The sequence below is a fragment of the Humulus lupulus genome, chromosome 3, assembly GCF_963169125.1.
Source record: "Humulus lupulus chromosome 3, drHumLupu1.1, whole genome shotgun sequence".
In the NCBI taxonomy this organism is placed as follows: domain Eukaryota; kingdom Viridiplantae; phylum Streptophyta; class Magnoliopsida; order Rosales; family Cannabaceae; genus Humulus; species Humulus lupulus.
The window spans coordinates 16,092,094-16,164,182 of record NC_084795.1 but is presented as its reverse complement, the minus strand read 5'-3'; the positions used below and the strand labels follow the sequence as shown (position 1 = coordinate 16,164,182).

Here is a 72,089-nt window from a genome sequence, read left to right as displayed (position 1 = left end):
CACAGTGCGTGAGTTTGTTTAGTCAGAGAGCCTCTCGGATTAGCAATGGCTGCGAACGATCCCAATATACCCGAGGAGGAAATTCCTTGTGAGAAAGATTACCCACGGTGTCCTGGGAAGAAACTTATGGCAGATCCCAATCACAAAGAAATGAGTGATTCATCCAATTCACGAGGACTGCCTACCCCTAGACCCGACGAGGACATGTATTATAATCCTGAGATATATGTTCCAATTGTGGAACTTGAGAATCGCCAACTGCGCAAACAGTTGGCAGATGCTACCAAACGCAATGAAGAGCTAGCCAGAATGGCTGCAGAGGCACAGGCGCCTTGACGAGACACTCAGGCCCCACCTCGTAGGCCTAGGGGACGACCTCATAAGAGTGTGGCTGCCCAAAGAGTGGAACAAGCACTTGCACCAACATCTCATCCTGTTCAGCCAAGACCCCGGAGGGGGAATCAGGCTGAGGCCACTGCCAACCCGACTGCAGCAGCACACACGGGAATGGGGAATAACCGAGTCCCCTCGATGGCTCGGACCCCAAATCCTGGTGCTGTGCAGAATGACAGGAACCTAACCGAGAAAATTCGGGACCTTCCAGGCCCAACAATGGGAGACAGCCATCGTCTCCAATAAGACACTCGCCATTACCAATAAGGCATCCCTCACCAATTCAAGAAGCTCCGAGACCTGCCCCTAAAAATAGGGATCGACAGGCTGGACGAGGACAAAGAAATGGGGAGGCTGCCCGAGATCGCAGGGCTCCTCAACCTACTAGAAGCCAAATGTCGCGGTCACGAGTTGCTGGGACAAGGAGACCAGCAGGGGATCCACCTCGTAATCATCGAGCGACAAGCTATGTAAGTGAAAGCTCGGATTACACTAGGTTCGTGAGCATTTATGACACAGAGCCAAGGAATGTCGGGAATCGAGGAGATCACCCTGACCTACGGGAACATTTAAACCATAATCAGGGGTATGATAATCCCTCGAACCCAGATCTGCGAGATCAATTTCATTGTCGCAAACAACCAAATTATAATCATGCACCAAGGCAAGGAGCTGGAGTTGTTATCAATGATAACCAGCCCCCTCAGGTCCCAATTAGGCATCTCGTAGATCCTGTCCAAGAAAGGATTGAGTAGTTGGAGAGAGCATTCAGGCTCTTACAGAACAAGGTAGCCGGGAACGGGATGAAGAGTTTGATGAGGAACTCGAGCCCTTTGCCCCACATATCTCTAACACCCTGTTTCCTCAAGGATTTAGAATTCCTCATGTCCCACCATTCGATGGAAATTTGGATCCATACAGCCACGTGAGCACATTCAACACAATTATGTGAGCTAGCAATGTGGGCTACGAGCTTAGGTGTATGCTGTTCCCAGCCTCTCTCACTAGACCAGCTAAAAATTGGTTTGAAAAGTTCAAAAGACATTCGATAGCATCCTGGGATCAATTGTCAATAGATTTCAAGAAACAATTAAAAGCCATGGTCAGCATTAGGCCTGAGGCTTCGACCTTAACCAATGTCCGACAACAATCGAATGAAATACTGAAAGGTTACCTCACAAGGTTTAGCCTAGAGGTGGCCCGAGCTCGAGATGTCGACGATAGCGGTCATCTAATGGCAGTTCGAGCCGGAGTAATGTCTGGAAGTCCTCTTTGGGAAGACTTGCAAAGGAAGCCTATCAGGTCCTTAACTGAGTTTAATCAAAGAGCTGAGAGGTTTGTTAATGAAGAGGAAGCGAGATCAGCATTAAATATGACCTCCCAGCCATAACTACAACAACAAATACAAACTCTGCCTCGACCTCGGCAGACCCTACAACTTCAAAACCCCTTGGGGACAACCCTTCTAAGAGAAAGAAAAATGAAGGGAATAACCCCGAAGCGGATGGGGGAAAGAAAAAGAAAGGGGAAAGGTACTTCTTCGTATACAAAGTTTATACCGAGCTCGATGAGTCTTGGAGAATATCTACCTCGCTAATGAAAACCAGGTCCCTTTCAGACGACCTAATCCCATGAGGAACCAAAAGGTGAAAAGAGATTCTAGCAATTACTGTAGATTCCACAGAGATATCGGACATACAACTGATGAGTGTAGAAATTAAAAGATGAGATCGAAGGTTTGATCTCGAGAGGATTATTCGGGAAATATGTAAGAATCTGAAACCCCAATCAGGCTTCCACCAGCTAAAGGGCAGTAACTGCACAACCTGCCCAGAACAATACTTCTCGAGCTCGGGAAGATGAACGACCTCCTCCGATTGATGGAGAAGATGTTATAACCTTCTCGAGGGGACCCCATATCACAGGATCGGGCAGGAATGCCCAGAAAAGATATGTGAATGAGTTAAAAACTGGTGACGGTTCTCCCTATGAACCCGAGCCTAGAGCTCTGAAACAAAAAAGGGTTAAAAATCAACCCATAACTTTCACTGAAGAGGACGCGTCTCATGTCTGGTTTCCTCATAATGACCCCCTGGTCATCACCCTTCAGCTCGCGAATAAGAGGGTGCACCGAGTCTTGATTGATAACGGGAGCTCAATGAATATCCTCTATAAAGCCACTTTAGAAAAGATGGGACTCGCACTTCGCAACCTAAAATCCTGTGCAACCATGTTGTACGACTTTTTAGGAGAAGGGATTGCCTGCATGGGATCCATCAAACTCCTTGTGACCTTGGGAGACTATCCAGTCTCGGTGACCAAGATGATGGAGTTTGTAGTGGTGGATCTCCCATCTGCCTACAATGTGCTGCTCGGGAGACCTACCCTAGTAAGGCTGGGGGCTGTTTCTTCTGTTAGGCATTTGTCCATCAAGTTCCCGACCTCTAGTGGCATCAGGACATTGAAAGGGGACCACCTGGTAGGAAGGGAATGCTTCAACATTTCCATTAGAGGACATGCTTCATTAATTACCAGTCTCTATAAGGATCAAGGCGTCCCAATGAACATTAATGAAGTATGTGAACAGTCTCCAATCATTAGTCATTAATCGGTGTTACATCAGGATGAGAATTATGGAGGTGTTCCTCGACCCACTGGTTTGGGATACGAGCCTGTTGATCCGAGTCTGTTGTCCTTGCCACCGACCGATGAGCAACCTGAGACCACTAGATCGAAGAGAAAGGGGCGGAAACCATCTACTTCTAGAGCTACTGAAGGCTCTAGTTCTCGGCAGTATAGCACCATGCAACAAGACATTGAAGAGTTGAAGAGACAACAACAGCTGTTGTTGCATGGTCAGGCGGACATTCGAGATCGTCAATTCCACATGACGAATTACATGGCTGATTTTTGTGGGGCATTTGCGCGCTATACAGGATTCAATGATTTTCCTCAATGTCCTCCGGAATTGCGCCAGCCATATCAGCCGCCTCCAGATTCCGACGATGAAGAGTAACTGTTCGGTTGTCAGGTTTTTTCTAGTTATTTTATTTTATTTTTTTCATTTTTCTTTTAGTTCAGGTCCTTTGGATTTTATGAAACAGTGAGGGCACTGTTTATTTTAAGTTTGGGGGATTATTTACTTTTCTTTTGATATATTTTTTTATTTGGATGACTGTACGAAACTATGATTGACTAAGACAGGTGGGCTTAAATGATGAATTATGCTAATTCCTTGATGTTGCTAGACTGATGCTTTGGATATGTAGACTGTGTGCTTAACCTGTTGGTAATTGATTTGAGTATTGTCATTTGTGTATTATATGTGTTTTATTTAATTTATGCTCTACATTATATAAGTTTATAAGTATTGTGGGAATTGGTATGTATGGTGGATGTTGAAATAAGCTAGAACTTGCTCAGTTGATTTGTTGAGACGAAATGCTAAATGAAGTATTGAGTAGAGATGATTTAGGCAATTTTCTTTGGTAAACGTTTGAGCTTTTCCAGCTAACCCATACAAATTTATTCTTAGTTACCCTTTTTGAGCCTAAAGCTTTGGTTTTTGTTCTTGATTATACTATTGAGCCTAAATTTTCCTAACCTCATTATTTTACCTCTTCCTTTGTTATCATAAGCATATAAATTGTGGGAAAGTAGAATGGAAAATAGTGAGGTATTGGTATGATTTGAATGTAGTATGGTTGTACAAAAAAAGAAGAGAGAGAGAAGTTTTTGAGATTATGAAAAAAAAATAAACAAATCACTTTGTCACACTCCTTGATTGTATATATATAGAAAATATTAAGTTTGGGGGAGTGTGACTTGAAAAGAAAAAAAAAAGTGATAAGTATAGAAAAAATGATACAAAAAGAAAAGAAGAAAATGATGAAAGTGTTGTAATCTCTCTCTCTCTCTAATTGTATAAAAGGGTGATTTTTGGTGTGGTGAAGAGAAAGTTGGCTGGTTTTGAGGTTTATATGCTTATGGTAGTTTCGAGCCTAAATGACTATTTATCTACCTTTACCTAAGCCTAATGTTATGAGCCTATAAAAGTCCTTTTGATCTACTTGATACAGATTTTATATTAGTGGAGACAAGTAAATTGAGCAAACTTATGGTGAATTTTGATGGGTTTGTGGTATGAATGGATGTTGATACTTGTAAAATTATGTTTTGTACGACATTTGTTAAATGAAATATGTATGTGCATGAATGACAGTATTTGGAGAAATTATTGATATGTTGAAATTCTAGTCACATGATCTGAAGCATTGGTTGAACGATTGAAGAAGAATTGGAATTTTTGAGAAAAATTATGCCCCTAGTCTTGGTTTAAATTTTTCTGTGAAGTTAAGTCATCCAATAGTTTTTTTAGTTTTTTTTTAGTTTTGGATTGTTTCTTTGTTCTTTCTTTTGTTTGCTTGAGGACAAGCAATCAGTCAAGTTTGGGGGTGTGATAAGCGTACAAAATGTACGTTTATTTATAACATTTTCAGATTGATTTGGTTGTTTTTCTCAAGAGAAAGTTTCTATTTAATCTGTTTGGTGAACTTGTGCAGTGTGTCGTAATAATTCTGATTTGTTCGAGAATTTGGTTAAATGTTTGTTTTAGTAGCCGAAAATTGGCTAATCTTTGGAAATATGGGACAGGCGATATATCGCCTGTCTTGGGCGATATATCGCCACTTGTGGAATTCCAAAATTCGGTTTAAACAGAACGACATCAGAAACTCGCGTTTTCATCGAGAAAATTCACCAAGCGATATATCGCAGCATTATAGGCGATATATCAGCACGAGGGCATTTTTGGAAATTTTCATGGAAATTCGTAGGTTTTTTTATTTTTGTAAAAAGAATAAAAAGAAGATCGAGAGGGACAGGAAAAGAAAAAGCATTCTGACGGCAAAGGAGAAGAAACAGAGAAAAATCCACGTTTATTTTGTTTGTGTTTATTTATGCTTTTGAATTTTAGATTGTGTGATGAAGTTTAATATTATGAACTAAATTCGTATTTAGAGTATTTTAATGTAGTCACTGGATATTCTATTCATCTTTAATGCAATTTCTATGAATCTTTGAATTTATGGTTATCTATTGTTCTTATGTTTAATGCTTGTAATTGATTGGCCATCTGTTGCATGATTATTGGTTTTAATTCAATATCTTAAAAGTGAGAATTGGAATAGCTTTAGACAATAGACATAGATTTCAATTTAGAACGAAAGTATCAAATTGGTTTGTGTAGCAATTAGGTTTTTGTTCTCAATGCGGTTTAGGTGTAGAATTTATCACAGACATGTAGAAAATTCGCAGGTAAACTAAATATTTTATATCTTGAGAGAGAATAGAATTGTCATTAATAAACTTGCTATAACCATAGATCAAAGAAACAAATTAGTTGTATTATTGATTGAATAGAATTGAAAGTTGATGAAATTAGAATACTCTAATCTTTCGCTTATATTAAATTTCGTTAATTAAATTGTGCTTTCTTAGTTTATTGTTCTTTGTTAATTGTCATTAAAATTTCATTAGTCAAATAGAAATAAAAGTTTGCTATTGGTAATTATTAGATCAATTCCCTGACGGAACGATAATATATTTCTACTACTATTACTTGTTTATTCGATTGCGTATACTTGCGCAGTAGTAAAAATTCGCAACAATGGGATCCATCAAACTCCCTGTGACCTTGGGAGACTATCCAGTCTCGGTGACCAAGATGATGGAGTTTGTAGTGGTGGATCTCCCATCTGCCTACAATGTGCTGCTCGGAAGACCTACCCTAGTAAGGCTGGGGGGCTGTTTCTTCTGTTAGGCATTTGTCCATCAAGTTCCCGACCTCTAGTGGCATCAGGACATTGAAAGGGGACCAGCTGGCAGGAAGGGAATGCTACAACATTTCCATTAGAGGAAAGAAACAAACAAGTGCACAAGCACTTGTCATCATTCAAAACGAGGATGGGACAGTCTTCAAAATAGATGAAGAAATTGACCCCATAATAGAGGAAAGGGCTGATCTCGAGCTGCTAGAAGAGCTCGAAGAGGTAAAGCTTGAAGAATTCGATCACCCAAAGACTGAAGGTGGGGAAAAACCTTTCTGAAAAAGCAAAGTGGCAATTAATTTGCTTCTTAAGAAAGAACCAGGATGTTTTCGCATATAGCCACATTCAGACATGATAGGGATAAGTCCAAATGTGATAATCCATGCACTAAATATTGACAAGAGCTTCCCCCCGAAGCAGAAAAAACGAAGACTCCTGGACGATGACTGGAAGAAAGCCCTAAAGGAAGAGGTCGATATGTTAAACGCAAATCGGTTCATACGAGATGCCTTCTATCATAATTGGATCGCCAACCCAGTATTGATTACGAAGCCCAATGGGACATGGCGAACCTGTATCGATTACTCTAACCTCAACAAGGCATGCCCCAAGGATTGTTTTCTTTTGCCTCGGATCGAGCTCATAGATGCCACACATGGGCACGATCTTATGTCATTCATGGATGCTTATTCTGGATATAATCAGATCGCCATGCACGCACCAGACCAAGAACATATGAGCTTTGTAACCGATAAAGGGTGTACTGTTACAACGTCATGTCTTTTGGGCTTAAGAATGCTGGAGCAATGTACCAAAGACTCGTGAACAGAATGTTCTCTTAGCAGATAGGTAATAACAGGGAAGTTTATGTTGATGATATGTTAGTCAAATCTAAACATAACGATAACCATGTAGATGGCCTCAAAGAATGCTTTGTCATCTTACGGAAATACAACATGAAACTCAATCCCCAAAAATGATCTTTTGGGGTATCGTCGAGGAAGTTCCTGGGATTCATAGTAAACGTGCAAGGAATAGAGGTTAATCCTGACAAGATCTAGGCATTAATTGATATGACCTCACCTCGAAAGCATAAAGATATCCAGAGTTTAGCTGGATGGATGGCGGCGTTAAGTAGGTTTGTTTCTAAATCTACAGATTGTTGTCTTCCATTCTTCAACCTTTTGAGAGGAGGCAAAAAATTTGAATGGACAGAGGAATGCAAGCTCGCATTCCAAGACATGAACAAACACCTCGCGGAACCACCGATCTTGTCTAAACTTATCACTTGAGAAGTCTTGTACTTGTATCTCGCTACAACCGAGCACACCATCAGTGCTGTGTTTGTCCGAGAAAACAAGAAGGTACAAAAAATAGTGTACTATGTCAGCAAGAGGTTACTAGGGGTAGAATCGAGATACCTTTTAATGGAAAAACTGGCTCTCAGCCTGATCCACTCATCTTGAAAGCTCCGACCTTACTTCCAAGCACACCCCATCCACATGTTGAGTACCAACCACTGCGACAAGACTTGTCCAAACCAGAGGCCTCGGGCAGATTATTGAAATGGGTTGTTGAACTCAGACAGTTCGAGATCACTTATCATCCAAGAACGGCCATAAAGGGGCAGGCCCTGGCAGACTTCATTGTGGAATGTACGGGAGTATCTGATGACGAAGTTATATCCCCAACCCGCAAGCTATGGAAACTTTATGTCAATGGATCTTCCAGCAAAAATGGATCGGGGGAAGGAATCATATTAATCACCCCAGCAGGAAATCGATTTCACTCCGCCTTGAGGTTCAGCTTCAAAGCATCTAATAATGAGGCTGAGTACGAAGATTTATTAGCAGGACTCCGCATAGCCAAGGAACTCAAGGCCAAAGCAATACACTACTACAATGACTTGCAATTGGTGGTTAACCAAATTCTAGGGGAATATAAATCTTGTGGCATAAGGATGGTTGCTTATTTAGAAAAAGCCAAAGCTGCTCTCGAACATTTTGATTTCTATGCCATAGAGTAGGTTCCTCGAGAATGAAACTCAAATGCAGAAGCCTTACCCATGCTTGCCACATCCAACAAAGCCGACACGCTGAATGTAGTGCCAATAGAATACCTGTCGACTCCCAGTATCAGCGAGCCTGAAAAGGAAGACGTGTGCATGATTAATTTCGAACCAACCTGGATGACCCCAATAGTTGATTATCTCGAAACCGGCATTCTCCCAGCAGAATGGAGCAAGGCTCGAAAATTGTTGTACCAAATTCTGAGATACACTATTGTGGAGGGAAGGTTGTATCAGAGAGGATATTCTATGTCGTTACTTCGATGTGTGACCACCCGAGTCAAAGAAATCCTAGAGGAAATTCATGAAGGATTTTGTGCAGACCATACTGGGGGGCATAGTCTATCAAAGAAAATTATAAGACAAGGGTACTTCTGGCCCAATGTCAAACCAGATGCATTCGAATATGTCAAGAGTTGTGATAAATGCCAGCGATTCGCTACAATTCCATGAGCTCCACCATTCGAGCTAACCATGATGACCTCCCCTTGGCCATTTGCGATTTGGGGAATCGATCTCATAGGTTCGTTGCCAACTGGCAAAGGTGGAGTAAAATATGTTGTGATCGCGGTCGATTATTTTACAAAATGGACCACGGCCGATCCCCTGGCAACAATTACCTCGAAAAAGGTTCTTAATTTTGTGGTGAAAAACATCATCTGCAGATATGGAATGCCAAGGAAAATAGTATCCTATAATGGTACTCAATTCGACAGTGAATTATTTATCGATTTTTGTGAAAAAATGGAACAATAAAATCCTTTTCCTCCGTTGCCCATCCCCAAGCGAAGGGCCAGGTCGAACCAGTAAATAAAACTCTCAAGAGTTCTATGAAGAAGAGGTTAAAAGAAGCCAAGGGAAAATGGCTCGAGGAGTTACCCCAAGTTTTGTGGGCATATCGAACCACAGCTCGCACTTCAACAGGGCATACCCCCTTTTCCCTGGCGTATGGGTGCGAGGCCATGTTACCATTCGAGGTCTAAATACCCACGATTCGTAGCCATGCTTACGATCAAGCCTCGAACCAATCCCAGCTCGAAGTAAGTCTAGACCTTATTGAAGAAAGAAGAGACGAAGCTCAACTGAGAAATGCAGCATATTAGCAGCGAGCTACCCGATATTTTAATAAAAAAGTTCGGGATAGGAAGTTTGGATTGGGTGACTTAGTGTTAAGGCGTGTGTTCCTAGCTACAAGAGACCCAATTGCTGGTGTACTTGGACCTAATTGGGAAGGACCTTACCAGATTGAGTCAATTATTCAACCTGTAGTCTATAAACTGGCGAGACTAAATGGAGAGTTGGTACCGCGAGCTTGGAATGGCGAGCATCAACGACCTTACTATCAATAGTGTAGGAGTGATGTCTCATAGTAACCAAGCATGTTTGTTTTTACAAATTTTTTATAAAATGTTCGATTCTTGTTCTTGTATGATGTATTTTTTGAAAACTCTCTTAATTTATTAACCTATGGTCACACTCATAGGATATTAAGGGGGCATTAGTGGTATACATACCATAAGTTTGAAAAAATAAATAACATTAAATAAAAATGTCTGGATAATTAACCCGACATAGAAATTATGAGTATATGCTAGAAATAAATGTCTGGATATAACCAGATGCGCGAGCTAAGATAATTTGGACGTAACCAGATTATTAATACGTATATAACCAGATGCGTGAGCTAAGATAATTTGGACGTAACCAGATTGTTAATAAGTGTCTGGACATAACCAGATGTGCAACCTAAGATAATTTGGACGTAACCAGTTTATTAAAAAATAAGTGTCTGGACATAACCAGATACACGAGCTAATATGATCTAGACAAAACTAGAATAAAAGTATACAAGTGTATGGATTACGAACCAAAAACGACCTAAATAAGTTTGGAACAAACTAGATAAAACTAATCGATACAAGTTGGGAAAAGATAAACCTACTTCGAGTTAAGTTAAGATAGAGGCTGGAGTATTTTGCAAAAATAAAAATAGTTTCGACCTCATAACCTCAAGGAGCTACTTGAGGAAGAGGAAACGTGACTAGAAAAAGAAACATATAACTAAACTACCTTCCTCACATAAAACTTAAGTACTTTCGAGGGCGTGGTAAAAGTAAGACCCAACCTTGACAAGGAACGAGATTGGATGTGGATACATCGATCAAACTGTGCATGAATGCATAGAAACTCGAGTTGAAATCCGACAGATGTTTGTATGAATAAACAAACATAGAGGCAAAATTTTAATATAAATTGCTCAAAATATTTCAACCTAGAAATGTGAAGCAAAAATATTAAAGTAAAAGTCGAGCATAAAAATTAAGTATATCAAATGTAAAAATTTGAACAAACAAAAAATAACTCTTGTACGAGCTGTAAATTGTTTTTTCCCCACGGGCATAAAAAAGAAAAATAAATTATTACAAAAATTTTAATGGGACGCAGCCCATGATCTCGCTTCTAAGAAGCTGGAGCATCCCCCCCCCGCGGCACTCACCTCCTTGGTCTTCTCAGCCTCGTCCTCAGCTTCCTCCTCCTCCAGCCGAGCTTGCCACTTAGCCACGAGCTTGTCCGACAGGGTACCCAAGAAGCTTGTGTCAAGATCGGCATTGTTGGCCCAGATCCTGTACATGGCCATATCCACCGCTCGATCCTTCCTTTGTTTGAATTCTTCAAGGAGGTGAGCCTTTTCGTTTTCCATTATGTCGAAGGTGGCCTTCTTCTCCTCCTCGAGCTTGGCGATTATCTTCTCAAGCTCCTTGACCCTCGAGTCCATTTTACCCCTCATTGTATTTTATCCTTAAAACACTTAGTTCCTTGTAAATGATATTTTAGTAAACTAATATTAATTACTGAAATGAGATCTCTATCATTTAACTCCTTGAACCAAACTAAAAGGAAACCATCATTTCACTTTTTCATCAGAAACTATAGATGTTCATATCTATGATTAACACTCCCACTATATTATACTACCGAGTTCCCAAGATGTGAGTATGAGCTAGTCCATAGGGTAAGCTAGTAACGAACAAGTCAAAAAACTCAAATAATACAATCAGTTAGAATACTAATCAATCAGAATTGAGATTGAATTGACCTATGGTCAACTATATGATATGACTAGAATAGATAATAATGGTATGTTTACTTATCCTATCAACTGTCAATATCGATCCAGTCCGATGTAACAAATACTTTCGATCTTATCTACTTTGCTAATGTCCTGGAAAGAACATAACACTGCAATGTGTAAGTAGATCATATCGTAGATTGGCAAGTCAGTGTAAATCTTGTGCGCTGACTAATCTTTGGACTAACTTATTTTGAACATATAATCATATTTATATTTCACTGTGATTACGTCACTATAAATACGATTAGCTATATGCTCGAGATTTAATAGAAGTTTATATTAAATAAATAATTATGAAAATAAAACATATAAGTAAAGTGATTGACTATGTCAAAAAATGATTATATTCTTTTATTGATAATAAATGAGATTACAAAGAAATTGAGTTTTAATTAGGGCACAAAATCCCAACAATGTTGGGCTTCAAAAAAGTTGTGGATAGTTCCTCTATTTTTAATAATGATGTTTTCATTATATTTAGGTCTTTAATATTATTGGAATTGATAATTATTTGAATGTGAACATTATAAACGACTCAAAAAGCTTGTATTACAGGATGCTTTGTAAGTCATTCAACATATTATGTATATTGTCGAATTTGATCCTATTAATGAATATCACCCATTACTTTCAAAGAAAACTTAAGAGGAAGTGTTGAATTACAGGATGCTTTAGAGCATTAAGCATCACGTATTGTTCGTTATAATACGCATTGTCCATATGCTGTTATATACACACTCCACCGAGATCCAATATGAATTGTTTATTAAACTAAAAAATATATATATATATATATTTGGAAGACTTCTTACGAACAATGATGTGGCAATATTGTGACTTAATATAGAAAGTCACCAACAAGTAAATATTTTTTTGCTACATTAATTTTGTATTTATATATATTTTTTGTCATAATTAATGTTGTTCGCAAAAAATGAGAGACACTAGTTATATTTAGAAATTAACATGCATTTAAAAAATAAAAAGTTTACAATATTATATTTTCATAATAAAAACACGTATTTCATTAGGTAACTTTTCAAAAAAATTTGAAAAAATCAAAATTTATTTTTAGAAATATTAATTAACAAATATAAACATAGATCCTTGATGTTAATCCAATATTTAATATTAAAATAATTATGCTACATATATATTTATAGCGTATAATCAGTTCTATTAATCGAATTCAATATATATATACGTATATACTAGAATATGTCTCAGGATTAACTAAAGAAGACAAGCTGAAAAATACATAGTAATCAATTTATTTTTCATTTAAACATAACACACACTTATATTAATTTTTTGAGCAGTAGATAAATCAACGGGACAAGCTTGATAGCAGTTCTCTTGGAGATGGTAAGAGAATGACCAGCAAACTCATCCATGTTGATATCTTGCTCTTTCATTCCACGAGGAAATTTCCAGTCAAAGCTGTATAAGAGATTGGCAAGGCCAAGCTCAACTATTGTTGTTCCCATGTACATGGCAGGACATACGCTTCGTCCGATCGAAATGGCAACAACTCGAAATGTTGACCTTTAAAATCAATGGAGCTATCCCAAAACCTCTCTGGGATGAACTCTTCAGGATCTTTCCAGCTCTCGGGGTCTCGTCCAATCGCCCAAGCATTCACTTGAATAATTGTTTTTGGTTTAATATCATAGCCATCGACGGTGAAGTGTGACATGCTCTCTCTTGCAAGAAGTAGAGGAGCTGGAGGGTGCAATCTAAAAGTTTCTTTGACTATCATTTTGAGGTATTGAAGCTAATCATGTCACTTTCTGTGACTTTTCCTTTGTTTCCAATGCAAGCTCTAACTTCATCTTGAGCCTTCTTCACCAGTTTAGGTCTCTTGGCTAGCTCTGCCATTGCCCACACCATGGTGATTGCACCAGTATCTACCCCACCAAGAAACATATTCTGCAACAAGAGATATATTAGTAGTCAAGCCATGATTGGTGAAACTCACGCTTAAAAGAATAATGTGTTAGAATAGGATTAAAATTACCCAAAACATATAAAGACCTGAATCAATTGAGGTTTTTATTTTTTATTTTAATACATGAGTTTCAGCCCATACACAATAAAATCCATACATGGTGGCTTAAGAGTCTTTCTATATAATATGTAGGGTTATTTGTAGTAAAACCTCATATTCTTTTACAAAAATTGCTACAAACCCCCCCAATTAAAAAAATTGGTGGTAAAACCTCATTCTGTTAATAGTTTGTTGCAAATTGCTCATTTTATGTGTTAAATGTCATGTAAGCAATTTAAATGCCAACTAAGATACACGCAACAATACTTTATAGGGCCACGTGTCAAAAAACAACTAATTATTTTATTTTAAAAAATAAAATTAATTAATAAAAAAATTAAATAACTCTTTTCAATTTTAAATGCTTGATGTGGACAAATATGTTTGAATGAATATAATGACAAAAACAGTAAAGCACACAAGAATTTATAGTGGTTCGGCCCCAGAAACTGGTAATAACCTACGTCCACTTGAGCTATTATTGATATGAGATCTCAAAGGAGTGATCAAAGAACTAGGGTTCTATGAGTTTCACCAACCTCTGAAGAATAAACAATATATCGTAATGTATTAGCTCTAATTCCCTCGTAAATCTGTAATCTCTAGTAATCAAAAAGCAAAAAGTCCCCTCCTTTGAGCTATCCTTTTCTTATTTATAGGCTCAAGGAGGATTACAGGAATCTGTTACATATATTATTCCCTAAATAATCGGATACTAAGGAAATCATGGGAGACAATCTCGGATATGATCATAACTGCACAAGATTTTCTCCAAATATAGTGAGTATACGACCAAGCTGGTCGTGCATAACATTTGAGCGTTGTGCCATAGAAATCTTTCTGGTCGATGGTCGAACAAGACTTCCGCCAGGTGTCAGCCACGTGTATTGAATGCCTGCCATGTCAACCATGCCTGTTTTTTGGATAACATTTGCCCCCCAAGTTTGTTTAGTGCGACCAGTAATAAAGAAACTTTAGGAAACAATCGTTCATGTGCCCCACGAAATCTGTCAGAGTCTTTGTGCGTTTTTGAAAACCGTGACTTAATTATGTCTAATCAAGCCTTTTCGGTTTTCAAGAAACCAATTTGACGGCTTATACACTCCCCAACGCTTCGAAAATGGGAAAGTCATGATTGCCACTTTTTGCTATACTTCATCCTTTATAAGTAACCTCCTCATCTCTCTTATAATCCTTTACTCACTATTTTCGGCCAAGAACTTTTCCCAGAGCTTTGTTCCGGAGCCCAGAATTTTGAAAAATCCAGGCGTCCTGTCAAAGACCTTTCCGACGCAAAATTTTTATTTTTCTGAACCTCCAACCTTTACCCAAGTAATCTCTTAGACTTTTAAACTCTTCATGATGCCATGCATATTGTTACTGTGTTATGTGATTTCTTGCGTTCTTGAGCAGAAATTTGTGAGGATCTTGTATAAACGGTCTGATGCTTGATAAGAGAGTGTATTTCTGCTTTATATAAGTTAGGAGTTAGTTTGATAGTAAGGATCATAGATTTAGGGCGTAAAATTGACGTAAACATTCGATCTTTAAGCTAGTCGAAAAACTGGGTTTTTTCCCGCCCTTTAGGAGTTGAAAAAGTTTCTTTTCAGAAAACATTTTATTTCCTTTTTGATCCGTTTTTCAAACTACTAGCACCAAATTTAGTGTATGGATAGGATGCTGCTGGTCAATAGACGCGAGCAACGTTATCCCAATCCCCCACATAAATCCCCAGGCTACATGTCTTATCTCCTCCTTTGTCTGTTTGCAGTTCATATGCAAGACCCTTGGGGAGGAGAAAGACCCATTGAAGACGACCTCCTAGCTCAGTTGCTTGAAGGTGAAGAACACCCCTCTACTTTGATACCAGACATTCCTTTCTCTCGCCTTAGCCCAAATACCTCTCCAATTCCAACCCAAAGGATGGCTCGTACCAAAACCAAAGCTCAAAAAATAAAAATCCCTAACACCTCCTGCCAGCCTACTGCTGATGCCCCATCGACCAGTGGTCGAAGCGAGAATGCTCCTGACGCCAATGTGCAAAGGCATGCCCGTCCTCAACATGCTGCTCAGCCGGATGTCGAGTGGCATGTTGTTCCTGAGAGTAGAGTGACGATGAGGATGATCGCCAACTACTTAAATAAATATAAGCTGACAGGGGTGACCCTGGTCAAACCTTCCCTCGACCAAAGGGCCAACTCGCCAGGCGGGGCCTACAGCGCCTGGTCGCGGTTTCACATTGAGGCAGGTGCCACTTTGCCTCTTCACACATTTTTTCAGGGGGTGGCAAATTATTTTGGAGTTGCCACCTTTCAAATTACCCCAAATGGATATAGAATGCTTGCCGCACTCTATATCCTTTATAAATTTAAAAAATGGCAAGAGCCGACCCCCCACGAGGTCAACTTCCTTTTTTACCTTAAGTCCAACCCTAACCAAGAAGGCACGGGGTTTTCCCATTTTTGCTACCAAGAAACTAGGCGCACCTTCCTCACTGATACTACCCACATCTCCAATGTGGGGAGGTATCACCAAGAATACTTCCTTACACCCGACTTGGTTGCAGACAACTTGGCCTTCACTCGAGGAGGTAAAAATTCTCACGTCGCTAGCTTCTTCACTTGGTGTTTTTCTTCCACAATGTCCTGAATTTTCAATGTGTTTCAGGCCCTTGGTTGCGTCCAATCCCAACTCCAGGGATGGAGTCAAGGGCGACACTCTTAGCCAACATGCCGAATGCTGATAATAGTGTAAAAAATTTAGTTACAGAGGCTAACCTTAGGCTGGCCGGCCTCTGGAATCTTCAACCAGCGACGAGTGAATCTTCGGTGGAAGATGCTCATGCCGAAGTGGAACCCGAGTAGCAGCCCCAAGCGTCTCCTCCGCGGAGGAGAACAACTGGGGTTACGATTAGGGAACCCACCGTCTCTCACCGAACAGAGAGACCTTCGGCTCCTGTGGGCAAAGGAAAACAAAAGGCTGCTGAGCCTACCGAACACTCTGACGACACATCGTATGAAAACGATATACAAATCCTGCTTTTAAAACATTTGCCAATTCCCTCTCATCTATTTGATGGGGATGGAAACTTTAAGAATGCTCCCTCCTTAAATTCAAATTTCTTCCAGGCAGTAGGTAGTTCAGTAAATAATGTAACGACCAGTAGTTTTAGCGTGGGTACTCTACTTGTAATCCTTTTACTTTCATTCTTTTACCCTACGTGACCATTCAGTCTCATTGCTCGTGTCGCTTCCTTTTGTGCAGATATGGACTCTAAAGATGTTTTTGAGCACTACCAGGCTGCTGCTGCCTCTTCTGTCCCGAAGAAGGATAGTAAGAGGGCTCGAGGGGAAAGCAGCAAGACTCCCTCGAAGAAGGCTTGAACAGAAAATGCTTCAGCCACCGCCCCCTCAAAGGAGAACTCACTACCTCCGCCCTCCCCCGAGCAGCAGTCTCCCACTCTTGCTGTAACGCCCCAACTCCAGGGACTGTTACAGTGTGCCTTGTAAACAGTGCTAAACTCGCTAATCGAGTCATTTGGCCAAAATCGTGAACTAAGTATGATTAGCGGTTTAGGGATTAAACATTTTGGATAAGTTGTAACGTTTCACTAGAACGTTTAATATATATACATTGGGATCCCGAGAATAAAGTTTCAGAGTTTATTATAGAAAATATATATAATAAGCCGTCCTAGGCGGCAAAACAGGGTTCAACCCTAGTTCCACTTTAAACCTCGGCCGTAGCGGACGAGCAGCTGCATATGTACACACCATCACCTAAACTCTCCAACTCAAGGATGGTCCAGCTTCCTCTTGCCTTTACCTGCACCACGTAGCACCCGTGAGCCGAAGCCCAGCAAGAAAACACAATAAAGCATGATATAATATCAACAACAATCATAATAACCATTCAGGACTATCAGTCCAAGCAAATAGGTGACAATAGCCAAAAGTCACAATAATGAGCATCGCTCCTTCTAGCCATGTGATGATAGGGTCACTAGAGCTTAAACGATAAGTGATTCTTTCATAAGTTTGATTAGGACAGGTGCAAGGTGATTAGTCACCAACATAACCTTCCTCACGACCCTAGAGTCGAAACTATGGACAACGTCCCTCAGCCATGTGACAAACGGTCACCGGGGTCATATACCTTGGCTAAAGTCATCTGGTCGTAGACCAGGCAAGCGCTTATAAGTTCTTTGACCTTATGGTCGGTCTGGCATTAACGCCATAGAGCCATTCAATGCATAATTCTCGACTCTAGAGTCGATCCCTGACTAGTAGTGTCTTTCACTAGTAAGACATGCCACCAATCACATATCACATGTTCCACATCCATAAATGAGGCATTTAGCATGCTTACCAAACAGGTAGTAGTGCTATCAGGGCCATGCATAAACACAGAGGCTCAAGCTCTGAACAGTGTCATACTCAGTATATAACGCATGTCCCAAACACATGTTTCTCATGCATCATATGCAATAAATCCAGCAATTTAACATGCATCAATAACAGCCATGCATGTCACGTTTAATAACCAACCAACATGCATCAAGAATAGCCATGCATGTAATACATAATAATCAACCGACATTCATCAATAATAACCACACATGACGTACTCATTAATCAACCAACATGCATCATAATAACCATGCATGTCTCATATACACATGGTGCATTTTTCTTACCTCAATGTCAAGCTAGAACGATTAAAAGAACGACCCTTGAGAACGATCAACTTCTAGTCCATTAGCGGTCACCTAGTCATAACCAAATATAAGGTATCATTAATAAAAATGATAACTGAGGGTTCCCAAACCAAATCCCAGCCCCCGAGACCTCAAATACTACCCAACCGGGTACCAGGTCCAACCCCGAGGCCTATGGTAAGAATCCCTAAGCTAAAAACCACTTTTTAGCAAATTTGGCCTTAAGGGCCGCGGCCCCCAAAAGCTGTGCCGCGGCACGCCCCCAAGCCCCATCTGCCAAACACGCTTGGGCCGCGGCACGCAAAAGCCGTGCCGCGGCACCGAGCCCAGTTCAGCCTAAAACCAGCATGCGAACTCAGAATTGCCCCTGCGTTTTCCCTTAGAACCAGCCCCTCAAACCTTCATAAAACCTCTTCCTAACATACAATTAAACCCCTAGACAACACCCATAACCTCCCCTCATCAAAACCCAATCCTATAATCCATCAAAACCCCTTTGAATCCAAACTTCTCACAAGTATCAAAAGCTGAAAACCAAAACTTGAAATCAGAGCAACACCTGAAACCAAAGTATAAAACTCACCTTGAAACCTGTTTTGAATCCCCTTTAATGGTTGAAACAAGTCTCCTAGCTACCACCTTTGATTTCCAAGCTTAACTTCTTGATTTGGGCTCTCAAAATTCAATGAAAAGAGAAGGGAAAATCTTGTACGGGAGAGGAAGGAAGAGAGGATGAGGATGGCTCTGTTTTTACTCTGTTTTCTACAGCCCTTTATGTCATATATATCCTTAGGGTCAAAAGACCAAAATACCCCTAAGCCAAATAAACCCCTCTAAAGTCTTCTGAGGGTAAAACCGTCCTTTCTCGCCTATCTCGTTAATTATAATTAATGATCTCCAATTCTCGCTATTCTCAATATTCCCAAATACCAGTAAATCATATCCCATTACCCTTTAATTCCCGGTAATGCTCTAATCATTAAATTCACCGCGAGACTCATCCCGAGCCCCGAACTTAAACCCGTTATGACTAGACCGAACACTTACACCTCATGATCGTCTCATGTCGATAGCTCGAGCCAATCCACCTTATAATGTGGCTATACTAATTAATCACAATCACGCACCCAAAATAAACAAGTACGCCCACAATGGCCAAATTACCAAAATGCCCTTGCATTACAAATATGAGCCCATATGCATGCATTCACCATCATATAATAATATAATTCACGTAAACATGCATATAATCATTAAATATCATAATAAATCATTTATGGCCCTCCCGGGAGGCATTACACTTGCTGACCCCCAGCCTTCTTCTAAGGCTCCTAACAGGGAGGCATTGAACACCCAGCCCGAAGGCTCCCTGCCCAGCCTCGTGGCGCTCAACCAGGGAGAGGATATACAAGCTCTCCAAGCACAAACGCAACCAGGCAGCCATTACTGAAACTGTCTCCATGGAGGCTAATCAAGTTGTCAATAGAGGGCTGAACGAGATAGTCAGCGTAAGTTAACTCCTTCTACCCTAGCATTTATTTTTTATTCCTCGTCCTTACTTTATCTTATTCTCTGTCTTCAGGGGCTGCTGACTTTAACTGCTGGCTGGCGCCGTATTGGGGCGTTGGTTTCTCGGGGAAAGAACTTTGACTCCAAGCTTGTCGAGAGTAAGCACGCACTCGAGGCCGCCAACAATGAGCTGCTCGAGGAGAATAAGGAGCTGTCCAAACAGAAAGAACAATTGTGCGAGGACAAAGCTAATCTGACCCAGGGGTTGCTGGAAACTCGGGAGATCTTGAGGAAAGCCAACGAAACCAAGGAAAAGTTCAAGGAAAGCGCCAAGCTCAACCATCAAGAATGTGTTCAGCTTGAGCTTGATCTGATTGGCAGCAGGCAGGAGGCGGAGGAGCTTGGAAAACAAGTGCGGGAGCTCAAGGAGGCTGGGGCGAGGGATTTGAAGAAGTACAAGGAAGCTACTCACCTCTGCTTCTACGAATTCTGGAAGCATAACCGGGAGGCTAAATTCAACTACCTGTCTGAACGTTTGAAGAGGACTCTGATGGCGCAGTGCGCCATCCGGCTGGAAGAAGAAGAAAATCCCAAAGTGCCTGTCTCTCCAGAGATCTCCCTAGCAGGGGGGATTGATGGTGCGGATGCTGAAGCTGGTCCTTCAGCTAACCAAGGCACTCCTCACAAACCTCCAACTCCTTAAGAATTGTTTTCCTTTTTTATTTCATTTACACAGCCCACGGGCCGTACTGTAAAGAAAATTTGTTTTTGTTGTTGCAAGGGCAGTTACTTTTTCTTTTATTTGAACAGTTACATCCGAGCAGTACTCCTCGCGGTGTAAAAGAAATCCTTTTGATATTATAATATTTTCTTTTTACTATAATATATGTTCGCATGACCGAACCTAGCATAGTACTTTGGCTTGATTTGACAAAATATGAATTTTGAAAAATACTCTAAGTACCGTAGCATGCTTTCACTTATTTTGTTCATGTGTTTACATACCTCTTGGTATGGTTTGCTATCGGTGTACCTTATATGCCCCCCAAGTGACTGAGGAGCTTTAGGTCCTTGGTCACTTGCCTTGACCACGACCTGTACGAACATTACTGCTTGGTAGGAAATGCAACACTTATAATACAACATAACAACACACATAATGAACAAATACTTGTAAAAAAATTTACAAAGGTTGGCAAGAATGACTGGCTGCGCACAGTCCCTTATAATTCTCGTATTAAAATGGACTAAACATGTCTTTACGAGTGATCTTAAAAAGATCTTACACTTATAAGCGATTAGCTATATAACATGGCTAACCCTTTTTCAAAACTTGTAAGAAGTAAAAATTAATACAAGCCAATCCTTTAAAAAGGACTGTTTATTGATAATACTTGCGCAAGTGTTCTCCGTTCCAATAGCGTGGAACTAGATCTCCATTTCAGCGTGCAAGCTTATAGGTGCCTGGATGAAGGACTTCTTCAATCTGGTAAGGTCCTTCCCAGTTTGGTCTGAGCACTCCAACAGTTGGGTCACGGGTGTTTCAGAAAACTCGTCGAAGTACTAAGTCTCCGACGTTGAACTTTCTTTCTTTCACCTTTGAGTTAACATATCGGGCGACTTTTTGCTGGTACACAGCTACTCGGAGTTGGGCTCTTTCCCGTTTCTCTTCAAGCGAGTCTAAGGACTCCATCATCAGTTGGCTATTTTGGTCTTGGTCGTATGTGATTCATTGATGTGAGGGCGGATCTAACTCGACGGGCAACATAGCTTCATACCCATATGCCAAGGAAAACGGGGTATGACCTGTCGCTTATCGATGAGAAGTTCTATACGACCACAGTACTTCAGGCAGCTATTCTGGCCATGCTCCTTTAGCATCTTTGAGCCTTTTCTTCAAGGTATCTTTAAGTGTTTTGTTTACTGCTTCGACTTGTCCATTTTCTTGTGGATGTGCGATTGATGAAAAGCTTTTGACGATTCCATGCCTTTCGCAGAAGTCTGTGAGTAAGTCGCTGTCAAACTGGGTGACGTTGTCTGAGACAATTTTTCGGGGCAAACCATATCGGCAAACAATGTTCTTGATGACAAATTCAAGAACTTTCTTGGTCATTATGGTAGCGAGCGGCTCAGCTTCAGCCCATTTGGTGAAGTAGACGACTGCTACGACCGCGTATTTTACTCCACCCTTTCCCGTTGGCAAGGATCCAATCAAATCTATACCCCATACTGCGAAAGGCCAAGGACTCTGCATCTGCTTTAACTCGTTGGGAGCTGCGCATGGGATCTTGGAAAATCTCTGACATTTATCGCATTTTCGCACAAACTCCATTGAGTCTTCATTCATAGTTGGCTAGAAATAATCCTGCCTCAGAATCTTTTTCGACAACCTCTGCCCCCCAGCGTGATCCCCACAGAAGCCTTCATGTACTTCCCTCATTAGTTCTTTAGCCTTTTCTGGTGTAACACATCTGAGCAGTGGCATGGAGTATCCTCTTCGGTAAAGAATACCATCGACCAATATATACCTAGTAGCCTGTCTCTGCAGAGTTCTGGCTTTGTTTCTATCTGCCGGTAGTACACCATTCATTAGATACTCCCAGTATGGTGCCATCCATGTATCCTCCATCTAGATTTCCATATTGGTTTCGCCTGCTCATATGCTCGGCTCGCATAATCTTTCTACTGGCACTATATTTAAAGTGTCAGTGCCTTTTTCACTCACGAGTTCGGCTAAAGCATCTGCATTTTAATTCTGATCTCGGGGAATTTGTTGGAGGGTATACTTCTCAAATTATGCCAACAAATTTTTAATCTTGTTTAAGTAGGCCACCATTTTGAGGCCCCATGCTTGATACTCCCCTAAGACCTGATTCACTACCAGCTGTGAATCACTGTAAATATCAAGCACTTTTATACTCATGTCTTTGGCCAACCTTAGCCCTGCGAGGAGTGCTTCATATTCGGTCTCATTGTTTGATGCGGTGAAATCGAACCTAATAGCACAGTGAAATTGATGCCCTTCTAGCGTTATCAATATCACTCTTGCTCCTGCGTGAGATTCGTTGGACAATCCGTCCGTGAATAACTTCCACGAAGGAACTTCAACTTGGGGCTCAGGCGCACTAGGTTTTTTGCACTACTCGTCGTCAGGGAGCTCAGTGCATTCAGAGATAAGATCAGCCAAGACTTGTCCTCTTACTGCTGCTCGCGGTGAATATGTGATATCAAACTGCCCGAGTTTGACTGCCCATTTCAATAAGCGCCCAGCTGCCTCTGGCCTTTGCAGCACTTGCCGAATGGGCTGGTCAGTTAAGCTTGTGATGAGATGGGCTTGGAAGTAAGGACGTAACTTCCTTGAGGCCAAGATTAAGCAATAGGCTAATCTTTCGATGGGAGGATACCTCAACTCGGCCCCGATTAGCCTTTTGCTCACATAGTAAACCGCCTTTTGTACGCCTTCTTCTTCTCATACTAGTACTGCACTAGCAGTAAATTCGGTGATCGCCAGGTAAATGAACAAAGTTTCTCCATCTATGGGTTTTGATAAAACAGGAGGCTGTGCCATGTGGGCTTTTAAGGCTTGGAAACCCTGTTCGTAGTCTCCGGTCCATTCAAACTTTTTGTTGCCTTTGAGTAGATTAAAGAAAGGGACGCATTTATCCGTCGAATTGGAAATGAATCTAATTAGTGCGGCAATTCTCCCAGTTAAACTTTGCACATCCTTAATTTTCATCGGCGATTTCATGTCGATCAGGGCTTTGATCTTGTTGGGGTTGGCCTCGATTCCTCTTGAATTAACAATGAACCACAAAAATTTCCCTGATCCCACTCCGAAGGAACATTTGAGAGGATTTAACTTCATCTGATATCTGTTCAGAACGTTGAAACACTCTTGTAAATCCTTTACATGTCCTTCTACCTTTTTTTACTTTACCGGCATGTCGTCCACGTGCACCTCCATGTTTACTCCGATCAATTGCTTAAACATGTGGTTAACTAATCGCTGGTAAGTCGCACCAGCGTTTTTCAGTCCGAAGGGCATTACTCTATAATAGTAGAATCCATACTAGCATGTCCTAATCTTCTATGCCACAACCAAGAATTATCATTCATAACGGTTAAAAATTTATTTTTGCTATCAAAGGAATCAACATCAATAACATAAACATTATCCTTCCTTTCTCCAACAAAAATAACTTCATTGGTTGAAGCATTTTCAATGGAGCATTTTGAGGATTCAAAAACAACACGAAAATCTTTATCACATAGTTGACTAATACTAAGTAAATTATGTTTAAGGTTATCAACAAGAAGCACATTTTTTATACATGGAGAGTATATGTTACTGATATCACCAATGCCCAAGATTTTTCCTTTTGAATTGTCTCCAAAAGTGACAAAGCCACTTTCCTTGCTCTTAAAACTCGAAAATCTTGATGGGTCACCGGTCATATGCTTGGAACAACCATTATCCAAGAACCACAAGCTTTTGCTCTTCCTTGTTGATTCCTACAAAAATAAAATCATTTGTTGGCCTTTGGTACCCAAATAACTTTGGGTCCTTTCTTGTTAGTTTTGGAACCCTTTGGTACCCATTTGGTCTTGCCTAGATATGCATATCTCTTTACATGACAATATGAAATAGTATGACCATCTTGGTTACAATATGTGCATGTAAAGTGTGGTAGGCTAGTTGGTTTTACAAAGAAGTTTCTCAAAAAAATTTGTTTCCTACTGGGATCATATCCAATACCACTTTTTCCAAAACCACAAGATTGACACCCTAGCATAAGTTCATAGCCTTCTTTACCTTTTGTAAAAGTATATATGTCATTCTTAAGGCTTTTTACATTAGCATGCAACTCAACAATTTCTTTCTTATATGAGGAACAAGTAGCACATTGAGATTTAGCCAAAAGTTTGTTTTCATTTAATTTCAAAATCTCAATTTCCTTTAATAGCATGTTGGTCTTTTCTCTAAGGGTTTGGTTTTTAGCAAGCAATTTTCCAAAATCATCAAATAGTTCCTTAAATGAATTTGACAACTCATCATATGACATTTCTAAGTTATCATCATCATTTTCACTATCACAATCACTTTGGTTAGAAATGCTTACCCCATCATCAAGTGCCATCATGCACATGTTTGCTACTTCATTCTTCTCCTCATTGTCGGAGTCCTCCTCATCACTATTGAGCCAATCCGCCAACATTGCCCTTCCTTTGTATTTATTCTTCTTCCTCATTGGGCAATCCATTTTCATGTGACCGGGCTTCTTGCATTCGAAGCAAATTGGTGGATCATCTTTGCTCTTTCTTTCTTTTTCTTTTAAATCACTTCCTCTTTGTGGCTTCTTCCCAAAGTTCTTCTTGAATTTCATGAACTTTTTGTATTTCTTTGAGAAGAGTGCCAAGTCCTCCATGTCACTACATAAGCTATCCTCATCATCTTCACTAATGGCATGGGAGGAGGAAGACTTGAATGCAATAGTCTTCTTTTTCTTCTCAACTTCCTCTTCATCTTGTGCACTCATGAAAATTTCATGGTTCATGAGTGAACCAATTAGAATGGCGATCACTTTGCCTTGATAGGATTTGGTGAGACTTCTCAAAATCTTGGTCACCATATCCTTTTGTGAAAGTACCTTGCCAAGAGAATTCAAACCATTAGTGATAGTAGTGAAACGAGTATACATGTTAGCAATAGTTTCATTCGCTTTCATCTTAAAGTTCTCATATTGAGTAGAATAAATTTGAATTTTAGTTTCCTTCATAGCATTTTTTCCTTGATGAGTGACTTCAAGCATTTTCCACATATCATGAGCGGTAGAGGCTTGTTCAATATTTTTGAACACATCTCTATCCAAACCACATATAAGTGCATATTTAGCTTTAGCATTCTTAGAAAGCATTCTCTTATCTTCTTCGTCATATGCCTCATATGTCGTAATAACTTCTACACCATTAATGACATGTTTAGGAATGTAAGGACCATTAGACACTATATGCCACAAATCATAATCAATAGATTGAAGATAAGTTTCCATCCTAATTTTCCAATAAGGAAAGTCTACTCCATTGAAGAATGGTGCTCTATTTGTGCTTAAACCTTCTAACATGTTATTTTGTGAATTACTTGGAAACGCCATGCTATAGATTGTGAAATCTAATCAAATAAATGAGCCCTTGCTCTGATACCAATTGTTAACCCAAGATATGTTTCCAAGAGGGGGGTGAATTGGAAATTTAAACTAATTTCGGAAATTTAAAACTTAATATGCCAAATTAAGCAATAAATCAAATTTATCAAGTAAAATCAAATAATATGGCAATCAAATAGATATAGAAAATAATCAAACTTGTAATGTAAAGAGTTGAAGGTTAAGAAATTGCAAACTCTCGAATTTTACAAGGTTCAGTAGAACTAAGCCACCTACGTCCTTGGTCTTCAAAGCTATGGACCTAGCTTTGAGTTCAACTATCAAGCCAAGTTAGCGGGCTTGACTAACCCTTACAGCCGGGAATTTTTCACCAAGGTATTTCCAAACCTCTTACAATAGTTTTCCACCACCAAGGACTATCAACCTCTTTTTCGGATTGTTGAAGTGCCAATCTCACTCTAACCGGGTTGTTTACAAAACCGATGCCAACCTCACCTCAATATCAATATGGGAATGTGTTTGATATTACAAGCAAAAATCAGTCTAGAAGTATGATAATACAATGAGAAACCTAGAGTGATTAGCAAGCACACTTAGAAGAAATAAATACAAATTTTGGCTCAAGTGTGTGAATATGTGTTTGGATGAGTTAAACTTTGAGAGCTCTTCGAAATCAATGGATTAGGTTTGGTATATGTAATAAATGCTCAGCCAACCTCCAACTTTGAGTGAAAAACGAGTTTATATAGAGTTTGGGAAAAAACTAGCCGTTTATAGCCGTTAGGGGTTAATTTTCGAAGCTGTATGCCGCGAATCGGAAGTCCGGATGGGGAACCAGAATTCCGGTCTGGAAGCAACCGGAATTCCGGTTGCCAATCCGGAATTCCGGATGGCAAACAGAGAGCAAAATCCGAATTATGCCTATTTTCCCGTTTTTCAATTCTTTATAACTTTTAGCTCGTTTATCCGATTTAAAAAATTCCAATTGCGTTACGACCGTATCGGGATGTATTTTCTTAAAAGTGAATTTAGGATATTTATTTCTCATTTTACAAAATCACCATTTTTTAGTACGTGAGTGAGCCAAATTTTATACTTATGACTTAAAGTATACTTGCAATCACTTTACAAGACTAAGAAATGAAATTAAACCTTTATCTTGAGTTTCTTGAGTCTTGAAGTCCATTTTGGGTCATTTGCGGAAAATTTGGTAAAATGACCATTTTGCCCTTGGTCATAAGTTTGACTTTGAAGTGCTAATTCACTTTGGTTTTTGCTACAAAATCAACAAATCATTAGTAACAAATAATAATCAAATATTGTTAATCATCAAAACAAGGAGACTTAAGAGTTTGGGTCAACAACTCCGTCACCGGATTGGGCTTGTGTATCAATAGCCATCTGCAACCTATCTGGGGGAGTGCTCTTCGACGTTCCCTTCTTCGCCTTTGTGACTGAGGCATTGTAGCACTCCCTTGCTTCCCTCTGATTTCCCAACACGAGTCCCACCCCTGCGTCTGTCGCGAATTTCATGGCCAAGTGCCATACTGAGGTGACGGCCTGAAGGTCAACTAGTATGGGCCTTCCAATGACAGCGTTGTACGCCGAAGGACAATTGACTACTATAAAAGTAGCGAGTAATGTCCTGGTAGTAGGCGATGTACCTGCTGTTACTGGAAGTCTGATTGACCCTGCTGGGGTGAGTCCCTCACCGGAGAAGCCGTAAATTGTTTGGTTGCAGGGCTCCAAGTCCTTGACGGACAACTTCATGCGTTCTAGCGAAGATTTGTACAGGATGTTCACTGAACTTCCTGTATCGACTAGTACTCTCTTCACCATCATGTTGGCGATTTGAACATCCACGACTAGCGGATTGGAATGCGGGAATCGGACATGATGGGCGTCGCTATTAGAGAAGGTTATTTCACCATCCTCTGATCGAGCCTTCTTTGATGCCTTGTCCTCCACAGTCATCATCTCGATGTCCTGGTCGTGATGTAGGGTCTGAGCATATCGTTCCCTCGCCTTTCCACTGTTTCCCGCGAGGTACGGGCCTCCACAGATGGTGAGTAATGTGCCAGCTACGGGGTCAGGCTGCAAAGGTGGCGAGCGTTGGCGTGTGGGTGCATGCTCGTTGCCACCTGGAGCCTCTTGTTGGGAATTTCCCAAGGCCCGTACGTATCTTCTCAAGTGTCCTTGTCTAATAAGGAACTCAATTTCATCCTTCAGATGGTTGCATTCATTTGTATCATGTCCGTAGTCATTATGATAACGACAGAACTTGGTAGTGTCTCTCTTTGAAATATCTTTTTGAATGGGAGTAGGTTTTATATAAGGCACACTAGAACTCGTGGCCTGATACACCTCTCCCCGAGACTCAATAAGGGCAGTGTAGTTAATGAACCGCGGTTCATAACGGTTGCCCTTGGCGCGTTTATTCTCAGAGGTGGAAGGCTCATTATGCGGTCGTTTCCCCCCATTATTGCCATTGCCATTGCCATTCCCGTTGCCTTTGTCGTTGCCGTTGGGTTTTGACCCATTGGCGGCTTTGGTGGGCTCGGCGGTCCCCTTATCCTTGCCTAGGGGTTTTCCTTCACTGGCGATGGCATCTTCAAGCTTGATGTACCAATCAGCTCTATCCAAAAATTCTTGAGTAGTTTTAACTCCATGATTTCTGAGGCTACTGCACAAAGGCGTGCGACGCCTAACTCCCGCAGTTAGGGCCATCATCTTTCCCTCATCACCCACTTTTTTGGCTCCAGCCGCTACTCGCATGAAGCACTGGACGTAATCCTTCAGTGGCTCTCCTTCTTGCTGGCGTATCTCGACCAGCTGATTCGCCTCAGTTGGGTGCACACGACCTGCATAGAATAGTCCATAAAATTCTCTTATGAACATCTCCCAAGAAACAATATTTGTAGGAGGGAATTTGAAAAACCACTCCTGTGTAGCATTAGAAAGTGTTGCAGGAAAGATCCTGCACCGAGCGACTTCGGACACTTTCTGAATGTCCATCTGTATCTCAAACTTGTTGACATGAGATACTGGGTCACCATACCCGTCAAAATTTGGAAGCGTGGGCATCTTAAACTTGCTGGGAGTTTCTGCCATAGTTATCCTTTGAACGAAAGGAGTGCCTCTTCTCCTGTCGTATTCAATATGAGACGTCCTTCCCCTGACCAGCTATTGTACTGCCTGGTTCAGGGTATCTATTTGGGCTTGCACGGCTTCGGGAATCGCCGGGGCCTCTGGTGCTGGGGGAACGTACTCGTCGTGCCGTTCCCAGCGATCGTTGAGTACGTCTCTCAAATCCTCGTCTCTTCGCCGCTTCTCGCTAGCTCCGAGCCAGTTAAAGATGTTATTTTGCCTCGGTTGCCCCCCAGCGTCACGTATCTCAGGTTGGTCTTCTCTAGGTGGTGGGCTTCTGCCCCGACCTCTATCTTCATTTCTCCGGCCGGAATTTCCTCTGCCTGAGTCAGCCTCATTGTAACCGTGGCCATCTCTGAACCTCGACTGGCTATAGTGGGATCGACTGTTCCCTCGGTTGCCTCCTCGGGCTGGAACTTCCCAAGCGTTAGAGGGTGGCCTGCGTTGGTTGGTAGGTCCCTGTGCATTATCATACCGTGGGGGGCCCCGGACCGTAAAGCTTATCTCTGAGTTCCTTCCGTTACCAGAAGGACGTTGTCCTCTGCTCGGTGGGTTCGGCTCTTGACCCCTATGGCGTCTAGGACAACGATGCTGCTGCCCGACCCTATTCTGCCTTGGCTGCCAGGGAATGTCACGACCAGCCTGGGATGGAGGCTGCGCTTCAGGATCCCTTGGTGGGACATCCTCCTAAGGCATTGGTGGCTGCTTGGGCCTCTGGGGGCTCGAGGGCTGGATCGGGGGGCTAGGATTGGGACCCCTTTGGGGTGGCCCATTCGAAGATTGATCAGACTGTGAGGTAGGTGCAGCCTGATTCCTTGCCAATTGTAAGGCTGCTTCGAGGGCTGCCATGGCCTCCTTCTGACGACGGTCCATCTCCGCCTGTCTCTCACTCAACTTCTGGCGCTGTCGCTCAATCTCCTGTTGCTGCCATGCCATAATCTCAGCAGCACTTTCCTGGCTGGCCCCTAGATTGGCCAGTTCATCCTGCAATACCCCCAGGGTATTCCTCACACTACAAGAAATCTGATCTTTACCTACCAATATTTTACCTACCAATATATATTGGTAGGTAAAGGGAACCTTTACCCACCAATATTTATTCGTAAGATTTATTGGTAGGTAAATATTGCCAATATTATAATATTTTAGAAGGATGATTATCTACTAATAATATGGGTAAGTAAAGAGTGTTACCCTACACATATACTGGACGGAAATTTTTTTGCATTTGGCGCTAATGTTTCCCTCTTATTATTTTAATTTTTAATAAAAATGATGCTGAGTTGTGTGATGATGTGTTAAAAATATCCTACATGTCATCTTACTTATTTTTAACATGTCACATTATTTTTAAAAAAGGGTACAAATCTTAAAAACAAATAAACATTACAAAAACAAAAATTAAAATTAAATTAATTCTAACTATCAGTAAAAAAAAATCATAATAATATATATTTTATCATTTAACCCTTTCAGACAAAAAAAAAAATTCTCTAGTCTGGTCTCTCTCCCTCTTAGAAAACCAGTCGAAGAAGAAGCGCCCATCCTTAGCGAGAGTACCCCGGAGGCCGCGACGCTGACCATCACCTGAGAAGAAGCGCCCATCCTCAGCAAGAGTACCCCCGTGGCCCCAACGCTGACCATCGCCTGAGAAGAAGCGCCCATCCTCTCCTGAGAGAAGAACCCATACTCGTCGACCGCCACCTGAGAAGAAAAACCCAGATGTGCATGAGTGGGGTGCCTCTTTCGTCCTCCCCTTTAGCCCAGAAATCCTTAGAAGGTTTATGAGAAGAAACACCCAAAAAAAATACTCTAGTCTGGTCTCTCTCCCATACTCGTATTAGATTGTATTTTAAGTTTATGCCATAATTTCAACCAAACTTGCTCCTATATATTATTTATTTGTTTTTTTTTATTTATATGACTTTTGGTAGGTTTATGCCATAATTTCAACCAAATGCCCAGGCCGCTCAATTGAATGGGGCAAGACGATCTCATCGAGGTCTACACCATCGTCGTCTATACATATTGCTAACAACAAATACATATTCCATACATAAAGGACAGATGAAATGATTTATGAGTTTTTGTTTGGGTAGGTTCTCTTTTCTACTTATGTGTAAGCTTTCTTTTATAGGTTTTTGTTGGACCACATAGAGACTTAGAGCAAGACGAAGACTGTAATGGATTACATTATTGTCTACACATCTTTGCTTTCTTTACCCAAGAAGTCCATCAAGCCTGAGCCCTGATGCGACTCCCATTATTATAGGTGCTGTTGGGAGCTGACTACTCAGGTAGTGATGGCATAAATTCTAGCTAAAGGAATATTATCAGAGGTTTTTAATCAAGTAAGGTTTATAGGAATCTTATCAATGGAAGTTTTTGAGATTTTTATTTATATATTTTTATTTTAAAGATTTGTGCTTTTTTATTTTTCTTTATTATTTTGTGTTTTTTTGTCATTTCCAATGAATATTAGAGTTAGGGACTTTTGAAGATACACCATTTTGAAGACTTTCCCAGCTTCCCTTTTCTTGGTTTGGTGTCTGTTTAATTTGAATGCATCTCTGAAGACTCACCACTCTGTTTCTATGAAGCATGTAATAATAATAATGTATGACTTGGTATGGATTTCATATCTTTGTGAATTTGTGTTTGAATTTGATTGATCTGGTTCTGGTATGATAATAACTACTATAATAATATAATGAATATTGAGGATTAGCCTAAAGAAGGGGAACACATCTAGATTAAGTTGATCAATTTTCATACTTAGCTGGTCGAAAGAGAGATGAGTCATTTTTATCAAACTCTTATGGTCAAATTTGGGCAAGTATAGGTGTCTCTTTTGGTACATGCATACTGCATACATAAGAAAAAATGTCATTTTGTACATTTTTAAGTGTAATTGATATGAGAGTCAAAAATCTTCACCTTTAAACTATAGCATAAAAATGAGAATTATTTAGTGTAGTAGTTAGGTAGGTAGTTACAAGACTAAGATGTTGATGTTATCAACCTATAAGAAGAAAATTTTTAGACATATCCCCGCAGCATATTTTAGTGGAATCAACACTCGAATAGAGTATAATAGATGGTAGGCCTGTTTCAATTTTGGTCAACCAAAAATCATAATCAAATTACTGGGTCTTTTTTTATTTACCTTATAAATGTGTAAATTTATGTATTGCTTCTGAGACAACGTGAAATGGTTTGCATTTCTATATACTAACATTGATAGCCATCGTTTTTTTATCTACTTGTCCTATTCATTAACCTATTTTCCTCTGTTGTTCTTTGAATTCAAATGTGTTCAATCATCAGAAGCTTCTTTTGATTATGAATATCAAAATTTTGATTCCAACACAAAAAACAAATGTAAAGTGGTTGATACTCTTTATATTACAATAACTGTTTCTTGGCAAAGAAGTACCTTGTAGTAGCTCATTCTGTCTCCTATATGAGAGTAAACCAATCACTGTAACTGAACCTTAAACCCACAGAAGCCAAAAACACCATGAAAATCATATTACTCCCTTGTGAGACTCCCTTTATTATTGTAGTAGTACTACTCTATATATGTGTACTCTTAATACACACAACATATTTCAAACTCATAGAAGAGAAATTACATTAATATCCACCCTATATAACTAGCTAGTAGTGCTAAAATATATATAAATATATATTCTTTTTTGGACCAGATGTGACTTATATATATATATATGTAGTTGATCATGATTATCATAACGTAGTGTGTGTATATATATCTAGCTAAACTTATTGCTAAAGTCTAAAGATTATATATGGACCCCTCTCTTAATATATATGCATGGTTTATAGATTTTTATAGAGAGAGAGGGTCTAAACTATTTTTTGGAAGTGTTGGCTCCATTTATGTAATTGCTTTACGGCATTATATTTTCTTTAAACTAAACACCTGAAAAAAGGGTCCATTTATAAAGAGACACGTTATCTTAGAAAAGAGTACTATTAAATATTGTTAAACCAGTCATTATTATTTATTTTATTATTATTATTATTAAAAAAAAAGATAAAAACATGTCTGCCCATTTGAGGAAAGATATCCTATTTCAGCATTTTGACAGCTGAAGTATTCTGAATCAAGTTTTTCAAGTAAACTAGAGCCAAAAACAAAACATAAACAACTGAATTATGGAGTTGCCTGACAACTAATAGTGCCCCTGTGACTAAAATATGACCATGTTCCATAACAAAGTTCACTCTATTGCCAAAACAGCCCTATGAGAACTCAACTGTTTAGCTGCTCCAAGTAGCTGAACCTTTTATTTAGTTTTCTTTATTTCTAAGTCTATTTGAATGTAGTTTTACTGGTTTAGTCTATTTTTTGTATTATCTTTGTTTGTTGTTACAGAATCCTCAAATGAAAGGCTATCATGCCAGAAATTTCATTGTTTTCCTCATCCTTTTTAGCCTTTCCTTTTTCATTTCACTTCCCCCAAATCAATCTCCCACTCTCTCTTATTTCTAATTTTCCTATTTCAATTATAATAATCTACAAAATAGAAAAATCTTTAATATTTACCATCCTTTCTTTTTCTTTTTCTTGCTTTTGTTCTCCTCTGTCTTCTTTCTTGAATTTGGGTTCATCATCAGCTCTACCAACTACAACAAGGGACACCATTTTGTTGATTCATGGATCGTCATTAAATAAATATTCCAAATAAACTTTCAGCAGAATATGCTGCTGGAATGAATGAATTCATTAGTGTTGCAAGACACTCCATGGACTATAATGGGATGGTTCTATGCCCTTGTTGTCGATGCGTGAATAAGAAATCACAATACATGCATGTGATAAAGTTCCACTTGATCACTCATGGATTTCTTAGTACTTACACAAGGTGGTATCACCATGGTGAGCAAGTAGAGGAAGTAGAAGATGAAGGATTATTCGATACCGAGGATAATGTTGAAGATTCAGATCAACGTGATGATTTGGCGGCAGCTCTTCATGATACTATTGGTAGTAAGTATTTTGACATTGGTCCAACTAGTGACTTCAATGATGAATCTCCATTTAATGTGGATGACAAGTATGATGCATTGTTTCAGTCACTTCATAAGCCTTTGTACAATAATTGTAAAGGTTTCTCTGTCTTAAGCGCGATGGTGAAGTTGATGAATCTCAAAGTGCTTAACAAATGGACAGATAAATCATTCGACGGTCTTTTGGAGTGTTTGAGAGAGATATTACCCGAGGGTAATCAGTGCCCAGGGAATTATTACCAGACAAGGAAGCTTCTTTGTGAGGTGGGCTTAGGCTATGAGCAAATTGATGTTTGTCAATACGATTGTGCATTGTTTTATGGTGAGAATGCAAATGCAGTGTCATGTCCTGTATGCAAGTCTAGTCGTTATGTATGAAATCAAATCCCACATAAACGAATTATATGGTTCCCAATCAAGTCACGACTTAAGCGATTGTTTAGTTCGAAGCACACTTCTAAAGATATGCGATGGCATAAAGAGGTACGAAAAAATGAAGCTGGGATTTTACGTCATCCTGCTGATGGGGATGCTTGGAAGCATTTCGACAATGTTTATCCTGACTTTGCAGCTGATTCCAAGAGTGTACGAATGGGGTTGGCATCAGATGGGTTTAAACCTTTCTCTAATATGACATCAACCTATAGTTTGTGGCCAGTGATATTAATTCCGTACAATATGCCACCTTGGGCTTCTCCTAATGGAACAAACTATCTCATGTCTTTGTTAATTCCAGGTCCTAAATCTCCTAGAAAAGATTATGATGTGTTCTTGAAGCCATTAATTGAAGAACTTAAAGGGTTATGGGATGGAGTCAATGCATATGATTTGTATGGTCAATGCATGTTTAAACTTCGAGCTGCAGTCTAGTGGACAATTAGTGATTTTCCCGCTTATGCATACTTGTCTGGGTGGAGCACTGCTGGTAAATTAGCATGTCCTGTTTGTCTTGAAGATACAAGATCTAGAAGAATAACTGATAAACAATGTTTCATGGGACATTGATGTTATTCGAAAAGAAACCATTCTTGGAGAAAAAGTAAAGAATATGATGGATCTACTGAATTACGTGGCCCTCCTAGAACTTTTACTGGTGATGACATTTTAAAGCAATTGGAAGAAATTCCTATTCATACCCCTGGTAAAGCACCAAGTAATTCTTCTAGAAAACGTAAGCGTGGAGAGAAAGAGCTGAATTGGTGTAAAAGAAGTGTTTTGTTTGAATTGCGATACTGGTCAAAGCTCTTGCTGCGTCACAATCTTGATGTGATGCATATAGAGAAAAATGTATGTGATAATATTATTGGAACACTTTTAGACATTGAAGGTAAATCGAAAGACAATTTAAAAGCACGTAAGGATTTGCAAAATCTTAATATTCGTGAAGAGCTTTGGCTGAAGAAGGACCCTTCTAATAACAAGCTTGAAAAACCTTATTCTAGTTACACTTTGACGAGAGAAGAATGCAAAGATTTTTGTAAATTTATTCAAAGTGTTAGATTACCAGATGGATATGCTTCGAATATTAGTCGATGTGTAATAGATAATGACAAACTAGGAGGAATGAAAACTCATGATTGTCATGTTTTACTTCATAAGATATTACCAGCTGCATTACTTCCTTTTCTGACAAACAACATTCGTGGTACTTTGATTGAACTCTGCCAATTCTTTCAAAAAATTTGTGCAAAAACATTACAAATTTCTGACATAGAAAAATTGAGAGATGGAATTGTAATAATTTTGTGCAAGTTGGAAAAGATATTTCCCCCATCATTTTTTACCATAATGGTTCATCTTTGTGTTCACCTACCCAATTAAGTGTTATTAGGTGGTCCAGTTGCTTCGAGATGGATGTTTGGGACAGAACGCCATATGGGTTTGTACAAGAAATATGTGAGAAACATGTCTCGACCTGATGGTTCAATAGCAGAAGCTTTTGTTGTAGATGAAGTTGTAACTTTCTTGTCAAGATATGTTTCTAACATAGAGACAAGATTCACAAGACCCGAGCGTAATTGGGATATACCTTCTCCAAATCATAAGTTAGAAGTTTTTAACTCCAATGTTCGTCCATTCGGGGCATCTACTGTCAAATTGCTTCAAAATTGGAGAAAAGTCGTTCAATGGTATATATTGAACAATTATGTAGATGATATCCAAGATTTTATCGAGTAAGTAACAATTTCTTTTCTTCTTCTAAATTATCTCAACAAAATATCATTTACTTATTCATAGAAATGAATTTGAATGTAGTGATCATATAAAGTTGTTGGAAGAAAAAGGTCTTTCAGATTCAGAAGTTGCCTTATAGCACAAAGAACAATTTCCTTCTTGGTTTAAGAATAAAGTAAGAGATTATCATTAATTGTTTTTTACTAAATTCTTAAGTTGTGACATCATTCATCATAATTCAAATTCTTTCATACTATAGGAGTCTCAAATGTGAGTTCAAAAATCACCTTTTGCCAATGATGATTTGTACTCTTTATCTAAAGGTCCACTTGAACGGTACAACACCTACCAAAGTTGTATTGTAAATGGTGTTCGATTTCGATGTAAAGAGCGTGACAATACTCTTAAGACACAATGTTTTGGAATTTGCACTGAAGGTGATCATGACAATATTAATATCCTATGTTATGGTGTCTTGATTGAGATTTTGCAGTTGTCATTCGTTTTAGATCGGAAGGTGTTCTTATTTCGTTGCAAGTGGTATAACTCTAATCCAAAAGGTAGATCAATTGTTGTGGATCATAATTTGACTTCCATCAATACATCTACTGATTGGTATTTTAATGAACCATTTATCTTGGCAACTCAAGCACAACAAGTTTTCTATTTGCTTGATATGAAGCATGGTTCAAATTGGCGGATTGTTCAAAAAGGAAATCATCGATCTATTTATGACATTCCTGAAATTATGGAAGAGGAAGTAAATAATGATGTGTTTCAAGAAGAAGAATCATTTCAATTGCCACCTTTTCAACCAACTGAGGATTTCATTGAAAGTTCATCTTTAGTTCGATTAGATGTTCCTTCTGTAACTCTTTCAGACCAACTTGTTTTTTTATTTATTTTTAAACCAAAATCAAAATGTTGACAAGGATAGTGACTTAGATGAAGATTTTGATGAAGGAAATATATTCTGTAATAATGAAACATTTCTCTCAAGTGATGACACTAAAAGTTCTACAAAATAAGAATGTGATGATGATGCAGATTCTTAATTCATAGTTAGTCATCTTGTCATTGATCAGTTAGTGCCTCATGAAATTTGTCTACAAATGTTCTTCCCCAACTAGCCAACTAGCCAAGCACCCTGTACACAAACAGAAATACAAGTACAGAAACTAAGGTTTGCAAAAACTGAGATGAAATAAGATATATAGACATATAGACATCCATATTCTTAATTCATAGTTAGTTTCTTAATATTTGTAAATATTGATTTACTAATCATTTTCTTTGTTTTATTTCACTGAATTTTACTCATGGCACCTGGTCGTCGCACCACTCGATCTACTGCTCAAAGTCAACAAGTTGAACCAGTCATTGATCCTCCCGCTCCACCTTCACAAGTTGTTCGCACTACTCGGTCGAGTATAGAGAATCAACAAGTTGAACCAGTCATTGATCCTCCTGCTCCACCTACACAGGTTATTCGCACTACTTGGTCGAGTTTAGGGAATCAACAAGTTTGTCGCACCACTCGATCTAGGGTACTAAGTCAATGACCTAGAACCACCACACAATCTAATGGAGAGAACACCCTCAAGGCTCCACACACCCTACTGTACAGGGTGAACAAGTCAATGTAACGACCCATTTTGATACCGAAGATGATAATCAATCTTCCCAAGTTCCATCTGGTAAATTTAATGTCTTTCATGTTCATTTCTTTAAATTTCTATTTATTTTAATTAAGATTATATTGTATTGTAGGACAAACATCTTCCTTTAAGCCACGTGGAGTTACTCGCAGCTTGACAACTACAACTATAGCTAGGGCATCATCAACTCGAAATTTGTCAGTGACTTTTAATGCGGAGTGTCGTCAACCAATTTGTACTAATGCTGAGAAATTTAATAATGAGATTGGATTAATTATTCGGAATCATGGTACATTTCATTATAAAGAGTGGAGAATGGTCCCTGAAGATGTGAGAGCTCCATTGCGACACTATCTTTTGGTAAGTCATTTCACAATATTACATTTATATTTGTAATATTTATAACTAATATTGTTTTATGTTATAGGAACATTTGACATCAACTTGAATGATGAGACAACTAAAAAATTCATTGATGAGCAAATGAGAAAAGCTTGGAAGGGTCATAAGTACAAGCTGCACTTATATTTCAAAGAAATTAGAGGAGAAAATGATCTTGAGATGGCCAAGAGCAAACGTCATCCAGACTTAAAAGAAGAACATCAAAAAGATTGGATGATTTTGTGTGATCGTTGGTGTTCTTATGAATTTAAGGTAACATTTTTTTATCATAATATTGCTATTATGATAGGAACAAGAGACCCAACATACTATTTACATATTACTATTGTTCTTAACATCTAGCTTTTTGCTATTTTTTCTGTTTTATTGAATTTATATTGTTGTATGTTTCCATGATTGTCCACAAATGTCGAACTACTGCTTAATTTTGAAATATTGTATTGGCTATAGATGACCTCTTTGTTGAAATTTCTATCTTTCTTTGACTGTGATACCCAATCAGTTGTTGTGTTTATTTCATTTTGGTTGTGGGAATGAAGTTTTTTCTGACTATGTAGTTGATGTAGTTAAGGTGTTTGATTAAATGTTTGAATGAAAAAATGAAAGCTAATGTTATTGTTTTGGCATCATCTACTCTTTCTAGTATTTGGCCCTACATAAACAACATCTACTCTTTCTAGTATTTTGTTTTGTCTTTGATTTACAGATTTTAGTGTTAAACTGTTCAATAAAGTTTGTAATAAATAGACATTGTGTTGTTCAAAAGAAAAGGTTGTGTAAATTTTTTTCTAATAAATTTTATTTGGATTTATTTCTTCAGGAAAGAGCATTAAAGAATACTACCAATCGATCAAAGAGGACATGGGAGTCAAAAAATGGTTCAGTCTCCACACCACGACATCACATTCGATGTGGAATGGTGTTAACTTCTCCTACCGGTCAAATTGAGACATGGCGTCTAAAGCATTATGATTCTGAGAAAGGATTGACTAAAATAGAGCTCGAGCCATTATATGTAAGTAATTTAAATTTTTATTTATTATATTTCTTACTAATAATTAATTAAATATATTATTAGGATAAAATGATGGAGTTAAGGGGTCAACATCCTCCAGAAGAACTGTCTGATAAAGAGATTATGGAGCGTGTACTTGGACGTGATTCAGTATACTTGCGAGGGTGGGGGCGGTCTCCTACTGTCACAACTTCTACTTCACATCGTGAAAATATTGTGGGTAATCAACCAACTTATGAAGAGTTAGTTGAACGACTTAATGATACAACTTCCCACCTTAATGCTACTAACGAACAACTTAGTGTGGTTGTGGATATATTTCGTCATAACAATTTGATGGCACCGCCTCCACCACCTCCAACAGACCAGGCTTCAGATGCAAATTTAAGAGAGTCACCATCTTTTTCAGTTCGGGAGTCACAAGATGATTCTTAGTTTATTTACATTAATTTACTAAGGAATGAACTTTATGAAGTTTTTTTTATTTTGGTAGGGGTAACCTTAATATGATAACTTTATGACTTATTTTAGTATTGAACATTATAAAGAATTTTAGCATTAAACATTTTATTATTGTATGGTTTTTTTCTAGTTTATTTCTAATATAGAACATTTATAAATAATTGTTATTATCTTTTACCTACATATAACCATTAAATTTGAACAAAATATAAATTGTGTAACAGACCAATAAAATAATGCTATGTGGGCTAATAAAATGACACCACGTAGGATGCCACATATAATGCCACGTAGGATGCCCCATATGATGCCACATAGGATGCCACATATGATGCCGCGTAGGATGCCACGTCATCAGCACGCAAAACTACAGAAACCATGTCAGCATACACGTAGGATGCCATGTCATCAAACACGTCACCTGATGACTCATCAATTGATTTATAACTTAGTGGGGTCCACTGATTCTTTTACCTACCAGTGTTAATAAGTGTAGGTAAAGACTCTTTCCCCACTAACATTTACCTACCAATCTTTACCAATTCAATATTGGTAGGTAAACCATATTACCTACCATTAAGCTAGTTTTACCTTCACTTACAATTGGTAGGTAAAGACCCCATTTTCTTGTAGTGTCAGCATCTTGGAATCCAGTTCTTCCTCATCGAATTCCAAATGTGGCTCATCTTCGGTCACATTTGGAGGAGGAGGCGGTTGAGATGGTGCAGCGCCAGTTGCCTGCCCAGTCTTCTTTGTGGTTTTTGCCATTACTGTTTCAACAATATCGTATCAAGCTCTCAATGAAAGCACCATTACTATTATTTTAAAATATTAAAATAATAGAAAAAAATAATTAATACACTAAAACAAAAATTAAAATCCAAAAATAAATTTAAAACTTTTTTCAAAACTTAAATTTATTTGAAAAAAAAGTTTTTAAATTTATTCCCTTAAAAATTTAAATTTATTTCAAAAAAATTCTTAATTTTTTTTTTATTTTAAGTTGTTTTAGTGTTTTAATTATTTTTCATAATATTTTAATGTTTTAAAATAATAATACATAATTAAAATTAAACAAAAATTAAAATAGATTTTTTTCGATTTTTTATTAATCAATTTTTATAAATAATAATTAATTTTTTTGACATGTGGCACTATAAAAGTATTGTCACATGTATCTTAGTTGACACTTAAATGAAATTTAACTTGCTTATTAAGTTTTAAATTGTTCTTGGCCAAAAATATATTTGGTTTTCTTATTGACCCTACAATAAGAAAGAAAGGATGAACCAAAAATAAAACTAAAGAGGTTACCAAGAGGACTGCCTTGGCATTGTTTATGGTTAAAGAAGCAGCTCGAAAACCAGTTTGATGTTTCACTATCTTCAGAAGCACATCAATAATGTCTTCTTGCTCTTGTTTTTCTCTCCTGGGACTAAGATGATCATCAATCACCCTTTGATAGAAATCATCCATCTGGTGGAAAATCCTTTCACGCCTTTGCTCTAAACCAGAAAGCTTGTCCCCAATCCACCCCACATATGGAAAGTGCTCAGCGAAAGAGAAATTTGCCAGGATGGTTTGGATCTCTTGAACAATTTCATGCACTTTCTCATCAGAAAAATTAGCATCTTTAAAAGTTGTCCCAAAAGCAGTCCTGAAAATCATGCTATTAGTAAGAGTAAACAGCTTCTCGGTAAGATCAACAGGAGAACCGGGTGAAGATGAGGAGTGATGAGATATGGAGTTGATGAGCATGGTAACTTCTTCTTCTCGGACTGATCGGTGTGAAAGTACTGTCTTCACACTGAACAGTTCAAGGACACAAATTTTCTTGATCTCTCTCAAAAAAGGTAAAGGTTGGAAAACACCTCCAGGAAGAGACCAAATAGCAACTAATTTTCTTTTTGAAGAGAAACCAGGATGTCTTCGCATGGTCACATTCATACATGGTAGGAATAAGTCCAAACATAATGAGCCACGCGCTAAATATTGATAAAAGCTTCCCTCCGAAGCAACAAAAGTGAAGACAGCTGGATGACGACAGGAAGAAGGCATTGAAGGAGGAGGTCGACAGGTTAAAAGCAAACCAATTCATTAGGGATGCTTTTTACCCTGACTGGGTAGCCAATCCAGTGTTGGTCCCAAAACCTAATGGGACGTGGCAAACCTATATTGACTATTCGGACCTCAACAAAGCTTGCCCGAAGGACTGTTTTCCCTTACCAAGGATTGACCAGCTCGTGGATGCCACGGCGGGGCATGGACTGATGTCTTTCATGGATGCCTATTCTGGATATAACCAGATTCCCATGCATGCCCCCGACCAGGAACATACGAGCTTCATAACAGACAAGGGGCTATACTGTTATAATGTCATGCCATACGGGCTAAAAAATGCCAGGGCAACATACCAGTGGCTCGTGAATATGATGTTTTCAGAACAAATAGGGAACAACATGGAAGTTTATGTTGATGACATGCTGGTCAAGTCTCAACTTAACGATAACCATGTTGACGACCTCGAAGAGTGCTTTGGCGTGCTCCGGAAGTATAACATGAAACTAAATCATCAGAAGTGCTCCTTCGGGGTATCATCAGGAAAATTCCTGGGCTTTATTGTAAACGCTCGTGGAATAGAAGCTAACCCAGACTAGATCAAGGCCCTGATCGACATGCCCTCACCTCGAAGTCATAAAGATGTCCAAAGCTTGACCCGCAGGATGGCGGAGCTAAGTAGGTTTTTTTCGAAATCTACAAACCGTTGTCTTCCGTTCTTCAACCTTTTGAGGGGAGGCAAGAAATTTGAATGGACAGAAGAGTGCGAACTGGCCTTCCAGGAGCTTAAAAAGCACCTCGCAGAACCCTCCATCTTATCAAAACCTATTACGGGAGAAGTACTGTACTTATATCTTTCCACTACCAAACACGCAATAAGTGCAGTGCTCGTGCGAGAAGAAGAAAAGGTACAGAGACCCGTATATTACATCAGCAAAAGATTACTGGGGGCAGAGTCGAGATACCCCTTGATGGAGAAGCTAGCTCTCAGATTAATTCATTAATCTCATAAACTTCGACCCTACTTTCAGGCGCACCTCATCCATGTATTGACTGATCAACCACTTAGGCAAGTCCTGTCTAAACCGGAGGCTTCGGGTCGACTTCTTAAATGGGTGGTTGAACTCGGACTATTCGAGATCTCCTACCACTCGAGAATGACCATTAGGGCACAGGCATTGGCAGACTTTATAGTGGAGTGTACTGGCATGACCAACGATGAAGTTTTAACCTCGGCCTACGAGCTGTGGAAACTTTACGTTGATGGGTCATCTAATGAAAATGGATCGAGGGCAGGGGTCATTTTGATTACTCCCGCAGGGAGCAGATTTCATTCTGCCTTAAGATTCGACTTCAATGCATCGAATAACGAGGCCGAATACGAGGATTTACTGGCAGGACTTCGTATAGCCAAAGAGCTCAAAGCTAAAGAAATACATTGCTACAGCGACTCCCAGCTTGTGGTTAACCAAATCTTGGGAGAATACCAGGCTCGTGGCACAAAAATGGCAGCTTACTTAGAGAAGGAAAAATCCGCATTGGAACATTTCGAGTTTTATGCGATCGAACAGGTTCCCCGAGAGAAAAAATCAAATGCAGATTCCTTAGCTCGGCTCGCTACTTCTGCCGAGAGTGATGAGCTAAACGTTGTGCCGATAGAACACCTCTCGGCACCTAGCATTAACGAGCCAGAGGAGGAAGACTTGTGTATGATTGAGTCTGAGCCTACTTTGATGACCCCGATAGTCGAATATCTCGAGACCGGAGTCATTCCAAAAGATCGGAACCAAACTCAAAAGTTAATGTATCAACTTCCCCGTTACACCATTTTGGACGAAAAGATGTATAGGAGGGGATATTCCATGCCATTACTTCGGTGCGTGACTCCACCCGAAGCCAAGAAGATCATTGAAGAAATTCATGAAGGGTTCTGTGGAGACCATACTAAGGGGCATAGCCTGTCCAAGAAAATCATAAGCCAAGATTATTTCTGGCCTACCATTAAATCAGATTATTTCGAGTACCTAAAGAAATGCGATAAATGCCAGAGGTTCGCCACGATTCCTCGAGCTCCACCATCCGAGCTGACCATGATGACTTCCCCATGGCCATTCGCGGTATGGGGAATCGACCTCATAGGCTCTTCCCAACTGGCAAGGGCGGTGTGAAGTATGCTGTAGTTGTCGTAGACTACTTAACAAAGTGGACGGAGGCTGAACCGTTGGCAACAATAACTTCCAAAAAGGTCCTTGACTTCGTGGTAAAGAACATCATATGCCGATATGGGATGCCGAGGAAAATTGTATCCGACAGCAGAACCTAGTTCGATAGCGACTTGTTCACCAACTTTTGCGAGAAGAATGGAATAATAAAGAGTTTTTCGTCAGTAGCTCATCCTCAGGCGAATGGCCAGGTCGAAGCTGTAAACAAATCTCTCAAGAGTTCGCTAAAGAAAAAGTTGGAGGAAGCAAAGGGACGATGGCCCGAAGAATTGCCCCAAGTCCTATGTGGGTATAGGACTACAGCTCGAACATCAACGGGACATACCCCGTTCTCTCTAGCATATGGTTGTGAAGCTATGTTGCCGATCGAGGTCGAAATCCCAACAATTCAAACTCACATTTATGACCAAAGCTCGAACCACACTCAACTCGAAGAAACCTTAGACATGATCGAAGAAAGAAGAAATGAAGCTCAGCTGAGGAACGCTGCCTACCAGCAATGAGCTACCAGGTACTTAAACAAGAGGATTCGAGATCGAAAGTTCGGTGTGGGAGATTTGGTGCTAAGGCGTGTATTTTTGGCAACGCGAGATCCAGCAGTTGGCGTGCTCGGGCCAAATTGGGAAGGACCCTACCAGATAGAGTCAGTCATCTGACCCAGTGTCTACAAGCTAGTGAGATTGGATGGGAGCCTGGTACAGCGATCATGGAATGGCGAACACCTAAGACCTTACTATCAATAGTGTAGGAAGGATGTTGCCTGTAACCATGCTTGTTTATCTGTACTGTTTTGCCTACTTTTGGATTTTATCAAATAAAGATTTATTTCGTCTAATATGGTTTATTTTTGCAATCTCTCTTAATCTAATAACCTATGATCACATTCATAGGATATTAAGGGGGCATTATTGGTATATATAAATACCACCAGCTTGAAAAATAAAGTAACATATACGAAATACATGCAAGTGTTTGGATATAACCAAATGCGCAAGCTAAGATTGTTTGGATATAACCGAATTATCAAAAACATACAAGTGTTTGGATATAACCAAATGCGCGAGCTAAGGTAATTTGGATATAACCGATTATCAAAAACATACAAGTATTTGGATATAACCAAATGTGCGAGCTAAGGTAATTTGGATATAACCGATTATAAAAAAAAACGTACAAGTGTTTGGATGTAACCAGATGTGTGAGCTTACATAGTTTGAATGTAACCAAATTATCAAAAGATAAATATGTTTGGATGTAACCAAATATGCGAACTAGATTAAAAATATGAGTGTATGGATTACAAACCAAACACGACCTTAACAGGTTTGGAGCAAACCAGCTAAAACTAATCGACGATAAGTTGAAACATAAACCTACTTCGAGATAAGTCGAGATCGAGGCTGGAGTATCTTATAAAAAATAGTTTCGAACTCATAACCTCGGAGAGATAACTGAGGACGAGAAAAAGTAACTAAACAATAAGATATAACTAAATCGTTTGCATTACAAACCATACAAGTACTTTCGGGTTCATGGTTAAAGTAATATCTTGCCTTGATGAATAACGAGATCGGAAGAGGATAATTCCAGCAAACGGTGCATGAATGCATTGAGCCTCGAGCCTAAATCCAAACTATGTTTGTACGAATAAATAAACATACGCGATGCTTTAATATAAAATGTGCAAAATATTTCAAACCAATAAATGAAAAGAATGAGTATTAAAAGAAAAAGAAATTGTATCAGCCCTACGGGCATAAATTAAACAATTACAAAAATGAAGGGACGCAGCCCCGAGGTGAGGTTCAAGAAGGAGAAGTTTCCTTAGCCTTCTCAGCATCAGCGACACTAAACCCCTCAGGATGAATAGCATGACTATCCTTCTGAGCAGCCTCGGTGGCGGCTCCCGAGCAGCCTCCTCCGCCTCAAGTCGAGCATTCCACTTATCTAGGAGCTTTGCCTCACGGGGGCCTAGGAAACTGGTATCGAGGTCGTCGTTATTGGCCCATATTCTGTACATTGCCAGATCGACCGCCTAGTCCTTCTTCTCTTTATACTCAGCAAGGAGGCGAGCCTTTTCACCCTCAATTATATCAAAAGTGGTGGCCTGGTCTTCTTCGAGCTTTTTATTAGCCTCTTGGAGCCGAGCGTTCTCCTTCTCAAGCTCCGCGAGCCTGGCATTCTCCTTCTCAAGTTCCGCAAGCCTAGCATTCAGCTTCCCAAGCTCGGATGCCTTGGCTTTAAGCTCCTCGGCTCCTGCCTCAAGCTTTGCATTTGTTGTCCTTAAGTCATCACTCAGTTTGAGTTGAAGATCCTTCGCCTCCTGAGCATAGGACTTGCTCGAATGGATCTCGTTGTTCAACTTATAGTTGAACTGGGCAGAAACAGCAAGAGTCTGACACAAAAAAAAAAATCATCATTAACACTCGGACCGTCTATAAATATAGCTAAGAAAAAAAGGAAGAAAAGTTACCGCGGCGGCAAGCTCGATACTCTTCTCGTAGAGGGCGGTGCAGTCTCGGGCGTTGTTCAAAAATTTCCATTGGGGAGCATCGAAACTGCTAAAGCTCTGGCCCACTCGGGACAAGACGTCCGAGCCTAGCGTAGCCCCATGGGATCCAGAAGCATTTTCAATTACATACTCCTCAACGTGAGTAGAAACCGACAGCTTGTGAGTTAGAGAAGCAGAAGGATTTTTGGGAGGTGGACCGAGTGTCGGGTGAACCACTACAGGAGGTTGACACTTGGCCATAACAGAGGCACCGACCTGTGAAGTCGGCACCACAGTGGAGCTCATGGCATGCGGAGCCGGGGGAGGAGGTGTCTTTTCGGTCCTCTTAAGGACCTTGGTAGGCCGGCCAACCTTTCGCGACCCCCTGGGGCATTTTCTCCTCTTGGCACCGCCACTCTCGAGGATATTTTCGAGGTCGGAATCCATAACACCTGCACAATTCCAATCGAGGTTAAGCATAGTGCTATCAAACTTGGAAGATATAAAAAGAACCAAGTAGAGAAAGACCTAACTGGAATTCTCCCCCGAGCTTGAGCTCGGAGACCATGAAATTCCCCCATCTTCAGCAGAGGCGGAGGGAGTACCTTCCCTATATGTGGATGTCAACCTCGAAAGGTCCCTATAATCATTGGTTCCGTATTGGACGGCTATTCCGTTCCATACCTCGTCCAGGCTATACATAGTATCGTATTGCCCGAGCCAGCTATCGAACCTATGAACCCGTTAATCTACCCAAGTCCACACATAGAAGTGGTTCCTATCGTCCTGGCACAACACTATCCTATCGGGTTTGTGTTTTAGTAAGGTGGGGAACCTCATTTTCGAGCTTAGGATGACTGTACCTTGATCATCTGAGCCCGAGCTCGAGGCTTCATCGTTGGCCTCATTCCCTGATTATTGGCTCCTCCGACAAATTGGAGGCGGGGGCCTCACCTCACTTCTCGGGGGAAGGGCGCCTGTTGGCAAGGGTACGAGATCCCAGCGCTCGTATTTTTTATTAGATCAGTCCGAGGTAGACTGGCCATCTTCCAAGAGCCCGCAAGCTCGAAGTTTACCTTCATGCAAAAGGTATGAGAGTGATCTCCTGCCATAAGGTAGTTGAAGCAGGGTCTCCCTACGCCCCTTCATCTCGTCAGAAGGAATGGGGCGATGATAGTTGGTTGGAAAATAAAATACAACTCAACTAAGTGCAAGCCTATAGATAAAAGTTCCAACATAGAGACAAAGGAAGTTGGGGTAATTACGGATCCGTCTGAAGGAATAGTATCATGACGGAGACAGGCCATCCGTGCAGAAGAAGGCCTTCTTAAAATCAGGAGGATGGTTGGGAAGATCCTTAAACATCTTTTTCTCATTTGGGTAGCTCAAGAGGTAATAGAAGCCATCTCCTCCCCAAGCTCGGGAGGGATTAATTTTCAAACAAAAGAGATACAATATCTCTTCTGGCGTGGGTCCTTCCCACTTCAGCTCGTTGTAAATCGACTTCAGGGCAGACAGAACCCTGTATGAATTGGTGTTGAGCTGGAATGGAGCCAGCCCAACAAAGTCTGTGAAGTCCTTGAAGAAAGACTTCAAAGGCAGCAACGCTCCCGGCTCCAAGCCGCATACCTCAACTTGTTATCAGGATTTCCATCTCCTGGGGCGCGACAGCTTCGCTCTTGTGAGGTAGGAGCTCGGCACCTCAAGGAGCCGGACAGTCTGAGACCATGGAAGGCCAGGATATCATTTATCTGACCTAGCGAGGTAACTGAGCTCCAGTAGTGCTCGGCCTCGAAGAACTCCCTCCTCGGCTGCGAGGTAGAGGGCTCCCCCATTAGTGAGAATTGAAGCTCTCCCGGGTTGTACGCGATGGTCACTTTTAGCCTATGGTCGAGGGGGATCGGCCTGGGCCCTGAATCAGTTTTCAGATAAAGAGCCTCTCGAAGGATTGTCCTCTTCTTTTCTACCTCGACGATTTGGCGGCGATAGTGAGCTCGGGTTTCTTCCTGTTTGCGCGCGAGATCGTATTCACGAATTAGACGTTGGTTCCGAGCAAACAGCGATTTTCGGCTTGGAGTTTTTGGCGAATACGGAATTGCCAGCAGCGACCTCCACCGTCTTTCCAGATTCTGTGACATCTAGCGAGAAAGAAAAAATGGTGAGGACCATGCATGCAAGGATTCAAGAATTACGAGCTTGGCAAGACAAGCTCGGAAAGTGCTTGGGTACGAAACAAGCTCGATCCTGGAGACCCGATTAAGGGTCAGAACGTGTATTCTATGAGAAAAAAGGAGGGGAGTGGATCTAATTTTTTAGAATCCCGAAATATCAGGGAAAAAGGTGACGGTTATTCAGAAATTGTAGTCTTGGGTATCGTGCATTCTTTAAAACCAAGATTTTGTACCCGATATCTTGGTGTGCAAGATATGTCTTTTAAATTTTGAAAACCCAGAAAAAAGAGACCTTGTTTGAGCTTGGTCTACATCAAAGCTGGATTTGGAACCAGTGACTTAAACATAGCGTGGAAACTTAAACTTAAATGCCTATCGGCCAGAGCTTCCTAGCATGTCAAACTAAAAAATAAACCAGTACGTTCCCAAAAATAAAAGAACAACACAGACAGAAACCGGCATAAAGGAAAACGAAAAGATCATCAGATACTTACACAATGATGGCGATTGCATAGAAATTATTGATTGAAGGAGAGGCTGCAGGTATAACCTTACTGTTTCGAACAAGCTGGCAGTCCTTTGTTTATTTGGCTGGGAGAACATGCAAAAGCAAAAAGCTCTCTGGGATGTCTTCTGGTTTTGTCCCTTTTCTTTTTTCTCTGATGGGTGTAAAATGAGAGGAAGAAGATGTCCAGGGCCTTATATATAGATAGTAAAAAGTGGTGAAAAGGGATTGATTTGAGCCATTGGCCAGAATCCTTATAAAATCTGACGGCCAGGGACAAATGACAAGATGGCACCGAAAAGGTGGCAGGCGAACGATTGTGGGCGGATTTCCAAGGTACTCGAGTACCTTGGATGAGCAATACCCAACTGACACGTGTTCACCCTGAAGTATGTGTGACAGTGCAGTTCCCGAAGAAAGTAGATCAAAAGTCTCATTCTCATAGGATTCGAACAAATACTTTTGAGGGGGAAAAATGTTATACCAAGATTTCGAACCTTAAGAATTGTGATCTCGAAAGCTGGATTCGTCAGGAATGGGCTCGTAATGTCTAAAACACGTGTCCGCCACCCAGGCACCGAACCTACAAAGCAGGGGCAACTTCGAAGATGGTTGCCTCGAAATCCTCACAATCTCGGATGACCTCGGATCAGGGGTTCCGAGCCTGACATAAGTATGAGCTCGAAGCCACATGATCTCGGGGAAAATGCTACAACTCGAAAGTCATTAAGAGACCTAGGTGGGCACGGCACTGACGATGTAGATTGATAACTTTGATTATCTTAGTGAGTCATTTTGGAGAGACGCCGTCTACATTTATTGTTGTAAATCCCCTATAATAAAGGGGTATTTATTATTCAGTTATACGCCCCCTGGTCTTCAGGAGATGTTTCCTTGTATATAAGAGTTACAGGCTTTTAATACCATTAAATTTATTTACATATACAGAATAACTTCCCGAAATGTGTGGGATAGTATTATGAGATCTCCTCTATAAATAGAGAAGTCATGTACCATTGTAAAGGACCGAAATTTTGTGATCTGAGGAGAAACTCTGGAGAATTCATTCTTGAGGAATTTCCAGAAATCATCTTAAGTTCTAATAACAAAGACTCGTGGACTAGGAAGAGTTAACTACTGAACCACGTAAAAAATCCCATTTGTTTTATTTTATTTTTCTGGCCATAACTATTTATTGTTTTCGTGCTCTTTATTCACTGTTGACGAAAAACGGCGTCAACAAACAAATTTAAAAAAAAAAAGCAAAAATATTGTATATAGTATTTAAAAAAAATTATATTTTTTATTTTAAGAAAAATTCGTTAAACCAAGAATTTTTTGGATGTACACTTTTTACGTATAAAGATATAGTGTATTCTATTTTTAAAGTAAGCTATTTGTTTATTAGTTTAAAATTTAGTATTCATTATAATTTAAATTTTACTATTTTTTTATGTTTTGATTTATATATTATGTATGATGGTTCTAGTTTTAAAATTAAATAATGTTTTTTAATTTTTTTTTAGAAGAAATATTCAAAAATTCTAAATTAAAACTATGAATTTAAAAAAAATTATTTGATTAAATTTTAATTATTTAATTTTAAAAATTAAAATTCAACAAAAAGTTATATATAAATATATATTATTTATTTAATGCTTAAAGAAATTTAAATAAGTAATTTCTCATTAAAAAAATCTAAACTACAAAATAAGAAATATGTATATTTATGTCTTCTGTTACTATTACATATATGTTGGGATAAACTAATTATATTATATGAAAAAATAAATAATTAATAAAAGAAAGAAAAAATAAATTTAATCACATAAATATTTTTCGATTATAGTTTTGAAAACATAATTGATAGAGTAATTCAAATACTTTAATATGAAATTTTAAAATATGTGATGATAAATTATTATGACTCATTTATTATTTTTTATTTATATTTTGAATTTATTTATTTTATTTTGATGACTTTATTATTATTATTTAATTATTTACCTTATTTATATGACTTTAAAACTAACAGTGTAAGATTACAATAAAAAAAATGTGAAATCTAACGAAAACTAACAATCTTTATTAAACTCAAATTTGTAATATATAAAGATATTAGTTCTTAAGATTTTTATATATATGAGTAAAACATATATGGATTAATAAAAGAACTAACGAATCGAGCCTAATAAATTAAAATCAAGTGGGATTAAAAATTGGATCTAATTACGTAATAATTTTTTTAATTAGTTAAATTTTATAATTATTTATGATTAATTAATACTAAAACTTGGTAATTATCAAGTTTTTCTCGGAAAAAAATTACCTGCTTACTTGTAAAAGTAGGGCCTCACTGCTGTGTTTTTTTATTTAACTTTTAGCTTCTTCAAAAGAAACTTATGGTACTAGTGCGACTATTTGTTATTAGGGCGAAATATGATTCTAGGACCACCTTTTTTTTGGGCAACTGTCAAAGTATTAGGGGCGACAATGTCTCCCCTGAGGTTTACTCATTAGATGCGACATTGTATATCTTGTCATCCCTAATAATGAATATTAGCGTTGACTTATTAAGGGCGAGACCCTGATGTCATTAAGTGCGATTTCGGGAGTTATTAGAGGCGACATCAGTTGCCACTAAATATACTTTTTGTTGTAGTGTTGGTTTTTCTAATTGAGCTTTTTATAGTATAATAAAAAGTTAAAATATGTACATTGGAAACTCAATCAACGTGTAAAAACTAAAACATAAGTTTAGTAGCCCAGCCAAACAGACCATAATCGTTTGTTGTGCTTATTAAAAATGTTATTCTATAGAGAATGATTTTTAAGGTAGTAATTTTCAATCACAAAGATAAATGTACATGCACATAATATTCTTCCACTAATTAAACGTGTAAATTGCCTATATATGATGAATGGAAACTTAATTTGGAGGAGGGTTTTGTTTTGTTTTCTTTACCGCAATAATCAGTAAAGGAAGGAGGAGGAGAAGCGAAACAAGCAAAGCTGGTTGAGTTGAGCATATTAAGATATTCCTGATAAGATTAGTCTTCTTCTTTTGTATTAAAGGATAAAAGTTGTTCTCTATTTTCTTCTTTCCTTTTCCAGCTATATATCCTCGATCGTAAGTTTTGCAAGTATATCCATATTCATGTTGTTGTTGTTGATCGAGCTGCATATATATGCATTTCATGTGCTGATTATAGAAATGTCCTATTACAAGGCACGCTTTAATTATATACGTGCGAACAAGTTAAAGTCAATAGCCATCTTGGACCTGCAAGTGCAAAGTAATCGTGAAATTTGTTTTCACGGCATGAAGTGTGGTAACACTCACAAAGTCAATATATCCAACTAAAAGTGAGTAAATTCATTTCCATGGCTTATAATTATCTTAATTTGGATGGCTGTTGAAGTGTTTGTGTCATGTTGAGCTGTATGCCCGGGCTTTTTCTTTTTAGAGGTATGATTAGGAGGAAATTATGTGTGAGATATGGAGATTAAGTTTATTCCTTTCCTTTTATAAATATGAAAATTTTAAGATTTTTTTTATTTTATGACTTTTTCCTAATTTAAGCTAGTTGTGTGGAATTTTTTTCCATATTTTAAAATTTTCTTTAAATAAAGACATATTATATATATATATATTAATTAGTATTTAGAGTTTTGTTTTAATTTTCAAAGCTATTTATCATTTCACTCAAATTATTAAAATTAAACATGTGATTTAATATCTCTTCTATATAATAAATGTGTAGATAACTGAAATTTTTTGTTTTAATAGTTTTTTATTTTTTTCATATTAACTTTAACAGAATATTCTTATATTTAACAAAATAATCTTATATTTAACGGTAGTTTGTAAATACTTAAACTTAAATCAAATAAATTAATTAATTAAAAAAAATTAAAATATGATACTTTTAAGATATTTTGCAATGATAATTATTTAAAAATAATAAATAATTAAACAAATTAAAATAAGATATTTTCAAATATTTTACAATGATAATTATTTTAAAATAATAAGTAATTAAATAAATTAAAATATGATATTTTTGAGATATTTTACAATGATGATTATTTAAAAATAATACAATCATATGTTGTATAGCTTAAATAAAATTTAATTAAACTAAAATTCACTTATTAGAATAATATCATATTAAACATATAATATAATCTGCTGTAAATCAGCAACAAATTATTATTTTTTTAAATAGCTAGCAAGAAATTTAATTTTAAAATCTACGTATAATATTTAATATTACATTAAACATATAATATATAATCTCTTGTTGTCACTCTCAAATTCAAAAACTAAAAAAATATAAACTTAAACAAAAATAAATAAATTATTTAATTAAAATAGAATATTTATTTCAAATTTTATATGACATTAATATAAATTTAATAAAAATTATTAATAAATTCTATAATAAAACTTAGCAAACGTGCATATTGCACATTACTTGTATCTAATATATATATATATTGTTACACCCAGATTTCGAGACCCCCGAGATTGTGATCTCGAAAGCTGGACTCGTCAATTGTGTGTTCGAAATATCTGAAACGCATATGCATGACTCAGGTGTCGAACCCTCAAATCAAGATGGCAACCTCAAAGACATTTTTTAACCTCGAAATTCTTTTTGAGCTCGAAAGAACTTGGCATCGGGATATACCTGATGTCGGGTGTCTGCGGATCAAGTAACCCGAGCTTGGCATAAGTATAAGCTCGGAGTGTGATAGCCTTGGTGGTATTTATCCGCTCTGAGCTGGTCTTGGGGAAAGGTGCCTAGCTCATAACTTATCTATAGACCTGGACTGGCTTGATGCTGATTGCCGACCTCAAACGGCTTAGTGGGTCATCTGATGAGACGCAGTCCATGCATTTAAAAAATATTTATTGTTGTAACATCCCAACATTAAAGGGATATTAACAAGTCTGTTATATGCCCCCTGGTCTTCAGGGGACGTTTCCTTGTATATAGGAGTTACAGAATTTAATATCATTATTTTCATTAATAAATAGGAGTATCTTCCCGAAATATGTGGGAACGAACTTTGAGAACCCTCTATAAATAGATAGATCATGAACACTTGTAGGTGACAGATTTTGGATATCTTGAGAGAATTTCTGGAGAATTCATCCCTGAAGAATTTCCTGAAATTTCCAAAGTCTTAATCAAATTGACTCGTGGACTAGGCAGAGTTAACTGCTGAACCACGTAAAATTCTTGTTGTGTTACTGTATTATTCATCTGCGCCATAGTTCCTATTGTTTGTTCGCTCTACATTTTAAGTTGACGAAAAACGGTGTCAACAGTTTGGTGCTTTCATTGAGAGCCTTAAGTAATACAATCCCTGATTAGCTATGGCCGCGGATGATCAGAATATTCCTGAAGAAAACTATCCACGACGCCCTGGGAAGCAGCCGATGACGAATCTTGAACTTGAAGAGAGAAGTGAGTCCTGCGATTCTCGAGGACCTCCAGCACCTTCGGCTCCCAGGGACGATGAGGACATGTACTATAATCCCGAACGGTATTACCCCATTGTGGAACTTGAAAACCGACAGTTAAGGAAACAGTTGGATGAGGCCAAGAAGCGGAACGAGGAGTTGGCTAGGTTAGCCGCAGAGGCACAGGCGGCTCAGCCTCAACCTCCGCAGGAGAACCAAGCCCCACCTCTGTGGGACGTTCATGTTCCTCCCCGCAGGCCTCGTGGGTGACCTTCGAAAAATGTTGTCACAAGAAGAATGGAGCAACCTCCACCACCGGCAGAGCAACCTCCGCCACCATCAGAGCAACCATCTCCCTCGAGGCCCCGAAGAAACACTCGGGCTAGGGCTCCGGTTAACTCAACTGCAGAGTTACCAGCAGAAACTGGGAATAACCGAGCCCCTGCAGAGGCTCGAACTCAAATTCCCGGTAACACACAAAATGTTACCGAGTCAACACAGGCAAACTCGGGACCATCCAGGCCCCGAAATGGTTGGCAGCCACCGTCACCCATACGGTTCCCTCCATCACCAATAAGATACCCCTCACCACCTCAGAGGAACGCACAACCAACTCAGGGTGATGAGGAAAGGCGGGCAGGATAGAAACAGGGGAATAGAGAGGCTACTAGGGAACGAAGAGGTGCTCAGCCTACAAGAAGCCAAATGTCTCGATCTCTCACTGCAGAAACGAGGCAGCATGAAAGAAATCCATCTCAGAACAATCATGCGACAAGCCTCGCCAGTGACGACTCAAGGGACACCAGATCAGTCAGCATGTATGATAAAGGACGTAGAAATACTGGAAACCAAAGGAACCACTCCAACTTGCGGGAGCACCTGAATCAGAATCGGGGTAGTGGTAATCAATCGAACCCAGACATGAGAGATCGCCTAAATGGGCGCAAAGATCCCCTACGAAGATGCGAGCCTGAAATTATGATCAATGATGGCCAATTTCAGGCGAGACCACCTGTGGACCCAGTTCAAGAAAAAATTGATCAGTTGGAAAGGGCATTTAGACTCTTGCAAAATGAGTGAGGTCGGAGTTGGGACGAGGATTCTGATGAGGAGCTCGAACCATTCGCTCCCCATATTTCCAACACTCTATTTCCTCAAGGGTTTCAGATTCCTCATGTCCCACCTTTTGAAGGGAAATCCGACCCGTACAGTCATTTGAGTACATTTAACACCATAATGAGAGCAAGTAATGTGGGTTACGAGCTCAGATGCATGTTATTTCCAGCATCGCTTACAGGACCAGCAAAAAACTCGTTCGAAAAATATAAGAGACATTCAATCACTTCTTGGGATCAGCTATCAAAATATTTCAAGAAGCAGTTTAGAGCCATGATCGGGGTAAGACCCGAGGCGTCGACCCTGACCAACGTTCGGCAATAGCCAAGTGAAACGTTGAAGAGCTACCTTACAAGGTTTAATCTGAAGGTCGCTCGAGCTCGAGATGTAGAATACAGTGGTCATCTAATGGCCGTCCAAGTTGGGGTAATGCCGGGAAGTCCCTTCTGGGATGATATGCAGAGAAAGTCTGTGAGGTCCTTGACTGAGTTTAATAGACGAGCTCAGAGGATTGTCAATGTAGAAGAGGCGAGGTCAACGCTGAATATGACATCTCAGTGCATAACTACAACGATAAACATAAACTCAGCCTCAGCCTCAGCCTCAGCAGACCCATCAGCCTCGTAACCCCCTACAGAAAACCCTTCCAAAAGGAAGAAGAATGAAGGAAGTAACCCCGAGGGGAAAGGGGGAAAGAAGAAGAAAGGGGAAAGGTATTTCTCCGTGTACAAAGTGTACACCAAGCTCAACGAGTCTCGGGAGAATATATACCTGGTTAATGAAAACTAGCTCCCTTTTAGGCGTCCAGACCCCATGAGAAATCAGTAGTCCAAGAGAGACTCCAGCAAGTACTATTGATTTCACAGAGATACTGGGCACACTACTGATGAATGCAGGCAGTTGAAGGACGAGATCGAAGGACTGATCTCGAGAGGATACTTGAGACAGTATGTCAGGAACCAGAATAATAATCAGGCTTCTACTAGCCAGAGGGCAGCTGCGCCGCCGCCTGCTCAAAACAATAACTCCCGAGCTAGAGAAGAAGATAGAACCCCTCCGATTGATGGAGAAGATGTGATAACCATCTCGAGCGAGCCTCATCTCGCAGGATCCGCAAAGAATGCCCAAAACCGATACGTGAACGAGCTAAAAACTGGGGATGGGTCCCCTTATGAACCCGAACCTAGAGCTCCAAAGTACCAAAAGATTAAATCTCAGCCAATAACCTTTACTGAGGACGATGCATCCCATGTTCAGTTTCCCCACAATGACCAACTGGTCATCACTCTCCAGCTCACGAATAAGAGAGTTCACCGAGTTCTCATTGATAATGGGAGTTCAGTGAACATTCTCTATAAGGCCACCTTAGAAAAGATGGGACTCGCGCTTCGAGACCTAAAAGCTTGTGCAACAACATTGTATGGTTTTTCAGGAGAGGGGATTGCCTGTATGGGGTCCATTGAACTCCCTGTAACCTTGGGAGACTACCCAGTCTTAGCAACCAAGATGATGGAGTTTGTAGTAGTGGACTTTCCATCAGCCTACAACGTGCTGCTCGAGAGACCCGCCCTAGTAGGGCTGGGGGCAGTCTCGTCTGTAAGGAATTTGGCCATTAAGTTCCCAACTTCTAGTGGCACCGGGACGTTGAAGGGAGACCAGTTAGCCGGGAAGGAATGCTATAGCATTTCCATAAGAGGAAATAAGCAGGCGAGCGCACAAGCGCTCGTCATTATTCAGAATAAGGATGAGGCAGTCCTAAAGATCGATGAAGAAATTGACCCAAGAGTGGAGGAAAAAACTGATCTTGAACCATTGGAAGAGCTCGAAGAAGTCAGGCTCGAAGAATCAGACCCCCCGAAAACGGTAAAGGTCGGTAAAAACCTCCACGAAGAAACCAAATAGAAATTAATTTGATTTTTGAAGAAGAACCAGGATGTCTTCGCATGGTCACATTCGGACATGATAGGAATAAGTCCAAATCCAGTGAGCCACGCGCTAAATATCGATAAAAGCTTCCTGCCAAAGCAACACAAGTGAAGGAAACTGGATGACGATAGGAAAAAGGCCCTTAAAGAGGAAGTCGATAGGTTAAAAGCAAACAGATTCATCAAGGATGCTTTTTACCCTGATTGGGTAGCCAATCCGGTGTTGGTCCCGAAGCCTAATGGGACATGGTGAACATGCATTGATTACTCGGACCTCAATAAGGCCTGCCCTAAGGACTGCTTTCCCTTACCACGGATCGACCAGCTCGTGGATGCCACGGCAGGGCATGGACTAATGTCATTCATGGATGCCTATTCTGGATATAACCAGATTGCCATGCATTCCCCTGACCAGGAACATACGAGCTTCATAATAGATAAAGGGTTATATTGTTATAACGTCATACCATTCGGGTTATGCTGGAGCCACTTACCAGCGGCTCGTGAACATGATGTTCTTCGAGCAAATAGGGAACAACATGGAAGTTTATAATGACGATATGTTAGTCAAATCTCAACTTAACAATAACCATGTTGATGACCTTGAAGAATGCTTTGCCGTGCTCCAGAAATATAACATGAAGCTTAACCCTCAGAAGTGCTCTTTCGGAGTATCTTCAGGAAAATTCCTGGGTTTCATTGTAAATGCTCGAGGAATAGAAGCTAATCCGGATAAGATCCAGGCCCTGATAAACATGCCTTCACCTCGAAAACACAAAGATGTCCAGAGTTTGACTGGCAGGATGGCGGTACTAAGTAGGTTTATATCAAAATCTACAGACCGTTGTCTTCCGTTTTTTAACCTGTTGAGGGGAGGCAAGAAATTTGAATGGACAGAGGAATGCGAGTTGGCTTTTCAGGAACTCAAGAAACACCTCACACAACCTCTTATCTTGTCAAAACCCATTATGGGAGAAGTTCTGTACTTGTACCTTGCTACGACCGATCACGCCATAAGTGCAGTACTCGTACAGGAGGAGGAAAAAGTGCAAAGGCTCGTGTATTACGTCAGTAAAAGGTTACTGGGGGCAGAATCAAGATATCCCTTGATGGAGAAGCTAGCTCTTAGCCTAATTCACTCATCTCGAAAGCTTCGACCCTATTTTCAAGCGCACCCCATCCATGTACTAACTGATCAACCACTAAGACAAGTCTTGTCCAAACCAGAAGCTTCAGGTCGACTTCTTAAATGGGCCATTGAACTCGGACAATTCGAGATCACCTATCATCCAAGGATGACCATTAGGGGGCAAGCCTTGGCAGACTTCATATTGGAGTGTACTGGCATGGCCAACAATGAAGTTATAACCCCGGCCCATGAGCTGTGGAAACTTTACGTTGATGGGTCATCTAATGAAAATGGATTGGGGGCAGGAATAATTTTGATCACCCCTGCAGGAAGCCGATTTCACTCTGCCTTAAGATTTGACTTCAATGCGTCAAATAATGAGGCCAAGTACGAGGCTTTACTGGCGGGACTTCGCATAAAAAATGAACTCAAAGCTAAAGCAGTACATTGCTACAATGACTCCCAGCTAGTGGTTAACCAAATCTTGGGAGAGTACCAAGCTCGTGGTACGAGGATGGCGGCATACTTAGAAAAGGCAAAATCAACATTGGATCATTTTGAGTTCTATACGATAGAATAGGTCCCTCGAGAACAGAACTCGAATGCGGACGCCTTAGCCAGGCTCGCTACCTCTACCGAGAATGACGAATTGAATGTCGTACCAATTGAACATCTCTCGACACCTAGTATTGATGAGCCAGGGCAGGAGGACGTTTGTATAATTAATTCCGAGCCTACCTGGATGACTCCTATAGTTGAATATCTCGAAACCGGCATCCTTCCGCAAGAACGGACCAAGGCTCGAAAGTTGATGTATCAAATCCCTCGTTATACCATTGTAGATGGAAGGCTGTATAGAAGAGGATATTCCATGCCACTACTCCGGTGTGTGAATCCAGCCGAAGCTAAGAAAATCTTACAAGAAATTCATGAAGGATTCTGTGGAGACCATACTGGGGGGCATAGCCTATCCAAGAAAATCATACGCCAAGGATACTTCTGGCCTACCATCAAATCCGACTCGTTCGACTACGTAAAAAGGTGTGATAAGTGCTAACGATTCGCCACAATTCCTCGAGCTCCACTATCTGAACTAACTATGATGACCTCCCCATGGCCATTTGCGGTATGGGGAATCGACTTCATAGGCCCCCTTCCGACTGGCAAGGGTGGAGTAAAGTACGCGGTAGTCGCCGTATATTACTTCACAAAGTGGACAGAAGCTGAACCTTTGGCGACAATAACCTCCAAAAAAGTCCTTGACTTTGTGGTGAAAAACATCATATGTCGATATGGGATGCCGAGGAAGATTGTGTTCAATAACGGAACCCAGTTCGACAGCAATCTGTTTACCAACTTTTGCGAAAAAAGGGAATAATAAAGAGCTTCTCGTCAGTGGCCCATCCCTAGGTGAATGGCCAGGTCGAAGCTGTAAACAATACTCTAAAAAGTTCGTTGAAGAAAAAGTTGGAAGATGCTAAAGGAAGATGGCCCGAAGAATTGCCCCAAGTTCTATGGGGATATAGGACCACGACCTGTACATCAACAGGACATACCCCGTTCTCTCTGGCGTACGGTTGCGAGGCTATGTTTCCATTTGAGGTCGAAATTCCCACAATTCGAGCCCTCGCTTATGATCAAACCTCGAACCACTCTCAGCTCGAAGAAACTCTTGACCTGATCGAAGAAAGAAGGAATGAAGCTCAATTAAAAAATGTTGCATACCAACAGCGAGCTACCTGGTACTTCAACAAAAGAGTTCAGGATCGAAAATTCGGCGTGGGAGATTTGGTGCTAAGGTGTGTATTCTTGGCAACACGGGATCTAGAAGCTGGCGTGCTCGGGCCAAATTGGGAAGGACCCTATCAGATAGAGTCAGTCATCCGACCCGGAGTATACAAGTTGGCAAGATTGGATGGAAGTCTAGTACCACGAGCATGGAATGGTGAACAACTACGACCTTACTATCAATAGTATAGGAAGGATGTCGCCTATAACCATGCTTGTTTATCTGTACTATTTTTCTATTTTTGAATTTTTTCAAATAAAGTTTGATTTCGTTTAATATGCTGTATTTTTTGCAATCTCTCTTAATTTAATAACCTATGGTCACACTCATAGGATATTAAGGGGGCATCAGTGGTACATATACCATCAGCTTGAAAAAATAAAATAGCGTATACGAAACACATATAACTGTTTGGATATAACCAAACTATCAAAAACATACAAGTGTTTGGATATAACCAAATTGCCCAAAAGATAAAAATGTTTGGATGTAACCAAATATGCAAACTAGATTAAAAATATAAGTGTATGGATTACAAACCTAACACGACCTTAATAGGTTTGGAATAAACCAGCTAAAAACTAATTGGCAGTAAGTTAGAACATAACCCACTTCGTGCTAAGTTGAGATCGAGGCTGGAGTATCTTGCAAAAAATAGTTTCGACCTCATAACCTCGGAGAGCTAACCGAGGATGAGAAAAAGCAACTAAAAAGTAAGATACAACTAAACCATCTGCATTACACGCCATATAAGTACTTTCGGGTGCATGGTAAAAGTAATATCCGACCTTGACAAATAACGAGATGGGAAGTGGATAATTCGAGCAAACTGTGCATGAATGCATTGAACCTCGAGCTTAAATCCAAATTATGTTTGTATCAATAAACAGGCATATATGACACTTTAATTTAAATTGCGCAAAATATTTCAGCTCAAGAAATGTAAAGCAAATATATTAAAGTAAGTTCAAAAAAGTAATACTAGCTCTTTCACGAGCCATAAAATTGTCTCGGCCCAATGGGCATAAAAAAACAAAATAAAAGGTCTTTTACAAAAGATTCAAAGGGACACAGCCTTGAGGCAAGAATTAAGAAGGAGCATTCTCCTTGGCCTTCTCAGCATCAGCATTCCCTCCAGCTTTCTCCGCCTCATCTCGGGTAGTCTCCTCATCATCTAGTCGAGCCTGCCATTAGGCCACGAGCTTCGCTTCAAGAGGGCCAAAGAAGCTGGTGTCGAGGTCGACATTGTTGGCCCAGATTCTATACACGGCCATGTCGACTGCCCGATCCTTCTTCTCCTTAAACTCCTCGAGAAGACAACTCTTTTCACCTTCCATGATCTCAAAAGTGGCAGCCTTCTCTTCTTCAAGCTTGGCATTGGTCTCCTTAACCCAGACATTCTCCTGATCAAGCTTCGCGAGCTGGGCATTCAGCTTTTCAAGCTTGGAAGACTTGGCCTTTAGCTTCTCAGCCTCTGCCTCCACCGTTTCCTTGAGCTCATCACTCAGTTTGAGCTGAAGATCCCTCGCCTCCTGAGCAATTGACATGCTCGAGTGGACCTCGTGGTTCAGCTTATAGTTGAGCTGGGCAGAGACATCAAGAGTCTGGCATACAAAGAAATCAAATTAGCATACAGACCAAGTGTAAATACAACTAATACTGAAAGATGAGGGAAGTTACCGCAGCAGTGAGCTCGATGCTCTTCTCATAAAGTGTATTGCAGTCTCGAGCATTATTCAAGAACTGCCAATGAGGAGCGTCAAAGCCACTAAAGCTCTGGCCCACTCGAGACAGAATGTTCGAGCCAAGCGTAGCCCCATGGGATCCAGCAACATTGTCAACTACATACTCATCAATGTGAGTAGATACTGACAACTTGCGTGCTGTGGAAGCTGGGGGTATTTTTGGAGGTGGGCCAAGTGTTGAGTGAACCATGATGGGAGGAGGTTGGAGCTCGACCATAGTGGACGCTTTGACCTGAGGAGTCGGCTCCACAGCCAAGCTCGTAGCAGTCAGAGCTGGTGGAGGAGGTGTCTTTTCAGTCCTCTTAAGGACCTTGGCGGGACACTCGGACTTCCATGAGCCTCTAGGGTGCTTTCTTATTTTGGCCCCGCCACTCTCAAGGATGTTGTCGAGGTCGGAGTCCATCACTCCTGCATAGTTACACCACAATATGAGTTATCGAAAAATGAAGTAACTCAGCATAATGCAAACATACATGGGATAAAAAGACAAGTGGAGAGAAACCTAACTGGAACTCTCCCCCGAGCTTGCGCTTGGCGACCACGAGATTCCCCCATCTTCAGAAGAGGCGGGGGGAGTGCCTTCCCTATAGGTGGAAGTCAACCTTGAAAGGTCCCTATAGTCGTTAGTCCCGTATTGGACGGCTATCCCGTTCCATACCTTGTTCAGCCTATACATGGTGTCGTATGTCACGAGCCAGCTATCAAACCTATGTACCCTATCATCTACCCAAGACCATACATAGAAATGGTTCCTATCATCCTTACATAATATTAACCTATCAGGTTTATGCTTTAATAGGGAGGGGGACCACATATTCGAGCTAAGGATGACTGTACCTTGATCATCCGAGCCCGAGCTTGAGGATTCGTCATTGGCCTCATTCCCCGATTGTGGACTCCTATGGAGAACTGGTGGTGGAGGCCTCGCATCTCTCCTTGGGGGGAGGTTGCCGGTTGGCAGAGGCACGAGCTCCCACCGGTCGTATTTTTTATTGGACCAGTCCGATGTAGACTGATCCTCTCCTAAGAGCCCACATGCCCGGAGCTGGCCTTCATGAAGGAGGTAGGAGAGAGACCTCTTTCCATAGGGAAGCTGGAGCAAAGTATCTCGACGCTCCCTTATCTCATCGGTGGAAGTAGGGTGATGATAGTTGGCTAGAAAATTAAGCACATTTCAGCTAAGCACGAGCCTAAAGCAAAGTTCGAGCACAAAAAAGAAGGAGGTTAAAATACTTACGAATCTGTCTGAACGAATAGAATTGAGAGGGGGCTAGGCCATCTGTCTAGAAGAAGGCCTTCTTGAAGACAGGAGGATGATTGGGAAGGTCTTCAAACATCTTCTTCTCCTTCGGATAGCTCAAGAGGTGGTAGAAGCCATCCCTCCTCGAGCTCGGGAGGGATTGCTTTTCAAGCAGAAGAGATATAAAATCTCTTCTCGTGAAGGTCCTGCCCACTTCAACTCGTGATACAGCGACCTCAGGGCAAACAGGACCCTGTAAGAATTGGTGTTGAGCTGGAAGGGGGCCAACCCAACAAAGTCTGTGAAGTCCTTGAAAAAAGACTTCAAGGGCAGTATCGCCCCTGCGTTCATATGCTCCTGGCTCCAAGCTGCATATCTCAGCTTGCTGTCAGAATTTCCATCTCTTGGAGCGCGGCAGCTCTGCTCGTGCGAGGTGGGGTTCGACACCTCAGCGAACCTGATAGTCCTATGCCATGAAAGGCCAGAATATCGATTATCTGGCCTAGTGACGTGACCAAGCTCCAGTAATGCTCAGCCTCAAAAAATTCTCTCCTTGGCTGCGAGGTAGAGGGTTCCCCCATCAGTGAGAATTGAAGATCACATGGTTTGAAGGCGATTGTCACTTTAAGCGCAAGATCGAGAGGGATTGGTCTAGGCTCGGTGTCCAGATCTGGATGAAGGGCAACCCTTAGTCTTTTCCTTTACCCTTCTTCGACTTCGTCTATCTGACGTCGGAAGTGGTCTTGAGTGTCCTCTTGCTCACGTCTCAGTTCGTGCTCCCGAATTAAGCATTGGTTGCGAGTGAATGGAGATTTCGGGCTCGAAGCTACTGGCGAGTAAGGAATTGTGAGCTTTGACCCCCACAACTTTCCTGAATTATGCGGCATCTAACAAGAAAGCAAAGGGTGAGGGCCAAGCAAGCAAGAAATAAATAGTACCTAAGCTCGAATGATCGAGACTACAAGGCAAGCTCGACCCAAAGGAAGAGACCAATCTCAGAGCGTGTATTCCACCAAGACGAAGGAAGGTGGATCAGTTATGAAAAGTCCTGAAATATTAGGGAAAAAAGGTGGCGGTTGTCTAAAAGGTGATATTTTTGGGAATCGTGCATTCCTTAAGAAACCTTGATTTTGTACCCAATATCTCGGTGTGCAAGATATGGTTTCTAAAATTTGAAAACCCAGAAAAGGAACCATTTTTGGACCTTCTTTCCCAGAAACTGGGTTTGAGTCTAATGACTATCAATCGAAGCACCCTAATCCTAGTGCACTAAACTAGTATAAATCTTAGCACTCACGGTGTAACAGAGGCAAAAGCATACAAAAAAACGTACATGTATAACGTAAAGAATCCATAAACCGAAAACTTACACAATCTGATCGGTGGAAACAGAGAAATAGATGATTGAATGAGCGGTTGCAAGTGCGATCTCACTGAATCAAAAAGTCCAACCGTGCTTTGTCTTCTCGGCTTGGAGAACTTGCAAGAACCAGGCGAAGAAGTGTCCGGTTTTTTCTCTCTAAGAAGTTGAACATGAAGAAAAAATGGAGAAGACGAAAGGGGATGTATTTATAGATCCTCAGAGATTGTAAAAGTTGAATTAATCTGAGCCATTGGCCAGATTCCATATCAGATCCGACGGCCAGGGACAAATGACATGATGGTACCATAAAGTTGGCAGGAAAACGATCGTGGGCAGAGTTTCAAGGCACTCGAGTACCTTGAGTAAGAAACACCTAGCTGACGTGTGTCCATACTCGAGTGTGTAACGGAATGGTTCCCGAAGGGAGCAGTTCAAAAGTTTCCTTCTCATAGGATTCGAACTAATACTTTTGAGGGGGAAAAATGTTACACCCAGATTTCGAGACCCCTGAGATTGTGACCTCAAAAGCTGGACTCGTCAATTGTGAGCTCGAAATATCTGAAACACATATGCATGACTCAGGTGTCGAACCCTCGAATCAAGATGGCAGCCTCGAAGACATTTTTTAACCTCGAAGTTCTTTTTGAGCTCGAAAGAACTTGGCATCGGGATATACCCGATGTCGGTGTCTGCGGATCAAGTAACCTAAGCTTGGCATAAGTATAAGCTCAGAGTGTGACAGCCTCGGTGGTATTTACCCGCTCCGAGCTGGTCTTGGGGAAAGGTGCCTAGCTCATAACTTATCTATAGACCTGGACTGGCATGATGCTGATTGCCGACCTCGAACGGCTTAGTGGGTGATCAGATGAGACGCAGTCCGTGCATTTAAAAGATATTTATTGTCGTAACATCCCAACATTAAAGGGATATTAACAAGTCTGTTATATGCCCCTGGTCTTCAGGGGACGTTTCCTTGTATATAGGAGTTACAGAATTTAATATCATTATTTTCATTAATAAATAGGAATATCTCCCCGAAATATGTGGGAACGAACTCTGAGAACCCTCTATAAATAGATAGATCATGAACACTTGTAGGGGACGAATTTTGGATATCTTGAGAGAATTTCTTGAGAATTAATCCATGAAGAATTTCCTGAAATTTCCAAAGTCTTAATAAAATTGACTCGTGGACTAGACAAAGTTAACTGCTGAACCACGCAAAATTCTTGTTTTCTTACTGTATTATTCATCTGCGCCATAGTTCCTATTGTTTATTCGCTCTACATTTTAATTGGACGAAAAACAGCGTCAACATATATATATATAAGACTTCTCAATCGTTATTACTCATGGATCACTAAATAAGTTTTTGATGATGAATGATTATAATGATGATGAAAATAATTAAAGAAAATATATAAAATCAATAATTTTGAATTTTTTTAGATTAATTAGGCAATAAACATTAATTAGTTTGAAAGATAATGGTCACATTAATTATTCTCATTAATTTCAAAATATTTTTTTCTCATAGAATGGATACAAGAAATAAATCAAAAATAAATAAGGAATGAAGAATGAATATTAAATAATTTTTTTATTCTTTATTTAATAAATATGTGACGATCATATTGTTGACGCCGTTTTTCGTCAACTTAAAACATAGAGCAATTAAACAATATGAGCTATGGTGCGAATGAATAGTATGGTGGAACAACAATGTTCTTATGTGGTTCAGCAGTTGAATCTGCCTAGTCCACGAGTCTATGTTATTAAGACTTGGAGTTTTCTAGAAATCCTTCAGAGATGAATTACCCAGAGTTTTCTCTCAAGATATCAAAAGATCCTCCTCTACAAGTGTTCATGACCTCTCTATTTATAGAGAGGTTTAGAGTTCATTCCCACATATTTTGGGAAGATACTTCTGCATATTAATTGAAGTAATTACATTAAATGTTATAACTCCTATATACAAGGAAACCTCCCCTGAAGACCCAGAAACGGATAACAAACTTGTTAATATCCCTTTAGTGTTGGGATGTTACAACAATAAATATCTTTAAACGTACAGAATGCATTACATCAGATGACTCATCAAATCTCCGAGGTCAGCAATCAGCATCGTGTCAGTCAAGGTTTACAGACAGGTTACGAACTGGCCGTCTTAATCCAAGGCCTGCTCGGAGCAGATGAATTCTATCGAGGCTATCATATTTCGAGCTTGCACTCTTTAAGCTCGGACTACTCAATCTGAAGGCACTCAGTAACAGATATATCCCGATGATATGCCTTTTCGAGCCTGGAAATAATCTCGAGGTTACATGTCTTCGAGATTGCCATCTTGCTCCGGAGGTTTTACAAGTGAACCTTAAAACATGTGTTTTATATATCTCGAGCTCATACTTGACGAGTCCTGCGTTCGAGGTCATAATTTATGGTCTTGAAATCTGGGTGTAACACATATAGTCATGTAGCCATTCCAAAAATTTGAAAAAGTCAAAATTTATTTTTAGAAATATTAATTAACAATTATAAATATGTACCATTGATCCTAATCCAATAGTTAATATTAAGTAACTATTAAGAGTGCCCTCATATATATCTATATTCTCTTAATGGACAATTCAAACCCTATATTTTACGAAATGGATCAAAACAGTACCTTATACCCAATTTTAGTAAAAAAAAATTCAAATATAATATTTCATTCTGAGCTCATCGACCATTTTCTTTGCTTCTCTGAACCCATCACATTATTAATGACTCGGAAATTGATCTTATAATTGAAAATGTTTTGACCAAAATCAGGTCTAGGGTAATATTTTGATTCATTTTGTAAAACATAAAATCTGAATTGTCATTTAATAAAATACTGAATTATCGATCGCAAATTAAAAAAAATACAATTATTTTTTTGCTTTACATTTTATATATTTCTTACTGTAAGTTTTTATTGTACGTACGTTAAATTTTTAGACCAAACTTTTTCTTTTGACTGAACTATTACAAAATGTTTTCAATTTTTTATTTAATTGTACGTTAATATTTTGATACTAAATTTGTATAAAAGATTGTATTGGCTTTTTCCAATTCTCACATCTATATGATTTTGTATCAGTTGAGGAGGAATGGTGACTCTGGCAGGACCCCACCACTACTAACCAAATTATTAGAGCACCAACAAATGGGAATTTTTGCATCCACACACATAAATATAACTCTTTTATTTGTTATATAATTACTAAGAAATATATATACCCAACAAAAAAGGAGAAAAGATAAAAATGATGGTACCCAACAAGAAGAGTTTTTAAAATAAGAATTAATTGTTAATCATATTTAATTTAAAAACTTAATTGTTAAAACACGTAATTTAATGTTCATTATGTCAATTTATAAGTACTAAGTTATTTTTTGTTTTTGTTTTTGTCTTTATTATGCTTGTAATTGTTTTAAGTTACTTTTATAGTATCAAAAAAGTGTCAATTGTGGGGTGCTATAACTTAAATAGTGTTTGCAGAAGAAGAGGCTAGTGAAGATGTAAAGACCCTTACTTACGACACTAAATAAAAGCAGAATTTTAAAGTATTTCATAAATTAAAGAACACTAAAAAATCCATAAAAAAGTATTTTAAAAGAAAGTAGTGTACGTACACTTAACAACCACTTAAAAGAAATCATTTGTTCAATTTCCTTACAAACAATTCTAAAGTTCTGAATTAAAATAGAAAATACTTCAAACTCAAAAGATGTTCCCACGGTCACCCCACATGTACATCCGGAAAGTCAGACTTGGATACTCATTGTTCCGCCTTTCCTTTTAACTTACCTACAACATGAAACAACTACGTAAGCGATAATGCTTAGTAAGAAAAACTTAACATACATAGCATAAAGAAGACAAACATGAAGCCCTGACAGTAATCATACAGATATTTAACCATAAATAGGGTTTCGGAAAGACCAAACCCTAACATACAATTCAAGAATGTGTGAACGTCCAGACAACATTACAATCATGCCCAATAATCAGATTCTATAACTAGTAAACCTACACACAGAAAATCCCAGAGCAAGTGTATATATACACAAGATCCTAACTCATAACATACTTATCGTGCATAACATGCATATCATACACATCACACTTATCTTCTTATCTTACTTAACTTACTCAACTTACTTAACTTAATCAGCACAAACACAGATGTATACTTAAAATAAACCAGTTAGTAAGACTCCTAGGAGAATTCAACATACTATCATAATATTAATACTTTGATTCCAGAATCATCTTACATACATGTATCACAGAGTTTAATCGGACTCTTATGTCACGCGTTTTAAGCGGGATGTCTTACTTATATCGATGGCCAATCGAGCTTATTCACCAAGTCACCAGAGGCATCCGATGCTTGCCTACTTAGTTATCGAGAGATACCCAGTTCTTACTTACTTGATATCAGTAGCGAGCCCTAAAAGAATGTTTTAGAGCTCAAAACGAGCCTCGGGCCGCCCCACACCATTGTTGGTCGTAGCTCATGTCGGAGTGTAACACCCAACATTTTCATAATACATTTTTTATTATAAATCAGAGTTTCAATACATCAAATGTATAAGTATACAAATTTAAGAAATAGTAATGGAAAATTAGTGTTTGAAACATAATTTGATGTTATTAACGAGGTTAGAGAGAGAGAGAAACTTGAGTAGTCAAGTATTGGACCCAAATGTCATATAATTTTAATTGGAGATTTTTATAAAATTAAGAAAGTTTTGCTAAAAGGCTTATATGAAAATAATTTTAATATTTTGGGGTCCAAATGTAATTAAAAAAAGGATTCAACCTTATTTTCCCGTAGCCTCTCTCTCTCTCTGTCCTCAAAAAATTTCTTTCCTTTCTCTCTCCTTCTCTTCCTCTTTCTTTCTCTCTTTTTTTCCGCTTTGTGTGCTACTGTTGCCGACGACGAACGACCACTTTCCGGACGCTACATATAGCCACGCGTCAGACCGTTGGATTCAGAGGCCTCTGAACTATCGACCACGTTGGAATTTTGATGGAACTCACTGATTAAACACCTTAATCAGTTGATTTAAGTTCGGCCAATGCCCGACTTCAAAGTCGCGATTCGGCCACCTCGGGCATTCGTTTGCCGATCTGTCACCATCATCGTGTTCCTCGTGTTGTGGGCTACCAAACCCAATAAATTGTTCCTACATCTACCATAGTTGGGTGGTGGGCCCACCACGAGCCACCGCGATCCACCGTAGAACGAGGGTCGAAACTTAGTGTTCGAGGTTCCGAAGTTCGTTTTGAGTTTCAGAAAATCATCGTTTGACTTGTTGTGAAACTCGATCATTGTGGTATAATTTCTTTGTCCTATATTGTGATTAATTAGAATAATTGTTATCATGTGTATTTATAGTATATATTTATACATTCTTGATGTGCTAAATATTTTCTATAATTATACTGGTTGTCTGGGATTACATGTATTTTTTTTATATACAAGTTTTGAATTTTGGTTTTTCCATTTTATAGCCATTGTGCAGCCCAATTTTATAGAAAATAATAGACAATTAATAAATTTTAAAAAGACATATTTAATTGATTTTCTATTAATATAGAAATTATTATGATTAATTCATTTTAATTATTATTGTTATTATTTTGTTAAGTAAATCAAGAATATAGTTTCATGTATATATATATATATATTTATATGAAAAGTGTGATTTATAGTAAACTTATTATTTAACAATTATTATTGTATATTAATATTTTCGTTAATATTTGATTATTAAAATAATATAAAATGTTAGTTTCTTACAGTTATTGATATTTGTAAGACCAGTTAATTTTGGAGAACGTATATTTATTATATCACTGGGATTTATATTATGACTAATTAATAATAATATAAATATTTGTATTTATATTATTATCATTATATCGATTATTGCAATTTTATGTTAAAAATGTGATTTCTTCTATAAAATGAATATTGAATATATACATTTTCATACGTATTGTTATTGATGTATTTTGTTTTTAATATTTAAATAAGTTTATTTATAGATAAAAATTATTATTATTATTATTATTATTATTATTATTATTATTAATGTATCATAAAAAAATACATTATATTATGAGTAAGGCCTAAAGCAGTGTTTTATAAAGAGGATTATGATGCATGAAGAGTATTAACATTATGCTCATAATAATTATTATTATCATTTATGTGGTTTCTGGTATTGTTAATATACACCATCAATATTGTATATTTATGATTTTTATAGAATTTAATAAATGATGTACCTTGAATATGATCTGTATAGATTGGATTGATTAACTGTTGGTGAGCAGTTTTAAAATAAGCTAAGGACCTAAGGTAAGTAAATTTCACCTTTTGTGCTTAAGTGTAAGATGCATGAATACATTGATTGTGTATGTCTGATGAGTTAAGTATGGGATGAGGATGCTTATGATGAGTATGTGATGAATGGTTATACGATTTATGTGTGGTGTGTATATCATAATGGATTATAAGATATATAATAGATAAATTTCGTGATATGTGAAAGTTGTCTTAATTGGTTAAGTTTGATCTGAGTTTTGTGCAAGTATGTGTTCTCATGTTGATGAATATGTGGATTGCCTTCTATGTTCATGATTTTGTTACATGTTATGATATAGGAAGCCTTTAAGTTTTTAGGCTGGAAATCTTAGACCTGAGCCATAGCTCTATGTTAAGGTATAACAACGCCACCAACCTAAAGCTTCATGTATTATGACTAAAGATGTTTTAAGTTATATGAGATGCGATACAATGCCTTGATTGAATACCATCAAACATGAATCATGCATGAACATGAACATGAACATTGGCATTTCAGCATCAGCATGTATGCATGGCATGTACAGTTATGTGATACATTATTATGTGATATAAGACCATGCATAAAAATATGAGAAAAGTTGTGAAATGCCTTGAAAAGTCTTATGTGAAGCTGAACATTTTAATGACAACAAGGCTTAAGCAAAGTGATAATAAGATGTTTAAAAAGGGTGCCACTATTTCGATGAAACAATTAAGTAAGTTC

General features: G+C 39.3%; 1 pseudogene; it reads right to left on the bottom strand.

The window, feature by feature from the left end:
* Positions 1-12,720: 12,720 nt before the first annotated feature.
* Positions 12,721-62,178, bottom strand: LOC133823689 (cytochrome P450 71B35-like; annotated as a pseudogene).
* Between the last annotated feature and the right edge of the window lie 9,911 nt (positions 62,179-72,089).